Below are 70564 nucleotides of genomic sequence, written 5' to 3'. Positions count from 1 at the left end.
AAGGAAAAAACAACTATAAAGAGTAACCTCTAATACAACATAATCTCATATAGTCAAATAAATGAGCATGAGTGCATGACAGATAGAAAGAGTTAGAGAATTTCTCCAAACTTGAGCTGTCCTGTGTTGGAGCCAAAATCCGAATGTTGAAGGCCACACAGTCACTCCCTTCCTCTTCAATTGTATATTTAATAACCTTAGGGAGAATGAAAAGCTAGGATTTGGATTCCTTTTTGGGCTACTTTATGTTTTTAGTTATTTTTGGCTTTAAAAGTTGCTATTGAAAACAGGCGAGTGTTGGTGTCGAAAAATTCCGTTGAGGAGTTTGACTCACCAATGAATGTGGACTGGAGCGGGAGCTGACCGGGAACAATCGAGAAGCTTCCCTCGAGCGTTGACTCGAAGTTTGACCGTCGGCTCAAGGAGGAGGGGTACCTGCAGAAAACTCTCCGATGCCTAAGTCAATACGTTTCTTAGTAGTGGGGTAGAGTGAATTGGATTCGATGCATTACCTTGGCTTCGAGCAGCCTATTTATAGGTGTACCTCGGCGTGGGCTGCAAGTAAACTTGCACAGCAAGCCGTAGTGACTTGACCGGCACGCCACCATTAAGGCCGTATTTACTCCTACAATAACCGTCACTTATTGGCGGTCATGATTGTCATACTGAATGTCGCATTTATCGTCGCATTTACAGCTACATTAACCGTTGCATTTACTGTTGCCATTACTTCTCTTTAATTGCCTTGATTGCAGGGTCAAATTTATTGACCACCCCCACAGCGAGTGAACTACGGTTTGGAAAAGGCAAAGGAAATTCTGCAGCCTGTTCGGTGGCGCTCCCTCATTGACCTTGGCTCCATGCCTCATCGACGAACAACGGGTGTTGCTAGACGGGCTCTTGGGATCTAGGGGCTCCCGACTTTGGCTTCTCTTCATCGGCCTAGGATGGGTACGTATCTTCTTTCTTCTCAAGCAGTGACGCCGGTGTGGGTATTTGGTGATCGGCGATCGATGACGGCCCAGGTAGGGAGAGAGAAAGGGGACGAGAGAGAGGAACAGTAGGGAGAGAGAAAAAAATAGAAAAAAAATGTTTAGATAAAAGAATAATGGATTAAAACATGAAAAGACGAAAATATCCTTCAGCTGTCAATTTTTGTAACCAAGCTAACGGCAACAGGTACCAATCTTCGGTCGGGGTCAAAACCTCAGGTACCGTTTTGATATTTTCTGAACGTGAGGTACTGAAGTTTAGAATGGGGAAAATGTCAGGTATTGTACAGACGATTTTCCCTTTAATTTATATTGCACTATACCAGGGAGAAGCTTCAATTCGTTCCAATTTCTTGCAAATAGTGAATCGAATTAAAAAAGTTATGTGATACTTGGCATCCATACCTGCAGCTACTATGGGATAGTTTAGAATTGCTGTGACTTAAAAAAAAAAAACTGTTGCTGCTGTGTTGTGAGAATAATCAGCTGTGAATTAAAACATGTTCGTATTTGGTAAAAGATACTTCTAAAAGTGCTATTAGTACATAAAACAACTTCAGAGCGTGTTTTAATTAAAAGCAGCTTCTAAAAGCAACATTTGGGTTGCTTCCAAAATTTGCTGCCAATGACCTGTAATTTTCAATTAAAGCGGTTTTTTATTTATTTACCAAACACAATAAAATCTAAAATTTTAGACAAAAGCTGATTTTTTAAAAAAGTGAAGCAATCCCCTACAGGGCCTATGTTGTTGATGTGAAAGTTTGAGATAGTAGAAGAAAGGTTAATTGGGAACACATAAGAACAACAAATGCAAAATAGATAAAAAGAGTAAATAGAAAAACAAACATCTTTTGGTCTTGAAAAGTCACATTTTGGTTATCTTACATGTTGTATGCTAACATAGTGCATGATTTCACCTTTATATATTGGACGGACGCATGAGATCTAAAGACCTAACATCGCTGGGTCACAACTCTCCCTCTCCGCAACTTTAGTCCAACAGACTTCCTCTTTCAGTGCTACATGCATTTAGTCTAGATTAGTGCTACATGCTAACATAGTGCATGATTTCACCTTTATATATTGGACGGACGCATGAGATCTAAAGACCTAACATCGCTGGGTCACAACTCTCCCTCTCCGCAACTTTAGTCCAACAGACTTCCTCTTTCAGTGCTACATGCATTTAGTCTAGATTAGTTCAGTTTTGATTGCCTTAGAGGTTTTAATTTTCTTTTTCTTTTCAAAAGAACAAAATCCCAATTTTTTGCCAAAGAAAAAAGTCTCATCCAATCCTGAAACTATTGGTGCATAGCTTTTCTTTCATTTTTGTTGTTGTTTTTTATTGTAGAGATTGATATATAGAGGAAAGAGGATCGGAGGTGTAAACAGATAAATGTCTAGAACAAGAAGTTAATAGCACTTTTACTTATTTGAAATGAAGAAATATATGAATCAGATACAATATGAATATGAGAGAAAATGAATTGGTATTGGAATGAATAATTTTGATTATGCTATTTATTAACCTTAGGCGATATTGTTTACAATTTATTTTGAATTGAAATCAGAATTAGTATGATTACTAAAACGTCCCATTTGATAAGTGGCTGAAACCCTTTTTTTTTTTTTTTTTGAATAAAGGGCTGGTGTGGCTGAAACCTTGTTTTAAAATACATCAAAGTTCGGAAAAGTTACGTAAGAATTACTTTTTAATATATGATGATCATAGTTGATAGATCCAATCACATACATGAAAATTTTGATTTTATACAGTGTATATGTAATTGGTATATTAAAACAAATAATGATGATGATGATGATATGATTTTTTTATTTTTTATTTTAGTTTGTAATGACGATAACGATAACGATGATTGAAGACAAGCTACATAGGCTCCGACTTGAACAGATCCATTAAGGGACAACATCTTCTCTCTCTCTCTCTCTCTCTCTCAATTTGGATTCTGGCAAATATGTGTATAATTGAGTTTGTGTGACACAAACGATCAAAAACCCAGAGAGAAGAAGAGATGGATCAGTATAAGTATTATTAGTAGTTTAGTACTAATGGTATAATTATTCATTCACTCTTGAATTTTACGCTCCGAAGAAGGAAAAGGCACCGCTGCCGTCGAACCTGGCCAAGTTCGATAGAGGAAAGCAGAAGAAGAAGAAATGGAGCGATCTGAAATTTTTTCTTCTGAGCTCGATAGATTGGAAAGAAAGAGAAAAATTATTTTCGTAATAATTTATTAATTTTTTTTTTAATGAGAATTATTGGTTACGTGTCAAATTATTATTCGTGGGACAGGGTAGGGATAGAGACAGTGGATTTCCTCTTATTCCCATACCTATTTTAAGTAAGTAAATTTGTCATTAATATATTAATATAGAAGAAAAATTGAAAAAAAAAAGGGTCAATGATAAAAGAGGTCATTTTGAAGTGTCTTATTATAATTCAGGTAACACAAATGTCCCCATGATAATTAAGGTCACCCATTTACAACCTGCCACTAGAGTTAAACTTAATTACAAAAACTGCCACCGACAGCTCTCTTTCTCCCTCCCATTAACCAAGCCTGTCTGAACCCCTATTCATTCAGACTCTCGACCCTTACCGAAAACTCTCTCTCTCTCTCTCAAATTCTCTGCATCTGGATTTTTTGTTCGTTCGCGGAGCTCAGAAATTGATGGCTTCTTCGTCGTTGAGATCTTCGTTGACGATAATGGTAGCGGCCGCTGTGAACAATGGCAGAGCTGGAAGGTTCGAGAGGCAGCAACTCCATCCCGCTCGGCAAACGACTTTGTCTGTTCGATTCAAGCCGGCGTCTTCCTCGACTTTATGGATGAAAGAGGAGGCGGCGCCACTGGCGAGCCTGGAGGCTTCGGCCGCGGAATCAGAGGCTTCAAGGTCTTTGTCGTCGTCGGCGACAGCAAAAGCCATGTCGGACTCGGCATCAAGTGCAGCAAGGAGGTTGCTACTGCTATTCGTGGAGCCATTATTGTGGCTAAGCTGTGGGTGATTCCTGTGAGGAGGGGTTACAAGATCGGAAAGCCCCACACCATGCATTGCAAGGTCACCGGAAAGTGTGGCTCTGTTATCGTGGGGATGGTGCTTGCTCCTCGTGGTTCTGGTATTATGGTGGCTAGGGTTCCCAAGAAGGTGTTCCAATTTGCTGGTATTGATGATGTGTTCACTTCATCCAAGGGGTCTACCAAGACTCTCGAAACTTTGTCAAGGTTTGCTTCTTAAACGCACTTGTTTTTTGGTTGTTGTTGTTGTTAATTATTGTGTTGGTGACGTGTAATTCATACTTGAATTGACTGATAATCTCTATTGATTCATATGTGTTTAGGTGCATATTTATCCCAATATTTTGATTCTTATGTATCAACTCTGTTCCCCTGAATCACGAATTTGAGGTTTTCTTATCTAATTGTTACAATTATTCATATTTCAAGGTTGTTGAATCGGTTTTTAGAGCAAGTTTGAAGCTTTGCTGGGTTGCTGTCTTATCATATTAACTTGCAAGATCTCGAATATGTAACTATTTTATGAGCTGTATATGGTTATTTTGATGTTGTACTGTAGGAATAATGATTGAGCTATTTAAAGTGAAGGAAAAGCAGAGGGAGCTTGCTGAAAATGCCAATGGAAAGTCACCGGTTAAGAAGCAAAGTTCTGGAGAATTACAAAGGTATGCCATGTTAAAGTTTTACATATCTGCATATTTGTTACGTTTAAGCAAGTAGCACATAATATTAACTTTGTATCTGTTATTGATTATGTCCAGCATGCAAATGACATGAGTTGGTGCATAAATATAATGATAACATAGGGTTTTCTGATTAATACTTCAATTCACTAATCTCATTCTCTGTCTTGATCACCCAACCACATGTGTACTTGCATGTATTTTGACATTTATCTTACTATCGTAGGCTTTACCCCACTTCCATAACAATTGGCTGTGCAGTCCTCGTTTGAAGTTGCTACTTTGAGCTTGTGTCATTCTTTGTATTCAACAATGGCTGGTGAAGTAGTGACCGCAAATGAAAATGGCAATGGCAACATCCAGCTGAATCCACAAAGGACTTACCAAGTTGTTGTGGTTGCAACTCGAGAAATGGGTATTGGAAAGGATGGGAAACAGCCTTGGAGACTAGCTTCCTTATGATCTCAAGTTCTTTAAGGATGTCACTGTAACCACATCAGATCCCGGAAAAAAAGAATGCAATTATAATGGGCATAAAAACATGGCACAACATTCCCCCTGAGCATCGGCCTTTACCTAGACGCCTTAATGTTGTTCTGACTCATTCGGGGAGTTTTTTTTTATTTCTCTTTAAAACAGTAACTTTGTTCGTGTTTAAATTGTGGTTGTGTTGTTGTGGAAGTTATTTATTATATTTTATGAGAGTGATGTGTGGTGATTTCTGTTGTGGGGTGATATTGTGGTTATTACTTATTAGAACTATTGTCAATATAGCGTTTGAGTTCTCATGCCTTATTCTTTTTTCGGATCTTGTATTCTCTTTTGGCATGTTCCTATACAATGAATGGTTGAATATAGCTAAACTCCATAAGTCACTGGTTAGGTCACCAGTCATGTTCAATGTTGATCACTCACTGTCAATCACATATCACTTGCCAAGTTACTGGCCATGTCACAGTTATAAACATGTCACTGTCAATCCCTGTCCATGTCACATAACCTCAAGTAACTAGCAATGTTACTGTTCATTGTAGCATTGGCTATGTCACTGGCCAAGTTACTAGCCATGTCACTGTTAATCCTTAGCCAGTGAAGTCATTGTTCAAGCCAAGTCCCTAGTTAGTGAGGTCACTGGTCAAGTCACTGTTAACCTCAAGTCACTGACCATGTAACTGTCTCAAGTCATTGGTCAAGTCACTGACCATGTAACTGTCTCAAGTCACTGTCAATCACATGTCACTGTCTCAAGTCACTGTCAATCACATGTCACTGACCACATCACTGTTATACACATGTCACTGACTGACCACGTCTTGAGAAGAAATCCCCTCTCGAACAATATAAGTGAGAAGTAATCTCTTTCCTCAAAGGAAATCTGTGTGAGGAGCTATCCCCTCAAAACAAATTTGGGTGAGGAGTAAGTAATTCCCTAAAGTGGAATCTGTGTGAGAAGAAATCCCCTCAAGGCCAATATGAATGAAGAGTAATCTCCTTGAGGAGATATTTGGGTGATACCGTTAAGGCAAATTAGGATGAGGAGTAAGGTAATTCCCTAAAGATGAATCTCTGTGAGGATTGTGAGGATAGATCCCCTCAAGGCTAACATGGGTGAGGAGTAATCCTCTCGAGGCGAATCTAGATGAGTAGAAATCCCCTCAAAAGGAATCTGGGTGAGGAGGATTGGACCAATTTACCTATAAAAGTAATTTTGATCAAGTCCCTAGTTAGTGAGGTCACTGGTCAAGTCACTGTTAACCTTAAGTCACTGACCATGTAACTGTCTTAAGTCACTGGCCAAGTCACTGACCATGTCACTGTCTCAAGTCACTGACCATGTAACTGTCTCAAGTCACTGACTAAGTCACTATCTCAAGTCACTGACCATGTAACTGTCTCAAGTCACTGGTCAAGTCACTGACCATGTCACTATCAATTCCTGGTCAAGTCACTGTTAATCTCAACTCACCGGCAAAGTCACTGACCATATCACTGTCAATCCATAGCCAAGTCACTGTCCATCTCAAGTCACCAGTAAAGTCACATTATAAAAATAATGTTTCATTAAGAAAAATTAGACATAACAGTGACGCTATAAAAAGATACAAAAAAGTAATTGATTTAATTCACTTGCATCCTAGGCTCTAAACAAATTTCTAAAATTTCTTCTATCCTTGCTACTCTTCTTCATATCCTTTTTCTTCCTCGCTGGAATTTCTGCTTCTTCTTCATGATCTTCTTCTTCACTTTCTTCCTTATGTTTTCTTTTGCCCCGCCCCATGTCTTCTATCTATATATCCTGTACAAAATTGTGAAAATGAGAATATCATCAGTGACTTTGACAATTACATGATCGGTGATATGGTCAGTGATATATTCATGACTATGACATGATCAGTCACATGGTCAGTGACTTGAGGTTAACGGTGACCCGCGAATGAGTAAGATGCTTACAAAGACTAGGCTACCAAGGGTGCAAATGACCTGGATTTCATACCAACACAGATTCAGCAACTTTTGTAAGATACTCAAGTGAAAACTAGATACAGGCATAATTCAAAGGTGACACAAACGCTGAAATACGACTTGTAACTTCTGTGTTACTTTATAATCCTTAGTCAGGTATACCACACAAGTGGAAGCCCTCAATTAGAACATCAACCACATAGAGCATTATGACTTGAAAGCTATTAAAGTAACAATGCATACAGGAAATCCCAGGTTCACCACATACCACTTCATTGCACATTGCTTGCAAATACACGACATTCCTCACATTTCACATTGTTACATATATCAAGTTCCTATATCACTTCACAAGCCACCCTGTAACATGCACCAGCTAATAGAACCATCAACAATGCAATGTTCCACTCGATTCTATAGATTCTTCTTAAGGCATTTTGTCTAGTCAGATATTTTGTGCAGGTAAATAAAAGGATAAGGAACTTTGAGAGAGTGAAAGTGCTTCGGAAAGAGAGATTCCTAGAGATCTATCATTGCAGAAAGTTGATGTTGATTTCCAACATTTGGCCTGCATGGTTTTGGAGGTCATGGCACAATAAATAGAGGTCTCAATCAATTCTGATTCAACTAATTACTTTGCAGCTAAGAAGTTACATGATGCAGTAACTTCATGTGTTAAAATTTAAAAATTACAAACACCCGCAAAGGAGGGAAGGCCATACCTCGTATGTTAAAATACCTCCAAAAGTACTGGGCTGTCGTAGTGTGACATTTGTTATGGTACTATTTGCAGAAAGTATACAAATAACCTGAGATCCTTGTTGAGAGAATGTCATAATCTTCATCTTTATGTTTAAATTTAGTCAAAGCTGTAGTAATGTAAAAGCACTAATCAAACTGCTACCAAAGAAGTGCGATATCCCAAAACGCAAGGAAATAGAGCAATGGAAATCAAATAACAAACCTGATGCGGAGGAGTTTTGCTTAGGTCGCCTATTGCGGAGGCGCCGCTTCTTCTTCTCCTTATTCCAACCCACACGTCTTGACTTCTATTAATTGTGAAATCTAAATAATGAAAGCTACAAGGCTGTATAACAAACAGTACAACAATCTCTGAAAGATGCATTTCCAAGGGATTCTATTTGATCCTCTGAACACACAAACAAAAGATCATCCACACTATTCTCTAATCTTTAAGCAACACAATCGCTTTCACTAAGTAGATGGCAAGAATTGGAAGCTATATATCTAACCACCATCATCCAACTACTTAAAAATAACAGTTTATCCGCACAAAAACAGTGCGAAACAGAAGCTACATTGAACCTAATCGAAAGTAAAAAGAGGCAATTTATCAAACAGGTAGATGGCATGCCAAAAAATCAAACTTACAAATCAATTGAAGGGTACCAGTTATAGTGTGGTGGAATTTGGATGGAGTACTGTAGGTTTTTCTCCTCCTCAGCAGTATGAATTATAGTCATCATTGTACTCACTGCCTACAAGAAGGATAGAGCTAAAACCAACAATATCTGAAACTCACACCGCTTCAATTAGATCAAAGAAAACAACTAAATCGAAGCGTTCATGATTCAAAACTACTCAAACCAAAGAAAATCACATCACGCTAAATCATCTAGACAAATTCTTCCATATCAAACACTGTTGCTCAATTTTCCTCTTTCAAAGTTTCACAGAAAATTTACCAATAATCATACAAAACACTAAGGAACAACGAGAAAAGTAAAAACAAAAACGAAAATTTTCGATGCGATTGAAGAAAGGATAAGAAACACTCACAAGATTACTGATAATGCAAAAACCAAAGCTTTGAATTTTCAGCGCACCGCTCGATCTTCTACCATGACTTGTACGCCAGCAAGGTCGAGTTCCAGTCGCCGTCCGTCTGCAGGAATGAGAACACGTGCTCCAGCACCTCCTAGGGGAACGACCGCTCCATTTTCAACATTTTCCAAGCTCGAAATCGATTTCAAATCCAAACGACGTCGTCCTGCTCCGGATGCGAAGCGAGGGCAGAGAAACAGAGAAGAAGAAGATGCACGCCATTGGAGAGAGAGAGAGAGAGTTGGGATAAAAAAAGCTCCGATCAGAATCGCATCAAGGTTTTAGATTTTGATCAGATAATCGTCTTCTACCAATCTAATCTGGTCAACGAGAGAGAAAATTTGAGCTTTGAGATTTTGAATGAACAGTTATAACGTGTATTACCCTTCGGGGCAGAATCGGAATCAAAAAAATTAAAAACTGGCCTTTTTTAACATCACTTCATTATTCATAAGGACTAAATTAATATTACTAGCAATTCATTATAGACTTTTTTATCAAGTGGGAAACTAGGTGACCTTTTTATCATTTCACTCTCTAAAGTGACATTTTCAATCATTTCCCTAAAAAAAAATTCAATTATTGAATTGAAAAGTCTGGGTAGAACTACATTTTTTGTTTTTTAGAGATAGATATATAGGAATAAGAGAAATTTTCAATACACACCCCAAACTACTTAATACACATTCCTATTATTTTATATTTCAAATAAGATTTTATAGGTAGGTTAAATGACCAAAATAGACATATATGTATTATAAGAAAAATAATAACAATCATATATTTCTTATATTATTTTATAATTATAAACACAATAAATTTCTATACATGGCATCCTCATTTAAAACAAGAATAAAGTTAGAAACCATTTAGTTTAAATTTTCCTTAAATAAATTGTAATTAAATGGGGTGAGAGACCATATAATTTAGAATTTCGAAATCAATAACATTAAATATTTTTAAAACATATCGCATTATTCCCACTTTTTAGTCCCTTTTTTTTTTTTTTTTCTAAAAGTTAAGATATATTAGTCAATTTATTATCTAACATAAAATATCAGAGGTATAAAACTTTGTAATTATTAATTTGTTTGACCATCCAATGATAACTTCGTAGTTCTGGCTTTGTGAAGAAACTACTGTTACAGTTTTGGTTGAATGTTCGACTCAAAATTTTATACTTGATCAATAGGGTATTTGGTGGATGAGAACTCAAATAATACAAAAACTATTTCTAAGCATCATTTAGGGAACAATAATGAATCCTTATGGATTTCCCAATAACTAACACAAGTAATTAATTTTTTCAATTATATATACTCATCAAATTAAATAGTAGCCTTAATGTAGTTAAATAATAGTGTATTTCATGGTTTTTTCGTTTAAGGATATTTTAGGTAATTTGGATTGTGCATTTAGTAAAATATTAGAATGAGAAATTAAATGGTAGGTGTATTGAGTAATTAGAGGTGTGTATTGATCAATAGGGTATTTGGTGGATGAGAACTCAAATAATACAAAAACTATTTCTAAGCATCATTTAGGGAACAATAATGAATCCTTATGGATTTCCCAATAATTTTGATTATGCTATTTATTAACCTTAGGCGATATTGTTTACAATTTATTTTGAATTGAAATCAGAATTAGTATGATTACTAAAACGTCCCATTTGATAAGTGGCTGAAACCCTTTTTTTTTTTTTTTTTGAATAAAGGGCTGGTGTGGCTGAAACCTTGTTTTAAAATACATCAAAGTTCGGAAAAGTTACGTAAGAATTACTTTTTAATATATGATGATCATAGTTGATAGATCCAATCACATACATGAAAATTTTGATTTTATACAGTGTATATGTAATTGGTATATTAAAACAAATAATGATGATGATGATGATATGATTTTTTTATTTTTTATTTTAGTTTGTAATGACGATAACGATAACGATGATTGAAGACAAGCTACATAGGCTCCGACTTGAACAGATCCATTAAGGGACAACATCTTCTCTCTCTCTCTCTCTCTCTCTCAATTTGGATTCTGGCAAATATGTGTATAATTGAGTTTGTGTGACACAAACGATCAAAAACCCAGAGAGAAGAAGAGATGGATCAGTATAAGTATTATTAGTAGTTTAGTACTAATGGTATAATTATTCATTCACTCTTGAATTTTACGCTCCGAAGAAGGAAAAGGCACCGCTGCCGTCGAACCTGGCCAAGTTCGATAGAGGAAAGCAGAAGAAGAAGAAATGGAGCGATCTGAAATTTTTTCTTCTGAGCTCGATAGATTGGAAAGAAAGAGAAAAATTATTTTCGTAATAATTTATTAATTTTTTTTTTAATGAGAATTATTGGTTACGTGTCAAATTATTATTCGTGGGACAGGGTAGGGATAGAGACAGTGGATTTCCTCTTATTCCCATACCTATTTTAAGTAAGTAAATTTGTCATTAATATATTAATATAGAAGAAAAATTGAAAAAAAAAAGGGTCAATGATAAAAGAGGTCATTTTGAAGTGTCTTATTATAATTCAGGTAACACAAATGTCCCCATGATAATTAAGGTCACCCATTTACAACCTGCCACTAGAGTTAAACTTAATTACAAAAACTGCCACCGACAGCTCTCTTTCTCCCTCCCATTAACCAAGCCTGTCTGAACCCCTATTCATTCAGACTCTCGACCCTTACCGAAAACTCTCTCTCTCTCTCTCAAATTCTCTGCATCTGGATTTTTTGTTCGTTCGCGGAGCTCAGAAATTGATGGCTTCTTCGTCGTTGAGATCTTCGTTGACGATAATGGTAGCGGCCGCTGTGAACAATGGCAGAGCTGGAAGGTTCGAGAGGCAGCAACTCCATCCCGCTCGGCAAACGACTTTGTCTGTTCGATTCAAGCCGGCGTCTTCCTCGACTTTATGGATGAAAGAGGAGGCGGCGCCACTGGCGAGCCTGGAGGCTTCGGCCGCGGAATCAGAGGCTTCAAGGTCTTTGTCGTCGTCGGCGACAGCAAAAGCCATGTCGGACTCGGCATCAAGTGCAGCAAGGAGGTTGCTACTGCTATTCGTGGAGCCATTATTGTGGCTAAGCTGTGGGTGATTCCTGTGAGGAGGGGTTACAAGATCGGAAAGCCCCACACCATGCATTGCAAGGTCACCGGAAAGTGTGGCTCTGTTATCGTGGGGATGGTGCTTGCTCCTCGTGGTTCTGGTATTATGGTGGCTAGGGTTCCCAAGAAGGTGTTCCAATTTGCTGGTATTGATGATGTGTTCACTTCATCCAAGGGGTCTACCAAGACTCTCGAAACTTTGTCAAGGTTTGCTTCTTAAACGCACTTGTTTTTTGGTTGTTGTTGTTGTTAATTATTGTGTTGGTGACGTGTAATTCATACTTGAATTGACTGATAATCTCTATTGATTCATATGTGTTTAGGTGCATATTTATCCCAATATTTTGATTCTTATGTATCAACTCTGTTCCCCTGAATCACGAATTTGAGGTTTTCTTATCTAATTGTTACAATTATTCATATTTCAAGGTTGTTGAATCGGTTTTTAGAGCAAGTTTGAAGCTTTGCTGGGTTGCTGTCTTATCATATTAACTTGCAAGATCTCGAATATGTAACTATTTTATGAGCTGTATATGGTTATTTTGATGTTGTACTGTAGGAATAATGATTGAGCTATTTAAAGTGAAGGAAAAGCAGAGGGAGCTTGCTGAAAATGCCAATGGAAAGTCACCGGTTAAGAAGCAAAGTTCTGGAGAATTACAAAGGTATGCCATGTTAAAGTTTTACATATCTGCATATTTGTTACGTTTAAGCAAGTAGCACATAATATTAACTTTGTATCTGTTATTGATTATGTCCAGCATGCAAATGACATGAGTTGGTGCATAAATATAATGATAACATAGGGTTTTCTGATTAATACTTCAATTCACTAATCTCATTCTCTGTCTTGATCACCCAACCACATGTGTACTTGCATGTATTTTGACATTTATCTTACTATCGTAGGCTTTACCCCACTTCCATAACAATTGGCTGTGCAGTCCTCGTTTGAAGTTGCTACTTTGAGCTTGTGTCATTCTTTGTATTCAACAATGGCTGGTGAAGTAGTGACCGCAAATGAAAATGGCAATGGCAACATCCAGCTGAATCCACAAAGGACTTACCAAGTTGTTGTGGTTGCAACTCGAGAAATGGGTATTGGAAAGGATGGGAAACAGCCTTGGAGACTAGCTTCCTTATGATCTCAAGTTCTTTAAGGATGTCACTGTAACCACATCAGATCCCGGAAAAAAAGAATGCAATTATAATGGGCATAAAAACATGGCACAACATTCCCCCTGAGCATCGGCCTTTACCTAGACGCCTTAATGTTGTTCTGACTCATTCGGGGAGTTTTTTTTTATTTCTCTTTAAAACAGTAACTTTGTTCGTGTTTAAATTGTGGTTGTGTTGTTGTGGAAGTTATTTATTATATTTTATGAGAGTGATGTGTGGTGATTTCTGTTGTGGGGTGATATTGTGGTTATTACTTATTAGAACTATTGTCAATATAGCGTTTGAGTTCTCATGCCTTATTCTTTTTTCGGATCTTGTATTCTCTTTTGGCATGTTCCTATACAATGAATGGTTGAATATAGCTAAACTCCATAAGTCACTGGTTAGGTCACCAGTCATGTTCAATGTTGATCACTCACTGTCAATCACATATCACTTGCCAAGTTACTGGCCATGTCACAGTTATAAACATGTCACTGTCAATCCCTGTCCATGTCACATAACCTCAAGTAACTAGCAATGTTACTGTTCATTGTAGCATTGGCTATGTCACTGGCCAAGTTACTAGCCATGTCACTGTTAATCCTTAGCCAGTGAAGTCATTGTTCAAGCCAAGTCCCTAGTTAGTGAGGTCACTGGTCAAGTCACTGTTAACCTCAAGTCACTGACCATGTAACTGTCTCAAGTCATTGGTCAAGTCACTGACCATGTAACTGTCTCAAGTCACTGTCAATCACATGTCACTGTCTCAAGTCACTGTCAATCACATGTCACTGACCACATCACTGTTATACACATGTCACTGACTGACCACGTCTTGAGAAGAAATCCCCTCTCGAACAATATAAGTGAGAAGTAATCTCTTTCCTCAAAGGAAATCTGTGTGAGGAGCTATCCCCTCAAAACAAATTTGGGTGAGGAGTAAGTAATTCCCTAAAGTGGAATCTGTGTGAGAAGAAATCCCCTCAAGGCCAATATGAATGAAGAGTAATCTCCTTGAGGAGATATTTGGGTGATACCGTTAAGGCAAATTAGGATGAGGAGTAAGGTAATTCCCTAAAGATGAATCTCTGTGAGGATTGTGAGGATAGATCCCCTCAAGGCTAACATGGGTGAGGAGTAATCCTCTCGAGGCGAATCTAGATGAGTAGAAATCCCCTCAAAAGGAATCTGGGTGAGGAGGATTGGACCAATTTACCTATAAAAGTAATTTTGATCAAGTCCCTAGTTAGTGAGGTCACTGGTCAAGTCACTGTTAACCTTAAGTCACTGACCATGTAACTGTCTTAAGTCACTGGCCAAGTCACTGACCATGTCACTGTCTCAAGTCACTGACCATGTAACTGTCTCAAGTCACTGACTAAGTCACTATCTCAAGTCACTGACCATGTAACTGTCTCAAGTCACTGGTCAAGTCACTGACCATGTCACTATCAATTCCTGGTCAAGTCACTGTTAATCTCAACTCACCGGCAAAGTCACTGACCATATCACTGTCAATCCATAGCCAAGTCACTGTCCATCTCAAGTCACCAGTAAAGTCACATTATAAAAATAATGTTTCATTAAGAAAAATTAGACATAACAGTGACGCTATAAAAAGATACAAAAAAGTAATTGATTTAATTCACTTGCATCCTAGGCTCTAAACAAATTTCTAAAATTTCTTCTATCCTTGCTACTCTTCTTCATATCCTTTTTCTTCCTCGCTGGAATTTCTGCTTCTTCTTCATGATCTTCTTCTTCACTTTCTTCCTTATGTTTTCTTTTGCCCCGCCCCATGTCTTCTATCTATATATCCTGTACAAAATTGTGAAAATGAGAATATCATCAGTGACTTTGACAATTACATGATCGGTGATATGGTCAGTGATATATTCATGACTATGACATGATCAGTCACATGGTCAGTGACTTGAGGTTAACGGTGACCCGCGAATGAGTAAGATGCTTACAAAGACTAGGCTACCAAGGGTGCAAATGACCTGGATTTCATACCAACACAGATTCAGCAACTTTTGTAAGATACTCAAGTGAAAACTAGATACAGGCATAATTCAAAGGTGACACAAACGCTGAAATACGACTTGTAACTTCTGTGTTACTTTATAATCCTTAGTCAGGTATACCACACAAGTGGAAGCCCTCAATTAGAACATCAACCACATAGAGCATTATGACTTGAAAGCTATTAAAGTAACAATGCATACAGGAAATCCCAGGTTCACCACATACCACTTCATTGCACATTGCTTGCAAATACACGACATTCCTCACATTTCACATTGTTACATATATCAAGTTCCTATATCACTTCACAAGCCACCCTGTAACATGCACCAGCTAATAGAACCATCAACAATGCAATGTTCCACTCGATTCTATAGATTCTTCTTAAGGCATTTTGTCTAGTCAGATATTTTGTGCAGGTAAATAAAAGGATAAGGAACTTTGAGAGAGTGAAAGTGCTTCGGAAAGAGAGATTCCTAGAGATCTATCATTGCAGAAAGTTGATGTTGATTTCCAACATTTGGCCTGCATGGTTTTGGAGGTCATGGCACAATAAATAGAGGTCTCAATCAATTCTGATTCAACTAATTACTTTGCAGCTAAGAAGTTACATGATGCAGTAACTTCATGTGTTAAAATTTAAAAATTACAAACACCCGCAAAGGAGGGAAGGCCATACCTCGTATGTTAAAATACCTCCAAAAGTACTGGGCTGTCGTAGTGTGACATTTGTTATGGTACTATTTGCAGAAAGTATACAAATAACCTGAGATCCTTGTTGAGAGAATGTCATAATCTTCATCTTTATGTTTAAATTTAGTCAAAGCTGTAGTAATGTAAAAGCACTAATCAAACTGCTACCAAAGAAGTGCGATATCCCAAAACGCAAGGAAATAGAGCAATGGAAATCAAATAACAAACCTGATGCGGAGGAGTTTTGCTTAGGTCGCCTATTGCGGAGGCGCCGCTTCTTCTTCTCCTTATTCCAACCCACACGTCTTGACTTCTATTAATTGTGAAATCTAAATAATGAAAGCTACAAGGCTGTATAACAAACAGTACAACAATCTCTGAAAGATGCATTTCCAAGGGATTCTATTTGATCCTCTGAACACACAAACAAAAGATCATCCACACTATTCTCTAATCTTTAAGCAACACAATCGCTTTCACTAAGTAGATGGCAAGAATTGGAAGCTATATATCTAACCACCATCATCCAACTACTTAAAAATAACAGTTTATCCGCACAAAAACAGTGCGAAACAGAAGCTACATTGAACCTAATCGAAAGTAAAAAGAGGCAATTTATCAAACAGGTAGATGGCATGCCAAAAAATCAAACTTACAAATCAATTGAAGGGTACCAGTTATAGTGTGGTGGAATTTGGATGGAGTACTGTAGGTTTTTCTCCTCCTCAGCAGTATGAATTATAGTCATCATTGTACTCACTGCCTACAAGAAGGATAGAGCTAAAACCAACAATATCTGAAACTCACACCGCTTCAATTAGATCAAAGAAAACAACTAAATCGAAGCGTTCATGATTCAAAACTACTCAAACCAAAGAAAATCACATCACGCTAAATCATCTAGACAAATTCTTCCATATCAAACACTGTTGCTCAATTTTCCTCTTTCAAAGTTTCACAGAAAATTTACCAATAATCATACAAAACACTAAGGAACAACGAGAAAAGTAAAAACAAAAACGAAAATTTTCGATGCGATTGAAGAAAGGATAAGAAACACTCACAAGATTACTGATAATGCAAAAACCAAAGCTTTGAATTTTCAGCGCACCGCTCGATCTTCTACCATGACTTGTACGCCAGCAAGGTCGAGTTCCAGTCGCCGTCCGTCTGCAGGAATGAGAACACGTGCTCCAGCACCTCCTAGGGGAACGACCGCTCCATTTTCAACATTTTCCAAGCTCGAAATCGATTTCAAATCCAAACGACGTCGTCCTGCTCCGGATGCGAAGCGAGGGCAGAGAAACAGAGAAGAAGAAGATGCACGCCATTGGAGAGAGAGAGAGAGAGTTGGGATAAAAAAAGCTCCGATCAGAATCGCATCAAGGTTTTAGATTTTGATCAGATAATCGTCTTCTACCAATCTAATCTGGTCAACGAGAGAGAAAATTTGAGCTTTGAGATTTTGAATGAACAGTTATAACGTGTATTACCCTTCGGGGCAGAATCGGAATCAAAAAAATTAAAAACTGGCCTTTTTTAACATCACTTCATTATTCATAAGGACTAAATTAATATTACTAGCAATTCATTATAGACTTTTTTATCAAGTGGGAAACTAGGTGACCTTTTTATCATTTCACTCTCTAAAGTGACATTTTCAATCATTTCCCTAAAAAAAAATTCAATTATTGAATTGAAAAGTCTGGGTAGAACTACATTTTTTGTTTTTTAGAGATAGATATATAGGAATAAGAGAAATTTTCAATACACACCCCAAACTACTTAATACACATTCCTATTATTTTATATTTCAAATAAGATTTTATAGGTAGGTTAAATGACCAAAATAGACATATATGTATTATAAGAAAAATAATAACAATCATATATTTCTTATATTATTTTATAATTATAAACACAATAAATTTCTATACATGGCATCCTCATTTAAAACAAGAATAAAGTTAGAAACCATTTAGTTTAAATTTTCCTTAAATAAATTGTAATTAAATGGGGTGAGAGACCATATAATTTAGAATTTCGAAATCAATAACATTAAATATTTTTAAAACATATCGCATTATTCCCACTTTTTAGTCCCTTTTTTTTTTTTTTTCTAAAAGTTAAGATATATTAGTCAATTTATTATCTAACATAAAATATCAGAGGTATAAAACTTTGTAATTATTAATTTGTTTGACCATCCAATGATAACTTCGTAGTTCTGGCTTTGTGAAGAAACTACTGTTACAGTTTTGGTTGAATGTTCGACTCAAAATTTTATACTTGATCAATAGGGTATTTGGTGGATGAGAACTCAAATAATACAAAAACTATTTCTAAGCATCATTTAGGGAACAATAATGAATCCTTATGGATTTCCCAATAACTAACACAAGTAATTAATTTTTTCAATTATATATACTCATCAAATTAAATAGTAGCCTTAATGTAGTTAAATAATAGTGTATTTCATGGTTTTTTCGTTTAAGGATATTTTAGGTAATTTGGATTGTGCATTTAGTAAAATATTAGAATGAGAAATTAAATGGTAGGTGTATTGAGTAATTAGAGGTGTGTATTGATCAATAGGGTATTTGGTGGATGAGAACTCAAATAATACAAAAACTATTTCTAAGCATCATTTAGGGAACAATAATGAATCCTTATGGATTTCCCAATAACTAACACAAGTAATTAATATGGTCAATTATATATACTCATCAAATTAAATAGTAGCCTTAATGTAGTTAAATAATAGTGTATTTCATGGTTTTTTCGTTTAAGGATATTTTAGGTAATTTGGATTGTGCATTTAGTAAAATATTAGAATGAGAAATTAAATGGTAGGTGTATTGAGTAAGGAGTGTGTATTAAGTAATTAGGGGTGTGTATTCTCACCATAAAAAAAAAAACAAACAAACAAACAGAGGAAGAGATGATGAAGTGGTGTTAGCTCAGTGGTTAGAGCATCCACTATCTATGTACGAAGTCATGGGTTTGAGTCACTATGGGGACAGGAGTGAAACCCTTTAATCATCTTTTAAGAAAAAAAATAAAAATAAAAAAATGAGGTAGAATAAGGTGGGGCATAGAAATCTGCTTTTCTATGTACTTCCCCCAAAGAGTACTTATTCGGCTCGCCATTTTTCTTCTCGGTCTGGTCCAGTCTACTCCAAGTCCCCTCAAGCCCCAACCGTGCATCTTCCCAAGAGAAAGTAGCAGAATTCCGATGCTCCAGTTGCGTGTTCTATTCCATTCCACGACCCATTTACTCCAGTTATCACCATTCATTACATGGTTTTTATTTTCTCGTGGGTAATGTTATCGTATCAGCTAACAGTAACCATTTCACATGGGCTTCTCGTTCTTCGGGCCTTTAGAACCTAAACGTTTTTGTCCATTAAAGAGAGTCGGTCTGAATAGTCTGATCGATAAACCCTAGAGAGAAGAAAACCCAAACCCTGAACTGAAAATGGCTGGAAATGCTCCTCAAGGAAGTTCTTCTGAACCAGAATCAGGAGTTACTTCTCAGGCAGGTCAAGAAAAGAAGCCCAACATTAATAATAATACTGAGTTTGTCAATCTCCAGATTTATTATGAGGTTGATTATCCATTTATCTTCACTCTAGCTCTCTCTCATCTCTGTATGCCTGTTCAGTGTTTATGGTGTTAAATATTGTTTCTCAAGTTATTGGTTTTGTATGTGATCAGGGAAATATTATACATCACTTGTAGATATGTCCATATCTAAGTAGATTGGTTGTTGTAGGATTTGTAGTTCTAGCGGTTTATGGTTATATCTGAGTTCCAAGTTCAAATCCCTCTCCCATGAAACCTTTTTGATATAAAAAGGTAAAGGCAGAATTGATTGAGAATTTAGGGTATGATTTGGGGTACTTGGACTTTGGGGGAAATCATGTTTGAGTAAGGGTTGGCGTGGGTAAGTGGGTTGAACAAATTAAGGCCTTGCATTGCATTCCGGGGTTCAGTAAGCTTGGCAGTATCTTTTTTTGAAGGGTAGGTTTTGAAAATGATTGTAGTTCGTTTACCACTGCCATTACAGAGAACACTGTCCACCTCCGGGTTAGTGCTGTTTGTGAGTCAGGAAGCCAGTGGTTTTACACTCCGATTGGTCTCACATGCTCTCTCTTGTAAGATAGGCTTTGGCTAGATGAGCTCCTTGAAATCATCCAGTATGCTCTGTAGATGATGATTTTTGTTTTTCTTCACGGGTTAAGGGTTTTATGTCCCCTGTTTTTATCTTTTTGATTCTCATGATCAAAACCCCTTACACAGGAGGTTCCCTTAAAAATATAAAAGGTAAATAGTATCCGCAGGGAGAAGTATGAAGATATATTATGATGATTATTATCATGCTGATCTGGTGGGAGAAAGGAGAGATGGGGTTTCAAAAGAAGAGATGACAAAGGGAGATGGTGACCACCTAACTAAATTGACTGGTTCACTCTAACCAAATGTGAAAAATTGTGTGTTTTCTAAAACTACTTAAACCTGTCCCAATACATATAAAGTAGTCTTTCTCCCCCCTCCTAAGAAGACTCTCCCAAAATTTTGACTCGACATAGACTGCATTGTAACTACCCTACTGAATTCGAAGCGCTCTTCGAGCCCTTATCTGGAGGGGATCTTGAATTTGGAGGGTGACTGCTATTTTATAGATAAGTGTGTTCTCAGAGTTTGCCTAAACATGTTCCTTAAGACCTAAATGCTATGTTTTACTAGATGGCCAAGTATTGACTACTTTTTTTTTGTCCCCATCATTGTATTGTTAGATTATGCATTCAGTCATTGTTATTATGTCAGATCCACTTGCAGTGATGATCCACAATACTGCATATTTTTCTCAGCGTATATAAAAAAAGTCAAATGCTACATTGTCTACCGACTTTTTTTCCAAACTCAGGTTGCAAACAAAATCCAGACTACATCATTGTTTCAAGATACAACATTGACCATTTAAGTTGGACAAAAAAAAAAAAAAAAAAGGTTATTGTGTAACATTGCCGGTTTTTATCATTTCAAACAAAATGACTCAGTTGATTGGTTTGCTTAGTTAACTTGTCTTGCTTCAGGTTTATTATGTTATACATGCAATTATGTAGTGCTGATCATTGTTTTTCTTCTGCTGGTAATGTAGCAAGATGGAAGTGAAACCAAATTCAGGGTTAGAAGAAATACCAAGCTACAGAAACTTCTGGTTCAATTCTGTACACATCGTTCCCTGGATATGAAAGCCCTGGCATTCTTGTTTGAAGGAACAGAACTTAAACTGGAGCGAACTCCGCAGGAGGTAAAGGTTTATAAGTTAACTTTCCCCCGAGTTTTAAGCTAAAAATCAATGAAAAGTAAATTTCTGTTTTTAAATGATCATTGTCTATGCTTAGTTGCTATATGATTGCTTGCAGCTTCAAATGGAAGATGGTGATGTGATTGATGTCATGATCCACGCCTCTGGGGGTTCAAGGATGGTGTAAACTCAAGTTCAAAGCCTTTGTACAAGTATAGAGTGGAAGGTTTTAGTTGAAGTATGGAAAACTTTAGGTGGATGTTGTGATATAGTTTATATTTGACATCTTCATTGAAAATCCCTTTGGGTTTTTGATGTGTATCAACTTATTCAGTTCTCATCTCATGAATTTGTTTATGTAGTAATGTTGGTACATGATGCTGATCGTTTCTCCTGGATTTGAGATCTAGGCCATTAATTTAGAAATAGAACTGCTAATTTCCTTGTGTCTTAATAGTTAAGGCCTAGGTTTTATGAATTATGTATCAGGAATGGTTTCTTATTTTAGTTGGCTAAGAAAGAGAGATCTGGATGGATCATATATGTTGGTGCTATCCGATTAGTTCAAGCATGGTCATGAGCCTATTTAGTTTATCCAGCCTAATTACTATTCTTCTGCTGGTAACTTTCATGTATATGTATTGTATAATTCCTGTTATGCTCTTCGCTCTTCACTCTTTATACGTTCCACGTAAAAGCTTATATTGGTCACAAACCATTCCTGGAAAAAGGAAAATAGTAGAGCAGAACAGAAAGCAAGAAAGATTAGTTGAGTGGGGTAGATGGTCACTTGGCATGTTATGTTCCATTTATGCCATACGTATGATCCATGCAAGTTTGTGTGGGGAACTCTTGGGAGGTGGTAAGGGCTGTATTTTGGTTGGCTTATTTCTTGAATCCGGTTGTTTGCTATTGTTAATCGCCAGGTTTGTGAGCTGCTGCTCCTCCGCTTATTGCCCTTTGGTGAGGCACTTCCTCAACCTCTGCTCGGTTGTAGTTGATCCTTTGGTAGCAGGGATTGGAATGCATGTTGGATAGTAGAAATTTCTAGTCCAGCTTTGTGGTTCAACCGTTCAAGAGCTTGGCCTTTGGACAGGACTTCATCGGGTTTTAGCCTGGAGGTCCAATTTGTGCGTTTTGGTGAAGATTGATCAAGCTCTTATCTATCTTTTTGTAGGCGCCGGGTCTGCGGAGTCTACTGTGACAAGGAATCCGTTGAAGACTAGACTTGCATATTGATTACCAAGCTGGATCGTGATTCCGTATGACAGCCAAGGCTTAGCCTGAAATTGTTAATTACCTCGGGCGTTTGTATAGATAAATGAGAAAGGCTTGATCGAAGCTTGATCGAAACTTTCAGTCAACCCAATGGAGAGCTAGGTATCCATACAGTAGAGTTGTTACACTCAGCCCCAGTGAGTCAGATCACTGTCCTTTGCTAATTGAAGTGCATGCAGACAAAATGGTACGAAGAAAAGGGCGACATAGGTTTCGTTTTGAGGAAGTTTGGCATGGAAACCAGGAATGCAATAACATTATTGAGTGGGCTACACCAACCACTGGTAACGCATTGCAGCAACTAGGGCAAAAAATAAAACATGCTGGTAAGAAATTGATGGCTTGGCATTCAACTGAATTCGACAAGCAGAAGGTCGAGTTAAGAGTAGTTCAAGAGAAACTCTATGGCATTATGCGTCAACCTTATTCTCCAGAACAATATGAAGAGCAGAGACTTTTACATGTTCAACATAGCAAGTTGTTAGCCCAACAAGAACGTTATTGGAGACAAAGGTCAAGGGCAATATGGTTGAAGGATGGGGATCGTAACTCTGCGTCTTTCCATAGAAGAGCCAGCAACAGGAAGAGTAGAAACACAATTAGAGGCCTAACTGATGAGAATGGGGTGTGGCAAAGTGAACCCTATGAAATTCAGTGTCTTCTTATGCAGTACTTCTCCAATGTGTTCTCCTCTGACCATAACTTTACTGCCCTAGAAGAGGTGATCAATGCAACTCCGGTGAAGGTTACGGACAATATGAACTCGGATCTCACTAAACCATATATGGATGAGGAAATAGAGAGTGCTCTCTTCCATATGCATCCTTCCAAGAGCCCCGACCCTGATGGTATGACTCCATTTTTTTTTTATCAAAAGTATTGGCATATAGTGAGTTTTGATGTTTGCAATGCTGTTAGAAACTTACCTGCAAATGGAGAGATGTGGAATGAGTCAAGCTTGACACATTTATGCCTTATTCCAAAAATAAAAGACCCCCAAGAGGCAATGCATTTTCGGCCTATTGCTTTATGTAATGTAATTTGCAGAATTAGCTCCAAGGTGGTGGCAAACAGGCTTAAGTTTTGGCTACCGGAAATTATCTCTCCACTGCAAAGTGCCTATGTCCCTGGCATATTAATTTCAGACAACACCCTTGTAGCCACAGAGACTGCACATTTCATGCATCAGTTGAGAAATCAGGAAACTGGTTTTTTCTCTCTAAAGTTGGATATCAGTAAAGCATACGATAGACTTGAATGAAGCTTTCTGGAAGCCATGCTAAGAAAGCTAGGCTTCTTGCCCCAATGGGTTCAAATGATAAGGACATGTGTTACCTCAGTGAAGTATTCTCTTTTGATTCAGGGTGAGTCCTCACCATTGATTGCCCCCACCAGAGGCATTAGACAAGGTGACCCATTATCTCCTTACTTGTTCATCCTATGTGAGGACTTTATGCATTAATCACCAAGGCTGTGGTTGAGAATAGGATTGCTGGTCATCAAATGGCCCCCCAAGCACCAAAGCTGCATTACTTGTTGATAGGAGCATTTTAATGCGACGTTTTAATTGTTATTTCCTCGTATTTACTTAGTTATTTCCTTAAATAAATCCTTTTAGTTAGGAAAGTTTCTATTTTCCATTTCTAGCAAGTTTTCATTTTAGTTTAGGAAAGTTTCCATTTCTTGTTTTTAGAAAGTTTCTACTTGTAGTAATAGTTTCTATTTTCAGGTCCTTGGAATAAATGAGCTGAAATGAACTCATAAATGGGAAGAGGAGCTGGTGAACGTTGGAAGGAGACAAGATGAGGTACAAAAGGTGAAAGGGCTGCATAAATGAGCTGAAGTGAAGAAAAGAAGTTTTCCTGCTCCAACTAGGAAATCCTGTCCAGGAAAGGAAATGACTCCTAGGCCGTTCAAGATGTATGATCGAAATGATGAAGTGTTATGGCGTGAGAGAAGCTTCTTGAAGACCTTAGAAGATGACATGGCAAGGAGGTGACGCAAGAAGGCCCAAGAACCTTCATGGAAATTGGATTTTCGGCAAAGATGGATCAAGGCCCATGGAATTAGGGTTTGTGACACATGAGAGATATTTTTGGAAGATATATATGTGTTTGCCGTAAAATACAAAGAGGAAAAAGAGGAGCCAACGTGAAAATCTGAAAATATAATTGAAGATTTTGATTGGAGTAATTCAAGGGAGATTTTTAAGGGAAAAAGAGATATTTTTGGAAGACTATTGTGTGGTTGCCGTGAATTGCCAAGAGAGATAGAGGGAAGCAACGTGAAAATCAAGAAGTGAATAAAGAGATTACGTTGGAGAAGATTGAGGGAGAGTTTTAAGGAAAGAAGAAGTGTGTGCAACAAGAAAAAGGTCCAAAACAAGTCTAGGTTCATCCCTAAATTCCCTAAAGGAATTTTGTCCGAAATTCATGAAGAAAATCAGAAAATCCTTATATAATTTCGGCAAGGATATATATTAAAAGGATTTAGACTTATTTTGGAGAATTATGATTGGTTGGACAACACAATAGGGCTTACTTGGCGCTACGGGATTGGTGGAAGCTATGTGGAATTATTAAATTAATTCCTTGGAAAATAAAAGAAGAATCAAGAACTTGGAGAGCACTCTTGCGTCCCCTATATATACTCTCCTACTCTTGACGTCAAAAGCCCCTCCACATCCCATAATTCAGAAAATACTCTCCCATAATGTCAAACCCCTCTCTCCATCCTCTAGTGCATTCAACGTTTCAAGCAAGGAAGAAGAAGAAGAAGAAGGAGCCGTGAGCATCATCATCCATCCTCCACCTTGAAGACTTGCTTCCAAGATTCAAGAATCCAAACGCCAAGCATCCATCTCCATCATCCATCTCACGGTGTAATTCAACCTCTTTCTTTGCAACCTTGTTTGATTTCGTTGGAATTGTTCTAGTTGACAATGATATTTGAACAAAGTTTAATTCCGGATTTTTATGATTGAATGATAATTTCGATTCCTATGTTTGTGATTCCATAGTTGCTTTTGTGAGATTGTTCAATTAAATTTGTTTGATTGATATCTTTTATGTGTTCATCTTAAATGGTTCGAAACTTTTAGGGTTTGCATATAATTGGTGCTAGGTTTAAGTTTATGATTCACCTAATAGTTTTGTAAACTTGAATCAAAAGTAGTAAAGGTTTTGGACAAGAATCGAATTTAATTGAAAATGATGCAATTAGATGAACTTTTTCATACTAAGTTGTTCACTTGAGTTGATAGCCTTTCTCTATGTGTATTGCGTTGAACATGTTATGATTAGCTAGCTTTCTAGACTTTGATTGCATGTTTGATAGGATTAATCTAGGTGCTTTCATTTAGATTAATTAGCAAGGAAAGTAAAATATGAGAAATCGTTTGCTTTGAATGTTTCACATGATCAACTTCTTTCTCATGACTTGGAAGAACAATTGTAGGGTTGAATCGAATTTGATTATGAAATTGGTTTTGATCTTTGTTTCTTATGTTTCATTCTTGTATAAGTGTTTGTATAGTTTCTTTCTTTTTATTTTAATTTTCGGAAACCAACTCTTAAAACCTCCCTTTATTTCGTAATTTTGTATATACTTTATTTTATTTTTGTAAATAATATACTTTGTTTTATTTTAATTCTTTATTTGTTTGACAATGACATGTGTACCCTCAATCTCCGGAATAGAACGATCCCTATTTACTGCGTACTAACGATGACATTTTCAGGGTTAAATTATGCGCTTGCTTTGAGCGTATCACTTGTTCTTTGCAGATGACAGCTTTCTGTTTAGTACTGCCAATGTGTAAGAGTGTACCCAATTTTGAAATCTCCTTGATATATATGAAAAGGCATCGGGGCAGAAAGTAAACCTCCAAAAGAGTAGTGTAGCATTCAGTAAAAGTGTTGACCAGTCCAAACAACATACTTTGGCCAGCATATTGGAAGTTAAATGTGTCAAGGAGCATGACAGATATCTGGGTCTCCCTCTCAGAGTAGGGAAATCCAAAACTGCTATTTTCGCCTATATCAAAGAGAAACTCTCCAATAAGTTAATCAACTAGAAGTCAAAGATTCTGAGCTCAGCTGGCAAAGAAACGCTAATCAAAGCAGTGGCACAAACTATGACACTATATGCAATGAATTGTTACTTATTGCCTAAGGGATTGTGTGATGATATACACCAATTATGTGCATCTTTCTTTTGGGGTGACACGGAGGAAAAGAAGAATGAAGGAGGTGTGGGATTTAAAAATATTTATGCCTACAATTTAGCGATGCTTGCTAAACAGGGTTGGAGACTTGTCACCAATCCGGATTCTCTAATAGCAAAAATCTTCAAGGCTCGCTATCACCCTTATACTTCATTTTGGGAAGCAGAATTGGGTGGGTTGTCACCCTTTCTCGTGGAGGAGTTTATTGCAGGGCAGACCCATATTGCAAGCAGGAGTTGCTTGGCATGTAGGAGATGGCTGTAGTATCAATATGTGGAAAGACATATGGATTCCACATTGTCCACATTATCTCATCCACAAACCATCAGATTGCACTTTGGATAGTGTCTTTGCCCTAATTGATAGTACTACTAGAAGATGGAAGGAAGCTATTGTTAGGCAACTCTTCCCTAATACGCTTGCCGAGAAGATTTTATGTATTCCCTTGGCTAGAAGACAGGTTAGTGATCGAATGTTTTGGAAGCCTGAAAAAAGAGGCTTCTATTCAGTCAAATCTGCGTATTGGATAGCAAGGGAAAAAGTACTTGGTTCTGTACTCGCATCTACTTCTCAGGGAGACCCCTATAAACCACTTTGGAAACGTATTTGGCATACTAAGGTTCCAGGTAAAGTTTAAATATACATGTGGAGAGCGTGCAATGATCTCCTCCCTACTAAGGCAGCGTTGACTAGGAAAGGCTTTCAGGTGAAACGAACTGCTTGTTATGCCCAACAGGATTTGAAGACAGTACTCACGTATTCTGCAAGTGTCCTCTGGCGCAAGCTATCCTTTCAGCCTCCCCTTTTCATTCACAAAGTCCTCTCCTTCCTCACATAAATTTCAAAGAATGGTGCTTGGACCATGCCTTGAATATGCAGCAAGACACTTTTGAAAAGCTGCTGATGATTCTTTGGGCCATTTGGAAAAACAGAAACAACAAGTTGTGGAATGGAACAGAACAATCACAAATGGACATTGTTCCTGGGGATCTATCCTGGTTGGAAGAGTTTCGAACTGCTCAGCAGTCTATGCAGCAAACAACCAAAGAGAATGGTAATTGGAAACTAAATGTAGATGAGAGTTTTCTTCCAGATCAAACAAAGGGTGGAATTGGTGGTGTGTTACGTGATGCACAAGGAAATTTCAAAGCAGCTTTTGCTCTTCCAGTTTGCAATGTAGCTGCAGCTAAGCAAGTGGAACTAATGGCAATAAATCATGGCATGCAGTTCTTGCAGTCCTTTCCAAACCAAGGCATTGTGATAGAAACTGACTGTCTTCAGGCCACCATGGACATTGCTAATTCAAGGTATGATTTACTTGATTGTGCTGCTATTATAGATGACATACAGATGGCTTCAAGGGCTCGACCATATGTGCAAATCATATTTGCACCACGAACATGCAATGCAGTGGCTCACAGGCTAGCCAGTTTAGCTTTTGATGACAATTGTAGTGCTATTTGGTCTAATGTACCTCCAGATTGCATTCTGGACACCTTAAGCTTTGATTGTAATCAACAATGCTAAGTGCCATCAATAAAGATATTTCTTCTATTCAAAAAAGATAAATGAGAAAATAAATTGAAACGCTTTTTAATTGAAAGCAATTGTAGAATTGCCTTTATATATATATAATTTTTTTTTCAATTTATTCTAAATCATATAAACTATTATCAATAATTTTTTTTTTTTTTTTTAAAGGAAAGACGTCAAACTATATTAAATGATAACAGAGGTTACATGGAGCGATGCAAAAGCATCGAAAGAAAGCAATAAAACATAACGAGGAGCACAAACGCATCCATAATAAAGAAAAAACAATAAATGATAAGAAGATGCACAGACGCATCTAGAATGAAAGGTAACCAGCTAGGATGTGACTTGATGTCGAACGACATCGCTGCACTGCATATGTCACGAAAGCAGTGTAAATGTAATAGTAACCGTAACCGTAACCGGCGAAATGATCACCTAGGAGAGGTGATGCACTCACCAGGAGTTCGAAAGTAACCGAGGGTGTCAGAAACTCGAAAATTAGCAAACGAACTCCTAAGAACCAGAACCAATACCAGATCAATATGAGCAGCTGTCTCGGATCCAAGATCCGTATTTGTAAGCGACCAGGATCCCAAATCCGGATCCAAATTCGGCTCGAGACCCAAATCAAGTCTGCAAAAGCAGTTTTGACAAAAGCCCAAACCCATGTGAATATGATTAGGGCACCCAAACTTCTGTGCACCCTAGAGTCATCTCCAATCTTGACACCCCAATGCCTGCACACCCAAATACCACTGATCAGAGCCGCCGCGCCGTTATCTCCGCCTGAATCAATCCGGGGCTCCCTCAAAGCTTGAAGGAAGAGATCAATTCGGGGAAGGTATCCGCACCATAGACCTGGGAAGACTCTCAACGTCAATTGGATCTGCAAATTCTGCCAAAATCGGCCCGAACGCATCTCCTCCAACCCTCGTCAAGAAAGACTCAACCATGGATCCATCTTCTCGCGCCGGGCGGAATCGATCTCACCTTTTACCGACTCGGTGACCCCTCCGCCTGATCGATCTGGTCTGGGCATGCCCCAAGCATCTGAGCACAAACCAACCCGACCCACCTTGCTAGATTTGAGACGCGCCCGCTGAGGCCTCGAAAAACCACCACTGTGAGCCGCCATCCGCGATGATAGATCAGCTAACATCCTCAACGCTGATCGAGCCGGCAAAGTGCACGCCGCATCCTGCTTAGCACACGGCATCAGCCGCATTGACATAGGATAAAGTGAAACGGAGGGGAGAACAAAGTCTCCACTCCAGAGAGCCGACACCGGAGAAGGTGAGGGAATAGAACCCCATTGAAGAGGGAAGGTGCTGCAAAACCGCGCCCAAGGGCGGCGGCCGCTCAACCCTAGCAGAGTACTGCTAGGTCTCATCATTTCTTAAATGTTATAGTGCTCTTAAAAAAAATGTTAATAATGCTTTTGAACAGTAATGTAAGTATTATATATTCGATTTGGAACAATTTTAAATATTGTAATATGCAATTAACGCAGCAAAATATTTTAATTTTTTCTTTTTGAACCATAGGGGATCTAAAATATTGTAAAGAAGAATGATTTCAAATGGGTCAATGCATGTGGTAAAACTATAACTGATTGCCAATATGGAACTCGTGTAGCAATGGTCAAGAATTGCAGTTGTACTCCAAACTCAGATTTCATGAGTGCGACAAAATTGGTGGACCTTTCACATACATGTCATTGTTTCTTGCCGTGCGAAGGACTTCCTCAAGCTCCATCTTTGATAACTTTTACAAATGTAGCTTTAAAAGATAATTAATTTTTAGTTTTTATATTTGGCCTACAAGCTGTGGCTTGTTCAATGATGTTAGTATTTCTTCGAATAAAATAATAATATAATAATAATTAGAAATGATTAAATATATTATTACAATTTATGACTTGAATTGCGTGCTTATGTGAGTGGAATGTTGTAATATTATTTGTATCTATGTCTAAAAGTTAATTCATTTTATAATATGTTAAATCAAATTTTTATAAATACTCGATAATTATTGATATTAGGGTCAAATGATTACAAGCATTTACCTTAAAAATGTTCTATTAGAGACCAAAATGGATTGATGAGTCTAACTCCATGGAAATCTAAGTTGTTAGTGACGATTGTTGTTGACTAAAGGTGTTCCGGAGATTAAATACAGGTCATGCTACTGACCTATATTTATGGGAGGCTCCTGATTACTTACAGGATGTCCTCTATGAAGATTTCTGTAAAGTTTCTATGAACACTCGGGGTACATGTATTACGTCCCACCCAATGCATCAATCTATAATAAATAATAACATGGGCGTGGGGATGAGCCTTCTAGCTTGACTGGGTTCCAAACCCTTTTTCAAAAAAAAAAGAAAAAAAAGAAAGTGTTCCGGAGATTTTTAACTCTATTTTTTGTCTGTAATTGTTTAAGAAGGTTTGTTAAGTGTCATAACCTGATTTTCAGTTAGAAGTAGGTGACTTTTGACTCTACTATGTATTGCAAACTTTTTCTTACATGAAAAAGATTGAATTTGATTAAATACAGTTGTTGTGATGTTAGAGCATCTTTAGCAATGTTAGCCATTTTTTAGTCAAATTTTAGCCAAAGTAGCTAAAAATTCATTTTGGCTAGCCACTTTAGAAATACGTTTGCATCAGTGCTCTCTATTTTAGCTAGTTTTGAAGTTATATTATTTTTTAAATAAAGATTAAATAGTTTAAATGTATTTATAAATTACATAAAGTAACTCAAAATGAATGTTATAAATTATAGAGAGCCTTATTTCGCTCTCTATATGTAGGAGCGAGATAACTAAAAGTTATAATAGAGAGTCACTTAGGAGTTTGATGCAGCTGCTAAAATAGATATAAAACTAAACATACTCTCTAAAATAGATAAGGAGCTAAAATAGAGAGTCTGCTAAATATGCTCTTAACTAGCTAAGTTTCTATGCATGCATCTTACACCTTATATAGATGCTCATTCATGTTTGCATCAATTCATATCACTGTCTTCACTCATGAAGCCAATCTATTGAATTGTTAAAAATAGGAAAAAGTAATTAAACCTGTCGTATGGTATGAGGCTACGAGTGGAAGGCAATAGGAATAAGTAAAAGAAATAAAGAAGAAGAAGAAGAAATATGAGTGAGTGGAAGGCAATAGGAATAAGTAAAAGTAATGAAGAAGAAGAAGAAGAAGAAGAAGAAGAAGAAGAAGAAGAAGAAGAAGGCAGAGGAGGGGAATGAGGAGAAGACGAAGAAGAAGAAATATGAGTGAGTGGAAGGCAATAAGAATAAGTAAAAGAATTAAATAGACGAAGAAGAATATATATACACACAAAATTTCTCAGGTAAGGATATCCTTACCTAAGCTTATGAAACGAATTTCCATTTTTTGGCCACTTTTCGATCACATATTCACATCTTAACCGTTCAGTTTTTAGGTCCTAATGTATAGATCAACTCTGCAAAATTTCAGCCAAATTGATGATCGTTAAGGCATCCAAAACTGCAATTTACACGAACAAACCGAATCTATCGAACCGGAACCGTTCATGTACATTGTTGTAATTTGCAGTTTTGAATGCCTTAACAATCATCAATTTGGCTGAAATTTTGCAGAGATGATCTATACATTAGAACCTAAAAACTGAACGGTTAAGATGTGAATATATAATCGAAAAGTGGCCAAAAACTGGAAATCCGTACCCCAAAGCTTAGGTAAGGATGTCCTTAGCCAAGAAGGACATATATATATATATATATATATATATATATATATATATATATATAAACACACACACATGGCCCTTCAGGATCCCTAGTAGAAGAAGAAGAAGAAATAATATGAGTGAGTGGAAGGCAATAGGAATAAGTAAAAGAAATGAAGAAGAAGAAGAAGACAGGAGGAGGGGGATGAGGAGAAGGAATAAGTAAAAAAAAAATATGAGTGAGTGGAAGGCAATAAGAATAAGTGAAAGAAATAGAAGAAGAAGACGAAGAATAGGGAATAGGGAATAGGGAAGGCAATAGGGAATAAGAATAGGAAAAAACAGTAGTGGAAGGGAATAGGAATAAGAATAGGAATAAGTAAAAGAAATAAAAGAAATAAAGAAGAAGAGGAGTAGTATAATAACCATTCTTCTTATATAAACTCATATTGGTAAGATTACTTAGCCGGCTAGCTAGAGGGGGATCGTTCACAGAATGCAGCAGAAACTAGAAATGGGACAGATGGTTGATGAAAAGAAGAAATGGACGATTACATTTGCGAGAGAGTTGAAGAAGGAGGGTATAATAGCTGCACCAATGGTGGCAGTGACGGCACTGCAGTATCTTCTGCAACTAGTATCGATGATTATGGTCGGACATCTTGATCAGCTCTCCCTCTCCAGTGTTGCAATTGCCATTTCTCTCACCAATGTCACTGGTTTCAGCCTTCTTGTAAGTCCTGCGTTGCATTACCAGAAGCTGCTAGTTTCTTTTCTTCCATTAACTACGTACACATTTCTTTTCTTGCATTAACTACACATTCCTTTTTTGTTTATATTCTGGCGAATATGTTCGACTCGGATCGAGCTCCTCAATATCTGTGAAGTTATGAATTTCATAAAATCTTAGTCATTGAAATATTCCAATGGTCAGATCCTTGCCATATCAGCTTGTTTCATGTTTTGGGTTTTTTCTTCTCAAATCAACGTCAAAACTGCCCGATTGGAGGGAAAAAAAAATACAGTTTTCGATTCAACAACGATGTATAAGATCTGAAATCCTTCAAGAACATTAAGATGTAAACTAGATCTTTGAACTACAGAAGAGCATGTCCTTTAATTGATAAAAGAAAAACTTGAAAACAAAAACTTGTCTTTCGTCTCCTCTAACCAATTCTCTGCTTTTTTATCTGCATCCTTGTCTTCGAGTTAAACAACATTTTGCAGATGGTAAACCATGGAGTGGCAAGAGAAGTGATGCAGGGCATGAAAGATACTGTGGCGGAGTTCTTTGAACTTCCTCTAGAAGAGAAGAATAGAATATCAATGCCATCAGATGACATACAAGGCTCTGGGCATGCCTATGTGGTTTCTGAATCCTAGAATCCCAGATACTAGACTGTTTTGGAGATATGAAACTTTCTTTTGTGAAAATTCCTATAATCTTGGTTTGCAGTTTGTTTGGTACCTAGTCATTGTGGAGAAGAAGGCACTTCAGATTTCAATCTCAAAACCTATCCATAATTAACTAACTGGTCTTGTTTACGTTTCAGTATTGCATCGCTTTTATTCTTTTGGCCAATATCTGGCTTTTCTATTTGGCCTCGTTGGTGTGCAAAGAGGTGCTGGAATATTGGATCAATAACGAGATCTCCTGGTATTTGAGTGAAAGGGTTTTAGGTATTGTTAAATATGTAGATAACGGGAACTCTAACGTTGATTTGAGAGAGAAAGCTTACATTAGATGATGTGGCAACTATCTGACCATAAATTAGTTGTAGGATCATGATTTTATGAAATTTACACAGTTACTCTAGGGGAGCTCAATCCGTTCGACTCATTACCTTGAATCAAGGGTCAATTTTTGGCTGCACTTGTCAACTTGGTGATATATGTTATATCTCTAATACACACACACACACATAAAATGTCATCAATAGCAATGAATTAATTTAATAAATGGGTTGGGATGCTAGGAACTTAACCACTATATGTGCACCTTTTTTATTATTTATTTATTTATTTTATTATTATTATTTTTTTTTTTATCGTTAGTTCTCTTTTTCATGTGTATACTGTTTTGAAATTTTGGTAAACAAGTTAAATTACTACAATGGGATCTGATGAATCCGTTGAGTAAGAAAACCTGGTGCGAATAGTTACATTTCCTTTTAATTTGTTTTAACTAAGATTGACACCTTCATTGGTAGTTATATAAGTTTTAATGAGCGAGTTTCTTAATTTGTATTCATTTGTGGAGAGCAGTCAGGATTGGCAGGTGGATTGGAAACCTTATGTGGGCAAGCATTTGGAGCAGAGCAATACCAAAAACTTGGAACTTATACTTGTACTGCTATGATATCCCTTCTCTTGGTTTGTCCTCCAGTATGTCTCCTATGGATATTCATGGATAAATTGTTACCTTTAGTAGGCCAGGATCCATTGATATCCCTTCAGGCATGCAAATATTCAATGTGGCTTATCCCTGCACTATTTGGTGCATCAATTCTTAAACCGTTAACTCGCTACTCCCAGTCTCAGAGTCTTATTTTCCCAATGCTCGTATGCTCTTTTGCCATTCTTCTCTTCCATATATCTGCCTCATGGGCTCTTGTGTATAAGCTGGAATTTGGAAGTAAAGGTTCAGCAATAGCCTTCAGTTTATCCACTTGGTTATATGTGGTAATGCTGGGTTCCTATGCAATGTATTCCTCAGTCTTTGAGAAAACCCGTATTAGAATTTCAAAAGATTCTATCCTTCATGTTGGAGAGTTCTTTTGCTTGGCTATCCCGTCTGCTGTAATGGTTTGGTGAATTTTCCTCATTTTTTCTGTTTTACATTTACAAATCTTTTCCCACTCATCCAACTATATATATATATATACACATCTTAATTTTTGTTGTTGATAAAATTGTAGTCTAAAATGGTGGTCGTGCGAGCTGCTTATTTTGCTGTCCGGCCTTCTACCAAATCCTAAACTAGAGACTTCAGTTCTTTCCATATGGTATAATTCAATTTCAGTACCAGAAGAAATAAATTTGTTAGATATTGATATACTGAAACTCTCTTTTGTTCTTTGTGATTGTACAGCCTTACAATCTCTACTTTGCACTTCACTTTATCATATGGATTCGGAGCTGCTGCAAGGTATGTTCTAAACAAGTTATTTATTTATTTTTTGTGCAGTTTGGTATTATGTTAGTAATGCCTTATTATTAGGCCACCAAGTTAGGTGTCTGCAAAATACTCAAATCAATTAAAACTAAAACATCAATTAATTATCTTACAGTACTCGGGTATCAAATGAATTAGGAGCTGGTAATCCACAAGCAGCTCGAGTAGCTGTTCAGGCTGCAGTGTTTCTCTCAGTCACTGAGGCGCTTATTGTAAGCACAACCCTCTTTTGCTGTCGCTATGTTTTGGGGAGTGCTTTCAGCAGTGAGACGCAGGTAGCGGACTATGTTGCAGTTATGACACCTCTGATTTGCCTCTCAGTTTTTATGGATAGCTTACAAGCAGTACTCTCAGGTACATGCCTATAAACGTAAGAGAATGCTTTCTAATCTAGCACATATTATCTCACATGTAAACATATCTGTGAAGGGGTAGCTAGAGGAAGTGGATGGCAGCATTTGGGGGCGTATGTCAATCTTGGGGCATTTTATTTGGTTGGACTTCCTGTGGCTATGGTACTCGGGTTTCCTGTGCACTTAAGGGGGAAAGGCCTTTGGATTGGAATAGTGGTCGGCTCCGCTGTACAATCAACTCTTCTGGGTTGCATCACCTGTTTCACAAATTGGACTAAACAGGTTCATAACTCTATTTTTTTTCAACAAAAATTTTATTTTATTTTTGAAAACAATTTTTCAACAAAAATTTTATTTTATTTTTGATAACAAGTTCATTTTAAATAAACTTACATATTCCATGAAAAAAAAAATCAGCAAAAACTGACAAAGATGCTTAGTTATTCTACCAAAAAAATTGAATAATGATAAGTGAATCACCTTTTAGTTTTTTTTTTTTTTTTTTTTTTTTTTTTTTTTTTTTGTGGAGAAAATAGACAACTTCATTCATTTGTCAGTTTTTGAGGTAGCACAGCTAGCGGTGATAGCATCAATGGAGGCCATGTGGCTGAGTGACGGTTGAGGGTGAGAGACGTAGAGAAGAAAGCTAGGAGAAGAGGAGGCGAGGGCGCCGTAGAGAGCTAGGGTGAGAGAGAAAATCTCTCCTAGGGTTTTTTCCTTCGGTCCGAAAAGAGTCACCTTTTAGTGTACCATTTAGAGCCCATTTTATATAGCAGCAGATATAACATTACCACATTGTTTACTGAAAGTTTTTTGTTCATAAATGATTGGCTACTACATAAAATAGGTTCTAGTTGGTTCACCTAGCATACTCAAAAAGATTTCGTGACAAATGCTGTAGAATAAGTATGTTTGTATTTACTCAGATGAGATTTCAACAATAGCCCTACATCTAAACTAAAAAAGACGTGGCTTTTTCCTTGTTGAATCCCATATCCGAATTCCGAGGCTACCCTAATCCCCTATTTGGATCTGAAAGCAACTTGAATCTTTGGATCCAAACTCACCCGGTTTCCATATATGGCCGGACAATGGTTGGACCATTATCCCTACCTAGTAGCAAAACTCGATCCACTGCATTTAAGAAATAAACAGCCGGCAGAGTCTATCCACAATCCTCTGAGACATCATTGTGTTCTCATTGTTCAACCGACACCAACAAAAATTAGAACGACCAGGAAAGACAAAAGAGGAACCGGCTTCGTCGCCTACATCCATTAACCTAATAGGATCCCTAAACCCTAAAAAAATGTTCAGAGCAATCTGTAGAACACACCAATCCACCCTCATCCAAAGTAAAATATCCAGAGTCTAGCTTTTGGATCCCATGGAGAAATAAAACATAGTACTACATCAAAATTTATTTGTTGTGAAATTGATCAGATGCAAACTGAAATGTTGAACGAAATATAATTGTATGTATCTTACATATGAGAATAGTTCTAATGTTTTACTATAGTAAACTACTCAACAAGCCACACAAGCCAAAAGTAACTAAACAAAAATCATTTCTACTCTAAAGAAAAAGAGTAAATTCATTGTTTCGGAGATTGAATGACTATCATTTTAGTAAACATGTATATTTAAATCTTTATTAGTAGAGAACATATATATTGATAACTTACATATGTACATTTCAGGCAAAGTTGGCAAGAGATAGGATATTCGCAGAGAGATCATCATCAACCGGGGGTGGAGCCATGTAGGGACATAGAGGGTCCCGTATCCCATTGTGATTTTTGTATATTTTTTAATTTCTGTACAAAAGTAAGAATATAAAATGTTTAGAGTTTCCTTATATGAACATGACACAATTTTCTCTAGTGGTAGAGTTTGTTTATGTGTTATGGTTGGTCTTAGGTTCGAAACATGGTTTAAACTGCGAACATTGGACTGCACTATTCTTTCTTATTAATTTTTTACTGCACTATTAATCAACCCTATTACAACATAAACAAGTGTTAACGTTAGAACCGAAGGCTCTAGTTAACGTACGAGAGAGAGAGAGAGAAGAAGTATAGCGGTTCATCTCCCACTTTGGGGGATATTATATCCACTTAAAGCTTTACTATGCAAGACCCAAGTTGATTACAAGATGTTGTAATGGGATGTTGAGTAAGTGGCATGGGAAGGAGTCTCCTTTTATAGGGAAGGGAGGTTCCTTCCTTTACATTTTCTTCAATATGGGACAAGAAGTCCCCATTCTAGTCTAGAAAACCATATTGTGAAGACACTTGGTAAGGCTGGGAAGGTTGCTTCCCAACGAGGTCTTGGCGGCTTCTGACTATCACGGGGTAGGTTGAATGTTGGGTTACGGAATGCATGTCGTTGTTGGGCCCCACCATGGCTTGTGGAGCCCCCTAAGAAGGTGTTACTTATGTTAGGTGACATATAAAACAAGCTTGCTAGTAGAGGTATCTACAAGTCCCCGAAGTCCCCAAGTAAGATGATCTTCTTGGTTGGGGAGTTATAAACATGATGTCATTAAGCATAAGTGATGTCCGGGCGACTCCCAGCCCCTACAAGTCCCCGAACTCCGTAAGCAAGAAGTGACTCTTTAACCTGCAATACAAAGATAGGAGCATGCACACGTAGAATGCTTGTTGTATTGGGCAACGTATGTGAGTTGCACTAATATGCATTAGCATATTGTAGAATTTCCTTTTCTTAACATGGTAAAAGTTTTGGTGTGGTTTTTCATGATGCAACAAAAATTCATTCAATGTCATCACTACTTTGAGAGCTTCCTTTCGCGAAACGGGCTTTATAGTAGAACTATCATCATCTTGATCATTTCGCATGACGCTGTCAATTATTTGCTCGTCAGTCAACATAGCACATTGAACAAAATACTCCAATATTTAAGAAAATAAAGAATAAATTAGTGAGTTATTAATTTATCGGTTATTTTATATTCACTAAATTAATCAGATTTCCTTGGTCCCAAAGCTATTAATTTATATAGCTTCAAAAAACTCGGACTACTTTGGGTCTAGGGTTTGAGAAATTCTTCTCGTCCAATGACGCTCGAGGCCAGCATTGGTTCGCCTTGCCAATAATGGGCTATTGCTGAGGGAGTTCTTGGGAGAGGCGTTTGGCTTGAGGTATTAGCAAGAAGGTTCGGCGGCAGGTACCAAACGAAGTCTTTAGGGGTGGCGGTCATTTTTGTACAGGGATGGCTCGCTTTGTTGTGGCTTCCAAGACCTGCGACGACCTGGGTTGTGGAGGTATTGGGCGACGATGTCGGGTGTTAATCGAAGGGCATTGCATCTTGGCGACGCTGGTTTGTGGCGGCGTGGTACATTACGGCATGGGGCTTGGTGGCGTGGGTCGCTGCGGAATGAATGTGGTGGTCTGGTCCGACGGACCTGCACTGAAACTGTACTTGCAGCTAGTGGGTGATGGAGATGAAGTCTGGGCTTGGGTCAAGTTGATCTTGCTGGGCCTTGAATTGGGTCTCTTTTCTTAGGGTTGGCCTCTTGAGCTTGGTGATTTGGGTTGGGGGTTGTTTTTGCCTAGGCCTATAGATATTTTTAGTAGGGCTGTCAATTCCGACACGACCCGATAACACGACTCGAAACCCGCACGAAATAAAGCGGGTTGAACCCGCACGATTAAAAGCGGGTCGGCCGTGGGTCAACCCACCATGACCCATTTAATAAATGGGTTGGCCACGGGTCAACCCGCCAACACGAAGTGAGCCCGCCGCCAACACAAAGTAAGCCCATATAACCCGATTATGCTATACTTTTTCTTGAAATTTTGGACGTTGGGAATATTTGATCATAGGATTAGACAATTTGAAATATTTTGCTTTTATAATTATTGGATTAATTATTTATGAATATATATAATTATTTATATTCTTCGTCTTGTGGAGTTTTTAATGAATTTAATGAATTTATGTATTTTTTTAGTTAAATGGGTCGTATTGTTAACCCTTAAATTGGTTATTTTGTCTAACACGACACGACATATTTGTTCAATGGGTTAAGCGGGTTGGAAACGGGTAAACAGAGGTTGGATTTGGGTTTAAATTTTTGACACGATTATTAAATGCGTTGGGTTTTGGTTTGTATCTTGCGACACGACAAATATCTTGACCCGACACAAACCCAACCCGACACGACCCATTGACAGCCCTAATTTTTAGTTTACAATTACGATTATTATTATTATTATTATTATTATTATTATTATTATTATTATTATTATTATTATTATTATTATTATTATTATTATTATTATTATTATTATTATTATTATTATGTGATTTTTTCTTTTGCATTTAAAGGGAGGAATTTGATAAAAGAAACAACTTTATAATGAAACTGATGAGAAATCTCTAAAGCGAAGTTTTAAGCCTGAATTCTTGGTTTTGCCTTGGCACACATATCAATAATCGATGGGTGTTGCTAAATGAACCCAACATAAATCTAAATACACCCAGCAATTAAAAATTATTTTTTTATTTCCAACTTTGCCACTCTCTTTGATAAAATAAAAAAAAAAGGTCTAAGCGCACCCAGCTTCCTCAACTCCTTTGAAATGATGCGGCAGAAGAGGTTTTCTTTTTCCCCTTTGATTTGCTTCCTTTTACTCTGATGATATCCACACACTTTCAGCAGTTCTTCTTTCATCATCCAAAGGAGTTTTTTTTTACTCGATCTTCAGAAAACATGCAATGTTCATTTGCAGATGATATAGAACTTCCAAATGGGCGTTGAGGATTTTCATGGTTTGGAATATTGGGGCTTTGGTTTCTCATGCAATTGGGTTTTACTAAGAAACATGGTTTGTTTGGAGATGGATTCATGATTCAAGTTTAAGAAAGCTGACTTTGGAAGTCTCAATTAGCTAGAGCAATCTTTGGGAATTGGGCGAATAGAGAGAATGGGAAGGAGCCTGGTGGTCATTGGATCGATGGAGAAGATGGTGAAGAACTAAATAATAATATCTATGTAGTTGATTACTGCAAACTATGGTTTGGGGACCTCAGCATCCAAGTTTGAGAGGAGGCAGCCAGTGTTGTATGCTCTAGACTTTAGGGGGTAAATTTGGTAAACTTTGATAATTTTTTAAGTGCTGGGTACACTTAGATATTTGCTAGGTACATTTAGTAAGATCCTAATCGATAACAGCTTGGGTCAAGCTTACAATCAACAACAGCAGCTATATTAATCTTATACGATGCTACTATTTTGACTTACTGTTTGAAATATATAGATGCATCGATGTTAAGAAAATTAAGACATCTAGAAAGTAAAACTTTCAATTCAAGAGTATTTCTTGCATACATAAAATATATTATTTGACCGGCTTTTTGTCATACACAAAAACAAACAAAATAAATGTCACTAGATTTATGATTTACAGAGGCCTACTATGACACTATCAAAGTATCACTAAAGACAAAAGTAAGATCACATCATCACATGCAGTAGCTTCATATATTAATGGAGAGCCATAACTAGAGAGTAATATATATATGGATAACCGGGCCGGCCAGCCATACCTTCATAACCATTCTTCTTATTTAAACTCATATTGGTAAGATTACTTAGCCGGCTAGCAAGAGGGGGAGTTCACAGAATGCAGCAGAAACTAGAAATGGGACAGATGGTTGATGAAGATAAGAAATGGACGATTACATTTGCGAGAGAGTTGAAGAAGGAGGGTATTATAGCTGCACCAATGGTTGCAGTGACGGTACTGCAGTATCTTCTGCAACTAGTATCGATGATTATGGTCGGACATCTTGATCAGCTCTCGCTATCCAGTGTAGCAATTGCCATTTCTCTCACCAATGTCACTGGTTTCAGCCTTCTTGTAAGTCCTGCTTTTTCTTATGTGTGCGCGCGTGTTGCATTACCAGAAGCTAGTTTCTTTTCTTCCATCAACTACACATTTCTTTTGTGATGAATATGTTTAACTCATTACCTTGAATCAAGGGTCAAATTTTGGCTGCACTTGTCAACTTGGTCATATATGTTATATGTCTAATACACACACACACACAACATGTCATCGATAGCAATGAACTCATTTAATAAATGGGTTGGGATGCTAGGTGTTTGGACCCAAAATGAACATTTTGGCCTGACAAGGCACGTCTTGGAGAAATTGAGCCAATATCAGTGGCTCAAGCTATATATTGTCGACAAAGCTCGAAATATATATTTAGAGGCCAAATAAAGCCTACTATGGAAGTATGACAAGTCAACTTTAGCATATTTTCCTACTTCGGTTAGGAGAAACCGAGCTAAACAAGGAAGGAGGGGCGACAGACTAACCAAATGAAATCTAAATGAGCTAAAACTTTCCAGATTAATTCTAGAAAGCCCAATGATCATTTCTTATGAAGAGTGCAAGAGCTTTTTTTGAGTGGAAGGCCTTCAAACAATCAGCCCAATTTCTACAGAAGCAAAACTGGAAAACTGGACCTGTAAGAGGTCCAGCAGCATTTTCGGCCCAACCACATGAAATAAAAATCTGAAAATTTGTCAGGATGATCTACACTCATAGTGGAACATTTCATATGAAGAAGTCGAAGGCATATAATGAAGTCTTGTTGGAGAAATAATTGAAGGAATAAAGGGGCAGAAACTGACCTAAAACCAGCTCAATATTCACATGTTCATGTTTCCTACCCACATGAAGAAAGCTAGATGCTTTTCTCTCTTTCCTTGGATATATTTTTCTTCTACAATCTCTTTAATAGATCATCACCACTTCCATGTTGCTGCACCTTCATGTTTTGCTTTCATTTCATCTTTTCTCTATCTTTTCCATATTTTACAAGTGAACTTAAATCTACTTTCATTATTTTTCTTCCACTCATCATTTCACTCTTCTTTTTCTTCCCTATATAAACACCTTCTCCTCTCATTCTAACACACCCATTCACATACAACAACAACATCTCTAAGATGATCTAAGTTCTCTCTAGAGCAAACCTCTCTAAGAGCAATTCCTCTCCTTCTCTTTCTCTTACCGGTGATCTCACTCCTAGTCCTAGTCTTCTCAGAAGCCGACTTTCAGTGCCACCAAACCCTCTGTCAACGTGCTTCGGTCCTAGTCTCCTCGGGAGCCGACGATAGTGCCGCTACCACAACGGTTACAGAACCAGCCAAGCAAGGGTAACGCCCTAGCAACCCAGCCAAGCTAAAGTCACGCTTTAGCAAGATCTCAACATTTCCCGGTGATTTCGCTCTGCTCGATCTGCAACTTCGAGTATCGATTGTGATTTTCAAGAAGCTCAGCAAAAGTCCTCGCCACGAGGCACAAAGAATCCCACGACGAGGTTGGTGCTCTCCTCGTCCACAATCGTTTGATAGAAGTCAGGTCAAGGGACACCCCCGACGACCGCACCCGAAAGGTGCTGGCACGCCCGCGCAAGAAAAGAGACTGTTGACCAGCTGCAGCAAATTCTGGAGCCAAACACTAGGAACTTGACCACTATATTTGCACCGTTTTTGTTTTTTTTTTTTCGTTTGTTCTCCTTTTCATGTGTATGCTGTTTTGAAATTTTGGTAAACAAGTTAAATTGGTACAATGGGATCTGATGAATCTGTTGAGTAAGAAAACCTGGTGCGAATAGTTACATTTCCTTTTAATTTGTTTTAACTAAGATTGACACCTTCATTGGTAGTTATATAAGTTTTAATGAGCGAGTTTCTTAATTTGTATTCATTTGTGGAGAGCAGTCAGGATTGGCAGGTGGATTGGAAACCTTATGTGGGCAAGCATTTGGAGCAGAGCAATACCAAAAACTTGGAACTTATACTTGTACTGCTATGATATCCCTTCTCTTGGTTTGTCCTCCAGTATGTCTCCTATGGATATTCATGGATAAATTTTTACCTTTAGTAGGCCAGGATCCATTGATATCCCTTCAGGCACGCAAATATTCAATGTGGCTTATTCCTGCACTATTTGGTGCTTCAATTATTAAACCGTTAACTCGCTACTTCCAGTCTCAGAGTCTCATTTTCCCAATGCTCCTATCCTCTTTTGCCATTCTTCTCTTCCATATATCTGCCTCATGGGCTCTTGTGTATAAGCTGGGATTTGGAAGTAAAGGTTCAGCAATAGCCTTCAGTTTATCCACTTGGTTATATGTGGTAATGCTGGGTTCCTATGCAATGTATTCCTCAGTCTTCGAGAAAACCCGTATTACAATTTCAAAAGATTCTATTCTTCATGTTGGAGAGTTCTTTCGCTTGGCTATCCCGTCTGCTGTAATGGTTTGGTGAGTTTTCCTATTTTTTCTGTTTTACATTTTCATATCATTTCCCACTCATCCCACTATATATACACATCTTAATTTTTTGTTGTTGATAAAATTGTAGTCTGAAATGGTGGTCGTGCGAGCTACTTATTTTGCTGTCCGGCCTTCTACCAAATCCTAAACTAGAGACTTCAGTTCTTTCCATATGGTATAATTCAATTTCAGTACCAGAAGAAATAAATTTGTAAGATATTGATATACTGAAACTCACTTTTGTACTTTGTGATTGGATAGCCTTACAATCTCTACTTTGCACTTCACTTTATCATATGGATTTGGAGCTGCTGCAAGGTATGTTCTAAACAAGTTCATTTTTTTTTTAGTGCATTGTTGTTATGTTAGTAATGTCTTATTGAGCCACCAAGTTAGGTGTCTGCAAATACTCGAATCAATTAAAACTAAAACACCAATTATCTTACAGTGCTCGGGTATCAAATGAATTAGGAGCTGGTAATCCACAAGCAGCTCGAGTAGCTGTTCAGGCTGCAGTGTTTCTCTCAGTCACTGAAGCGCTTATTGTAAGCACAACTCTCTTTTGCTGTCGTTCTGTTGTGGGACGTGCTTTCAGCAGTGAGAAGCAGGTAGTGGACTATGTTGCAGTTATGACACCTCTGATTTGCCTCTCAGTTTTTATGGACAGCTTACAAGCAGTACTCTCAGGTACATACCTAGCTAAGTACGAGAATGCTTTTTTAATTTAGCATACATTATCTCACCATAAGAACACATATCTATAAAGGGGTAGCTAGAGGAAGTGGATGGCAGCATTTGGGGGCGTATGTCAATCTTGGGGCATTTTATTTGGTTGGACTTCCTGTGGCTATGGTACTCGGGTTTCCTGTGCACTTAAGGGGAAAAGGCCTTTGGATCGGAATAGTGGTCGGCTCTGTTGTACAATCAACTCTTCTGGGTTGCATCACCTGTTTCACAAATTGGACTAAACAGGTTCATAACTCAATTTTATTTTATTTTTTATCATATCAACCAATTCATTTTACATGAACTTACATAATACCCTTCAAATAAATAAATAAAATAAAATAAAAACCTTATATATTAAGTAAAAAAAAGATCAGCAAAAACTAAGAAAGATGCTAAGTTCTTCTACATAAAAAGATTGAATAATGGTGAGTGGGTCACCTTTTAGTATATCACTTAGAACCTATTTTATATAGTAGCAGATGTAGCATTATCACATCATTTACTGAAAGTTTTTAGTTCGTAAATGATTATGTAATATCAGCTGCTACATAAAATAAGTTTTAGTTGGTTCATCTAGCATACTCAAAAAGATTTCATCATGACAAATGCTGTAGAATAAGTATGCTAGACTACTCAGATAAGATTTGAACAAAAGTCCCTACATCTAAACCAAAAAAGACGTGGCCCAAATCCCTAATTTGTTTCTTGTTGAATCCCATATCCGAATTCCGAAGCTACCCGAATCCCCTATTTGGATCTGGAAGCAACTTTGAATCCTTGGATTCTTATGCAAACTGACCCGGTCTCCAAAGTGGATGCCCAAACACTAGGAAAATGTTCAGATCAATCTGTAGAACACACCAATCCACCCTCATCCAAAGTAAAGCATCCAGAGTTTAGCTTTTGGATCCCATAGAGTGATAGAGAAATAAAATATAGTGCTAAATCAAAATTGACTAGTTTTGAAAATGATTAGATGTAAACTGAAAGGTTTAACGAAATATAATTGTAGGCATCTTACATAAGAGAATAGTTCTAATGTTTCACACTTTTACTAGTAAACTACTCAATGGGCCACGCAAGCCAAAAGTAACTAAACAAAAATTGTTTCTACTCTAAAGAAAAAGAGTGAATTCTTTGTTTCGGACATTGAATTTTTTTTTTTGCACAATTTGGCAACTCTTCTATGGAGTAAGTGTTGTGATAAAATGACCGTCTTTTTAGTAAACATGTATTTAAATCTTTAGTAGAGAACATATTGATAACTTACATATGTATATTTCAGGCAAAGTTGGCAAAAGAGAGGATATTCGCAGAGAGATTATCAACAGACATGGAAGCAAACTGAATGAGAAAAAACAAAACTTTCCTTTTTTTTTTTTTTATTGCGAAGTGAATATTTTTTAATTAATTAATGTATTTATTTTTTTATCAAAAGGGGTATTAATCCATTATATGTAAATAAGAATTATATTACATAAATTACTCATTTAAATAACCGAACTACGATAGAAATGAACCATGATAGAAAACCCTAAAGTAAAATCTTTTAACAAACTAACATAACCAAGTAACGACACTACTAGGAAAGATTCCGAATACACTCTTCCCCAAAAATATGAGGGGGCTTCCCCAGGCTCAACAAAAATATGAGATAAAAATAATAAAAAATGGAGGCCCAACAATCCAACTAAGAATAGACCCATGTCGGCACCCCCAAAAACGCTCCAGCAGGAAGGCGCTCCGCCTGACCGACCAAATCCACCGAGCAAGAAAGCGCCGCCTCTCAGCCACCCTGCCGGCAAAGGAGCCATTCCGCAGCCAGAGCCGGCCTCCCCCGCGACACCAACGAAGCAATCAAAACCACGGCCAGCAACAGGCCATCCGCCAGAGAGAGGAGGCGAGAAGACAAAGCCATATGCCCATATATCCTTTTTATATGTGTTTATATTGTGAAATACTGAAATGAAAAACTGCCAGTGCAAGGCATATACAATTGTCTTCCAAGTAACCATAAGTACTAAGTAGGAGAACTTTTTTCCTTTTCCATTTTCCATTGATGATGTGGAAATATAACTTTTTCTCAAGCTGCCTGGATGGTGTACAGAAGAAGCATTGAAATTTTCCGCAGATGCGTAAGTCTTCTCAGAACTATTGAACATTTGAACCACATTTTTCTTTTGTACGTACGTACCTCAAAACTAATCACTCATTTTACTTTTATTTATAGGGTGTCCTGGCCTGAAGTCTCTATCTTTGGCCGAAGAACTTTTGTGAGAGAATTCAAACATGTTTCCGGAGCTCATCTGTAAGTGAAAAAAAATTGGAGGAGTTGTGTTTGAGAGCTACCTATAATCTTGTCAAAATCCTTGAACAGATAAGCTTTCACTGCAAGAATTTTTGTGCTTTGCGTATGTTCGACACATCAGTTAACAGTCCTGACATGGGCGCAAGTGTCAATTTCATGCGTACTTTTAAGTACTTAACCATGAGGAAGACTACAGTCCTTCGCGATGATCTAGTTACAATTCTACGAGGATGCAAAGACCTCGTGGTTTTGGATGTCAGGGATTGCGGAGGTTTTAATGAGAGTGATGAACAACTATCAAAGCTTGCCTCTCATATCACTACTTTCATGTGTGACGGTTCTAGTGATAAAGTTGTTGGAAACCTGTTAAGCCGTTCTATACTTCTGATTTCTATGTGATTACATTCAGAATGTTGCACCTCTTGCTTTTGAGGCAGGTGATGATGAGTTTGATGATGAACTTGTCTGATTCAAGTGAATGGTATTAATAATTGGGTTCTTTTGTATATGGCTGGACTTTGGAGTGACGAATTGTGTATGTCATATTAATTTGCTAGTGGCCTTGTCTACATGAGCATGAGTTGCCGGTAGACTTTTTCATATGACCAATATTATCATCACCTTGTTCGATCATACATTTTTCTCCTTTGTCTTGACCTAATTTCCATGTATATATACGTGTGAACAAAACAGTCTAAAAAATGATTAATAGCTAATTAAGCGATGTGAAAACTAGTACAAATATGAATAAACAGTCCAGAATTTCGGTCATCGTATAGATTCACTCTTTTGGAACTAAAGGAATGTATAAGAGCTTGGCCTCTGACTCATTGCACGAGATTTTGATTTGATATTGACGAAGCAGCAGCTCATGAGTGCATTAGTCTCAGACCATTCAAGCTAATGGCTTCAGAAAAGAGTGAAATGAAGCTAGAAAGTAAAACTACAGTAGAATCCAAGTAGCCTCTCCAGTCTAGAGTTTACAATTCTCATAGTTTAAGAAAACCCTTATTAGTTCTGCTTGCATTTGACACAATTGCCGGTAAGCCTAGTTACAACCACAATCATACCTCATTTGATTCATTTTGAAAGGAAATATATTTGTTTGTTTTTCGCTAAGCATAAGAAATTATAATTCCCATCAATTCGATCTCCATTCACGGGAACAGTGAGAAATAAATCAGGAACTTATTATTTGTAACTATTGCGATGAAACAATCTCTCTCCTTCCTCCATAACACTTGTTTTCATCCTTGTGCTACCAAATATAGGAAATGTTGAATTTCTTTTCTCAAAGCCTTGAATTTTTTTTTTTTTTTTGAATAAGAGAATTATCTTCATTGATTGTAAAATTACATTTGGTTACAATCCGATTGTAGAAGATCCAGAATGCAATCGAGAGGTACATGAGACCAAATCCAGAAAGCCTTGAATTCATAACAGACAAAACGAGGATAATATATATATATATATATATACAGATCTTATCCAGAGTGAGGCCTCGCTCTGAAATTAACGTGTGAGGTTGGAGTTTAGGTTCAGAGTGAGGCCTCACTCTAAACCTAAACTCACACGTTAATTTCAGAGTGAGGCCTCACTCTGGATAGGATATGTATATATATATGCGCTAAATATTCTAGGTTTTAAGTAGTATCTAATTCTCTAGAATATGTATTTAGGTAGACCCAATTAGTTGGCCCCACTAAAATTGTTAGTATTATCTTTGAATTTGGTAGTTTTGGCATCTCTATATGTACATCAACTGAGCTGATCTCGTTATATAAATCCATGTTCATTTGACATCTTATTTATTTATTGTACGACTCTTTTTGGTTTATTTTTTTTTATCTGTTCTGTTCTGTTCATCTTTATCTCGTCTTTTGCAACCACTATTGAGTCATTGTCTTTGGGCCTTTCTCTTTTCATGAATGGTTGTTATAATCTGTTTCCCTCTTGATTTGGGGACAACCCTGTGTTTTACTTGTCATTATAAGAAAAGTGACATTCTAGTACTTTGTGCTTGATTATGGTTTGTTTGTGCTTTATCTATGTTCAAAACCAGGATCATTTAAGACTTGGCAATGTCATTTGTCAACTTCCTTTCTGATATTAAGTACCAAGTCATGAGGAACTTCAAGGACCATATTTCTAGTGATCTTGTCACAATTTTACAGGAGTATATGCAAAGACCTTCTTGTGTTTTTTGATATGATGAGTGATGAAGAATTAGTCGATCGATCTTGCTTTTCATATTCTTAACTTCATGTGTGAAGATCCTATTCATGAAGGTAGTACTTATTATTCTATTTTATCTACTTTTTGTTGCTAATTTTTGTAATATATATCTTACACATTCGTGATGATAAACTTCTTACTGATGTGGAGGATAATTTTCAAGTTATTTTTGTTTAAGAATAAAGGATTTGAGAGAGATTGATGAGAGAATTGTGTCATTCATTATTGAGAATATGAGCCCTATATATAGGGATTACAAAGTATATGTTCTAATAGTACAAGGAAAACTATTCCGAATAGGACTAGGAATTCTAGAACATTCTCTCCTAGTACAATCATGGAACTAATCCTAGTTTGATTAGGCACACATAAGTCGATTTCCTTCAACACTCCCCCTTGTGCCGCTCAAACTTGGTGGTGACGCTTCATCCGTTGCCTCGTTAAAAACCTTGCTCGAGTAAAAAACCCTGTGGGACAAAAACAAGCTCGAGGAGGAGAAAAAGAGTACAACACGTCCTTCACTCTTCGAGATCGAACATGTAGACATCATAAATCCCCCTGATGTCGATATCTCCCCCTGATTGCTACAATCGTGGGAGATCGGATAAGTTTCTCAATCCGATGCTTTTCACATGTTTCTTGAAGGTGGATTTGGGTAACAACTTAGTGAATAAGTCCGCTACATTTTCCTTTGATCGGATTTCATTTACTTCAATCTTTAGAAGTGATTGTTGTTGCTGATTATAAAAGAACTTAGGCGATATATGCTTGGTGTTGTCGCCCTTGATGAAACCTAACTTCATTTGCTCAATACAAGTTGCATTATCCTCATAAATGCATGTAGGTTCATCCGTGGTAGACTTCAAACCACAGCTTCCTCGAATATGTTTAATTACAGACCTTAGCCATATGCATTCGCGTATGGCTTCATGTAGAGCAATAATCTCTGCATGATTCGAGGAAGTAGCAACAAGGGTCTGGTTTGTAGACCTCCAAGATATCGCAGTGCTTCCCATGGTAAAGACATAACCCGTTTGGGAGCAATAATTATGAAGGTCAAAGAGGTACCCTGCATCAGCAAAACCCATCAAAACATCATTGTCATTTTGATGGAGGGGAGGAGGACGATGTCGGCCACCTTGGATGGCGGCGGCGGCATGGCCGGCGGTCATGCTATGGATGGCAACATCTTGCCTTTTGGGGTCCGATCCCAATTTTTGTCATTCCTCTTATCTCTGTAGGGATAAAATAGGCCCATATCAATCGTACCTTTTAGGTATCGAAAGATTTTCTTTACACCAATCCAATGGCGGCGTGTTGGAGCAGAACTATGTCGAGCTAACAAGTTTGCTGCGAATGAGATATCTGGTCTTGTGCAATGAGCTAAGTACAATAATGCGCCTATTGCACTTAAATAGGGCACTTTGGCCTCTAATAATTCTTCATCCTCATCCTTTGGACGAAACAGATCTTTTCCGGGCTCAAGACTACAGACAATCATGGGAGTACTCACAGGCTTTGCTTTATCTTCATTAAAGCGCCTTAGAATTTTCTGAGTATATGCAAATTGGTGGATCAAAATCCCATCACTACGGTGCTCGAGTTCTAAACCGAGACAAAACTATGTTTTTCCAAGATCTTTAATCTCAAATTCGGATTTCAGGTACTTAGCAGTTTCCTTTAACTCATCTAGAGTTCCAATTAGGTTCATGTCATCGACATAAACTGCTACAATTGCAAATCCGGAACTTGTTCTTTTAATGAACACACATGGGCATATTTCATTGTTAATGTATCCATTTCCAATCAAGTATTCACTTAGACGGTTATACCACATTCGTTCGGATTGTTTTAATCCATATAGTGAGCGTTTTAATCTTATTGAAAACACGCTCCGTGGTTTAGAGCCACTTGATTTGGGTAATTGAAGTCCATCTGAGACCTTCATATATATCTCTGAATCTAGATCCCCATAGAGATATGTTGTAACCACATCCATAAGCTGCATGTCAAGTTTTTCGGAAACTACCAAACTGACAAGGTAGCGGAACGTTATAACGTCCATTACGGGAGAGTATGTCTCCTCGTAATCGATTCCAGGGTGTTGTGAGAAACCTTGCGCCATGAGGCGGACTTTATATCTAAGCACCTCATTTGTCTCATTACGCTTTCTAACAAAGACCCATTTATGGCCAAAAGATTTTACATCTGGGGGTGTCTGCGTTATAGGCCCAAATACCTGTCTCTTTGCTAGTGAATCTAATTCAGCCTGGATCGCATCTTTCCATTTAGGCCAATCTGCTCTTCGTTGACATTCTTCGACAGAGCGAGGTTCGATATCATCATATTCTATAATTCCTTTTGCAACATGATATTCAAATGCATCATCAATAGCAATAGAATTTCTATTCATCATCTCATGTACACTAGTGTAATTTATGGAGATCTCCCTATTTTCTGGAATTGGTTCTGACATTGGAGTGTCCCCCAATGATGTCTCTTGGACATAACCATAATCCGGAATATTCTCATGAGATGGATTATTTACGTCGATGGTTAATGGATTATTTTGTGCCAACACTACTAGAATAATGTCATTAGACATCACCACTATTAAATCGGTCAGGATTGTACCTGATGTTAAAAATCATGTTGACATCAGTTTGTGAAGAAACCAATTTCTATTGTTATTATGGACATCAGTCACCAAAGAAACCGATGAGAAAAGTTTCGTACAAAAAATTTACAAAAACGCGGAGGGACTAAGTTGAAAAATTTGAGAAACGCGGGACTTAAAATTTCATTCCCCCCACACTTAGTCATTTTATCTAAAAACTTTCGAACCTTAATCGGTAGACTCTCACTCTGAGTCTCTAACTGCCTCCTTCGCGTCCCCGACCTCAGCTCCTTCTCCAACCTGAGCTCGTTCTCTGCGTTCAGCTCTTTCTCTCTCGCTTTTCTCTGAAACCCTAGCGCTCTCCTCCCTCTCCTGCTCTCTTTCCACGGCTACTGTCTCTCCTTCATTGAACTACTGCCTCCGTCCCCTCACCGGGGCCATCGCCTCTGCCGGCGCTTCTCTTCCAACGCCACCATGTCGTTGCTCAGAGATCCGAACCCCAACTGGTCCAACCTGCCTCCAAGGAGTTTATCCTTCTCGATTGGTGCGACTTCGAGCACCAAATGCCAGCGACAGAGGAACCGAACACAACCGCAATTACGACTGTGCAACCAGCATCATGTACTCACTCATACACACTTTGTTCTTTGTTTCTGGGTTTGCAGATTCCCGGTTCTTCCTGCTCTCTCTCCGTCTCTTCTGATTTTTATTTCTTTTCAGAGTCTCTGAAAGATTTTGTTCAAGATCTAAGAATTCACTTGTTTGTGATGGTTAGTGATTTTAATATTGTTCTTTGTTTGATTTGAATTGACTGGGTTTACTTAGGTCTCTTTGCTTTGGAGAAATGGAGGCCACGATGCCCATTTGCAAGACTGTTACTCCAACTCCAGTGAGTGCCTATATTTTCTGAAGCTTATTTTGATTTGGATCTGGGTTTTGAATGTACAGTTGTGTTCGGATTAGTTGGAATTTGATGTATATATAGAAGTTCACTGGGAAAGCTTTCATTTTGGTTGATTAGAGCTTGTTTTTTATTCGTGTATTTGAAATTTTTGAGCAGAAAGTTGGTTTCTAGGGTTCTTTAGTGAAGTGGATTAGAAGTACCAATTTTAATTTGGTATATTTTCTTATTTCTGTATGTATGGTGTGTTTCAGTTTAAGATGTGGATGAGGTTTCGGTGATTGAATCGTATATACTTAGCTTCATTCATTTTTAGTTTTTGTTTCAATATTTTGAACCACCCTTTTGATGTGTGTGAAACACTGTTCTCAGAGATATTGTTTTGAGTGGTGAGTTTACATTGAATTAGGCTTGTTTGATAACTGGAAAAAGAAGACAGATTGATTCTTATTTGGGGGTTGAAAAAAAAAATGCAGTGATTCAGTTGGTTGGAGTGATCGAATCCAATTCCACACTCCCCCTGTGGGAGGATCTGATGAACTCAAATTTCTTGCATTTGGCGACATGGGAAAGGCTCCTCGTGATTCTTCTGTCGAGCATTATATTCAGGTATATGAATTGTGATGCTTTTTTAGTATTGCAGAAATTTAGACTCAAACAATAGTAATTGAGCATCGTTCTAACTCACAGCACAACATGTCGTGTTTAATTTAGTAAATCAACATGGATAAAATTAGTAAAATGAGGGGGAAAAAAGAAACTAACTATACAGTACATTGTTTTTCTTCTACGTACCTCGAAGGAAAAGAAAAGGCTGATTGTAATCTTGCGGCATGAATAGCCAGGATCCCTCTCAGTGATTGAGGCCGTGACGGATGAAATAAATTCCAGGAATGTAGACTCTGTCTTCCACATTGGAGATATAAGCTATGCCACTGGGTTTTTAGTTGAATGGGATTTTTTCCTTCACCAAATCAACCCTATTGCTTCTCGAGTTTCATACATGACAGCTATCGGGAACCATGAGAGGTACGTGTGCTCAGAAGACGTGCTCTAGGAACTTAATTTGAAGTTCTCTGAGAGGCTTCGATACCATTTTATAGTATATCTAGCTATCTTGGTGTACATTGTTGGTACATTATCTAACAGCTCGTTTTTGGGATCTAGTGGTTGTTTAACACGTACAAACAGACGACTTCAAGTATAATGTCATATTTTCTTGTTTACTTAATTCTATATATGCTTGCTTCTACACTTTTCAGGGACTATATAGATTCTGGATCAGTGTACATTCTTGCAGATTCAGGTGGGGAAGTTGGAGTTCCCTATGAGACTTACTTTCCAATGCCAACCCCAGCAAAGGATAAACCATGGTATTCCATAGAACAAGGAAGCGTCCACATCACGATGATTTCAACAGAGCATGACTGGACCAAAAATTCTGAGCAGGTAAAGATGATTAAGCACTGGTCTATAGTATTCTACAGCTGTGCACTGCATTTCTATTTGCATTTGATGTTTTTTTATATGCTCTTGCAGTATCAATGGATGAAAAAGGACATGGCTTCAGTTGATCGATCTAAAACTCCTTGGTTGATATTTATGGGGTAAGTACTTAAATGCTTCAAAACTATTCAAGTTTATGTAATTTTTCTATAGGAACACCATACAATATAAATAAGTTCTTTCAACCGTTGGTTTCTGATTCACATCGGATCTGTTCGTGTGCATGACATACAGTTTGAACCACAGAAATTGTCTACTGTGCATAATTTGATCAATATCAATAGTTTATAACTGCTTGAAAGTGTCACCAGATCTTCACGCATATTTTAATATTTTCAAATTGCAGGCATAGACCAATGTATACATCTGCCCCTGGATTCCTGAGTGTTGATGAGAAATTCGTTGACAAAGTTGAACCATTACTTCTGGCAAGCAAAGTAACATCCCAGACCTTCCCCTAGCTAGTTAATGTTTTCTCTTTCATTTCTCAATGGATTCCATTTTCTTTTCTAATCTGGTTTTCTATTGGATTCTCTAGGTTTAAACATGGGATTTTAAATTTTTTTGCTGACATGTACATGCTATTTGAAATTTGAACTAGGTTGATCTGGCGCTGTTTGGTCATGTCCATAACTACGAGCGAACCTGCTCCATTTATAAGAGCCAATGCATGAAATTGCCTTGCAAAGATGAGGTTGGGATCGACACATATGATCATAGCAACTACAGTGCCCCAGTGCAAGCCATAATTGGAATGGCTGGCTTTTCCTTGGACAAGTTTCCCAGTGGTGTAAGTCCTTCTTGACTCTGTCATATCTCTCTTCAAATATGTGCACTTAATTGTACAAGCATGTTCTTCATTGTTCTTTACATGGAATTGGAACTTCATTCAAACAGATTAACAATAGTTAGAGTTTATCAAGGCATTTTGAATATGGTTCTCTCAGAGCGCATGCAACAAGGACAGATATCAAATTAGAGGTGAGTATGTATGAAAACTTGAGATTAGCGCTTCATACTGTAAGACACTTACGTATGGAATCAATGACATTTATCTAAGTGATTGTGATTAGTTCAGTGACTAGGTGATTAAGTTATAAGAGTTTGTGATGAGTTCCACTTTTGTGTCGATATTGAGATTAATATCTGATCTTATATTGATAAGTACTTGATTAATTATTTGCTTATCTACATAGGCAAGTAAGAGATAAATACTGATGATGATATAGAGGATCAGTCATAGTAAAACAGAGTATCTCTTATGGGTAGAACTCTGTTGATGACACCTCTATATAAATGAGGTCCCTGTGAACTCTAATACACAAGTCTTCATCGTCTTGCCCCATAGAGAGACTCTTGGACTTTAGAGCTTCGCAGAAGATCTCGTTTGCACTATCTCTATTCCTAATCCATGGCTGCTCCAGGTACGTGACCATTAACTCCAATATGTACATGTTTCATAACTAGTACAAACATTTGAACATAACTGTATCTAAACTATTTGTTGGTGATCTTGGATGTTTGAATATAACTATACATGTATCTGCAGTAAAGCTTGATTGTGTTTATATTCTGTGTTTAATCTTTCACATACTTCATAGCTATGTATATATGTTAGATATGTATATATGTAATTAAATTTGTATATATGTAATTAAATTTGTAAAAGTACGAGGATGAATTGATCATTGATCATTGATTTTTGAATTTTGCAGTTGTGTAGATACTTTTCACTAAGAGAAGAGCAAACGTGAAAGAAGAAAAGAAAACAAAGCTTTGACTATGGAATTGTTGGCTGTGGCATATTCGTCCCTTGTAGCCAAAATGGAGGAGATTATATATAGGTTGGTCATGCTGGAATTTTCAGCCACACAGAAGTATTCTCTTGCATCTAATTCAACTTACAATGTGGAAGAGGCTGGTGATCTGTAAGGCAGAAATGGAGGAATGTATAGATTTGATAATGGAAGAATTAGAGAGAGTTTGTAAGAGTTAGTGAAAAAGTTTGTGAACCAGCTTTTATGATATGTAAAACGATAGCATATTCGACAAACATTATAAGATTGTGATTACTACTCTTATCGCCTAAACCCGCAGCATCGCGCGGACGTACTTTCTAGTATGATGTCTAGATATAAAGTTGAAATCAGTTTTAACCATAAAAACTGATGTCTAGTAATACAGATACATCAGTTCCAAAATGAAAATCGATGTTACTGAAATATACAGACATCGATTTTTTGTCGAAAACGATATGTTACTGAGTACCAGACATCAGTTCCAAAATGGAAATCGATGTTACTAAAATATACAGACATCGATTTTTTGTCAAAAACGATATGTTACTGAGTACCAGACATCAGTTTCGAAATGAAAATCGATGTTACTAAAATATACAAACATTGATTTTTTGTCGAAAACGATATGTTACTGAGTACCAGACATCAGTTCCAAAATGGGAACCGATGTCTGTAACAGTATCAGTCATCGGTTCTTAAATCAATAACGATGTTAAAACGCAAACTTGTGTTGTGTAATCTATATTTCTTTAAGCATTAAATACAATAAAATATGAGTTTAACAATAGTAAAACATGTAAGTTTGTTATCATTTAAACCTATTTACATCGATTTATAATTAGGAACCGATGTCTACATGAATACTAGACATAGTCTAAAAACCGATGTCTGCATTTTCCGGATCTTTCTCATCACCCACAAAGACATCGGTCGGGTTTTTGTTTCTCATCGGTTTTTGGCCGATGTCTGGGGCCATAATTCTAGTAGTGCAAACTCGCTTTCTTTCTTGGGCGAGAATCCATCGAACCTATGGGCCTCCTGCGCTTCCTGGCAGGAGCCGTGGGCCTAGCCACAACGTCACCATGGGAGGGGATGTTGGCGCCATGCTCAGGTGCCCTTGAGATGGCATCATGTCCTCTAATTTTAGGGACATCAATCCTTGCAGGCACTTTTGCAGCAGGTATATGTGATCTCGTCACTTTAGAGATATCAGAAAACGCATCAAGCATCGATTCTGCTACGTTCTGAAGATCGAAAATTCTCCGCACTTCAATTTCGGACTGTATAGTTTGGGGATCAAGATGAGACAAAGTGGGGACAGACCACGACAAATTATGTCGTTCTTGTTGAACATTTATGTTCTTATCTCCCCTTAACGACATGAAGACTGTCTCATCAAAGTGACAATCCGCAAATCTAGCGGTAAAGAGATCGCCTGTCAAGGGTTCTAAGTCGCGGACAATCGTTGGAGAATCATATCCAACATAAATGCCTAATCGTCTCTGAGGATTCATTTTGGTGCGCTGTGGCGGCGCAATTGGCACATAAACTGCACACCCAAATATGCGTAAGTGTGAGACATCAGGCTCATACCCAGTCACCATCTAGGATTCAGAAAAGGGTTGAGTGACAGTGGGTCTCAAACGAATAAGCACAGTTGCATGCAATATTGCATAGCCCCAAGCAGAAATAGGGAGATGGGTGCGCATAACTAATGCTCTAGCAACCATTTGTAGTCATTTAATGGCGGCTTCTGCGAGACCATTTTGGGTGTGAACATGAGGAACTGGATGTTCAACTTCAATCCCAATGGACATGCAATAATCATCAAAAGTTTTTGATGTAAACTCCCCAGCATTGTCTAGTCTTATAGACTTAATAGGATGATCAGGGTGGTGAGCCCTTAACTTAATAATTTGTGCTAGGAGTTTAGCAAATGCAGCGTTCCTAGTGGACAAAAGCATGACATGTGACCAGCGTGTCGATGCATCAACCAACACCATAAAATATCTAAATGGTCCGTAAGATGGTTGAATAGGTCCACAAATATCACCTTGGATTCTTTGCAAGAATGGTATATTTTCTTTAGTGTCCTTTGCATAGGATGGTCTTGATTCTAATTTTGCTAAAGAGCAGGCTTTGCAGAACGAATGATGGGCTTTAGAAACAACCAATGAGGATTTTGGTTGAGCCATGAAGTCATAATTACTCTTGGAGATTTTGGTGGAGCAATGCTCACTTTTAAAACCGTTCTCTCAGTTCAAACCTTTCCTAGACATCACAATTACTCTTGGATGAGCCTAGTGAGAAAAAGTTAATACAATAAGTCATTTTATTGTTTAAGACTTAATTGCCATTACATAATTCTTGGAAAAAAATAAAATAAAGGACTATACTAATCAAAATCTGCAGCATCCTTGTGTAATTCTTTGTCAGATTTGAAGTCCGCTATTGTGAGGTTGACATCATTGTCATCACCATCATCTCCTTCTTCGGCAAGATAGACCTCTTGCTCTCTTAGGTCTCTATATGCCTTGTAACGCGCAGTTAATTGATTGCTTGCATTGCATTGTTTGAACCAATGCTCACTTGATCCACATCGATGACACACGTCATTGTGATTGCCTCCCTTTAATTGAGGTGCATTGTTTGCACTTGGTTGACGTCCCCTAGAGGTATTGACGCCATTCCCAAGGCCTTGGACGGCTCCACCACGTCCTGGAGCCCCACGGCCTCCTCTCCCATGTTGCCATGTATTGCCACGTGTCCGACCTTCATTCTGACGATTACTTCCTTTGTAGGGCGGTTGTATGGACCAATACGTCGGTTTTGTCCCTTATTTTTCTGGTTCCGCTCCTTGCGCCCTCTTTTAGGTGCATTATTATAATTCGCCTCTTGAACGCTCTTAGTACCGACAGGCCTTGAATTATAATTCTTCACGAGAATATTATCCTGTTTCTCAACTACAGACATAATATTAATTAGCTTATGAAACCTCGTGATCCGTCCAGTATTGTACTCACCTCTGTATTGCTTTGACACTAAAATTGTTGAGATGGGGAAGGTGGAGAGAGTTTTCTCAATTAGTTCTTGCTCCGTGACGGGTTGTCCACAGAACCCTAAAACATGGTTTTGAGGCGTAGATCTTCTGAATTATATTCAGCTACAGACCTGAAGTCGGCGAATCGTAGATTGCTCCATTGAACCTTCAAGTCGGGGAGGAGGGAATCCTTGACATTACCAAAGCGCTCTTATAGCGCAACCCATAATTCTCTAGCATCCTTGATCGCCATGTATTCCAATTGGAGTGATTTATCCATGTGGCGTCTCATCAAGATGAGAGCGGTGGCATTATTTATAGCCGTACGCTCAAATATAAGAGCAGGGTTTGGTGCCTGAATTATGGGTAGGATCCCTTTTGAAGTGAGATGGTTCTCAACATCCGTGACCCAACTATGATATTCTGAGCCAGTGGAGTCAAGTATGGGAAAGTCGAGCTTCAATTTCGACATCCTGAAAACAAGAAGAAGAAGTATATTAGTTTCGGAGTCAAAGGTTCCACGACAACTAATAAATAATAAGATTTCCGAGCTATGCTACCAAGAAATTGATTTCCAAGAATATTTTGGATTAGACCGAAACAATGATGTTTATATGGTCATAAATCGATGCTTATGAACGCTCTTAGTTCGTATATAGCGTGAATCCCCACGATTCCGCTTTTTAAGAATCGAACCCACGTTATAAGAAAGGTGGGATGTAGAAGAAAGGAGGTTGCAAGTCCCCGAAAAAAAGAAGGAGAAATTTAAATTTCAAAAGCAGGAACTTTAATTTAAAACTTACTTGTTAATTCGAAGCTTGAAACCTTGAGTCTTGAATTCTTGAACTTTTGGAGGCGATATAGGTCGATTTGATGATGATCCTTATGTAGCTCGGTGGTGCTTGCCTTGGAGGATGCGTGCGGTGGTGGGATTTGGCCGAGAGGAGGTAGCCTGCTAGTTGCTTTGCTGGCCGAGAAGGCTGCAGGTACAGCTGGGACATGTGGCTGTCTGAGAGGGCTGCAGGGGCAGCAAAGACGCGGGGGAGTGCGACACAGCAAGCGGAGGCAGCGGTGGTTTGAAGGTGGCAGCAGCAGTGAAGGATTTTCTGGTTTTGTTTTTTTTTTTTCTTGTGGTTAGGGCTCGTGTTGATAACGTGTTTAAAAATAAAGGATTCGAGAGAGATTGATGAGAGAATTGTGTCCTTCATTATTGAGAATAGGAGCCCTATATATAGGGATTACAAAGTATACGTACGTTCTAATAGTACAAGGAAAACTATTCCGAATAGGACTAGGAATTCTAGAACATTCTCTCCTATTACAATCATGGAACTAATCCTAGTTTGATTAGGCACACATAAGTCGATTTCCTTCAACAATTTTGATTATTATAATGGTGGTGATCATGACTCACCAGGGAGGCAATTCAGGTGGACGGAGGAAGGTTAAGATATGTAAGATCTTTGAGATTTCTTTAGACTTTTACTTGGAGAGTGTTAATGATTCACCAACTGACAAATTCTTGTGTTCCTACTTGAGTAATATAGAGCTCTTAATCATCCGGCTCAATGCCAGTTAGGATATGAAAGAAGAAACAACTCAGAGCCACTAGCCGGCTCAACACTATATACAGGCTGATATGAACTGAGGTAAATTGCTCACGTATACTTATATTGATATTGGTTAATTCATAAATTAGAATTATCAAGCCGTCTGTTCTGTCTTCTGTATGAAACTTTTAGGACAAAGAGAGTGATTGAATCAGTTTTGGTAATGTAAATTATCCCATTATTCATTTTTGTTATTTTGGTATATAAGCATTTTGCCAATAATGCAGTTAACATTTGATACATTGGGGAAGCCAGATTTTGAAACTTTGTATTACAAATGTATAAGTAGATATAATGGATGTTTTCAACATTTCATGGTTGTTTGTTTTAAGGCCAATGACACATCACGACATATCCAAAAGAAGAGCCAATGTTTCTTGTGCTTCAACATAAGAAGATCTAGTGTTGACTGTGATGGAATGATATGTCCTAAACTAGTGATGCTTGAAAAAGAGAGGTGAGAACCTTTTTTTTTTTTTTTTGTCAATCACATGGTGTCCTCAAAGGCTTCCTAGGCTCAAAGACTAATTTGTGCTCGGGGGATCTTGTCAGAACGCTTCCTCCCCCCTAGCCACCAAGAATATATTGGGATTTAACTCCAATAAGCGTCGGCGGGATTCGAACCCGGGTGTGGGGGTTCCACACCTGGAGGCTCTTACCAACTCATCCACCTGTGGTGGTTAGAGAGGTGAGAACCCTAGTTGTTCAGGTTTCAAAGACATTAAATTTTAGGTCTTTAACATATTGATAATTAAAATTAGTACTTCAAAGAAGACACAAACGAATTATGGTTGAAGCTAAGGATAAGGTAAAAGATTACTCTCCTTCTCTAAAGTAAATTCGCTTAGGAACAACAACTATATCTCTAATATCTTTGCACTCTTCATATGTTACATGCCTGCTCAAACACCGAATCTGGAATTTACATGTGCACGGCATGCATAACAGCTAATTAAAACCATCCTGCCTTTTCCTTTTTTGTTGTTGTGCATCGATGTTCTTGTTGCCTCTCATTATAAATGATTCCATTTGTATTCAACTAGCTTTACGTTTCATTTTTCATTTCGCTTCTATTATAAAGGAGGCAGAAAGGGAAGGCTCGGCACTGGAGCTGCTAGCACTGCCATTCATCGTCCCTTCAATTTAAAATGAGTCTTTCCACTTTAAGAAAAACAAAGGTGAGTCTCTTTCATTTCTGTTTCGTATTATATATATTTGAATTTTTGGATCTTGGTTGTTGGAGCTGTTGATAAATTGTTTTAGGAGGAAATATGAAAAATGGGAAATTTTTAAGAACAATACATGATCTTAAGGCCACTCCGAATTAAAGTGGCCAACGTTTCTGAAACCCAACTTCAGTACATGGACTTTTAATCCCGACCCACCTTTCATACATGTTGTTATCTCCTCTGTTATGGAGGATGCCACCTGTCATATTTATAAGGGCAATTCGGTCTCTTCAAGTTTGATACAAATAAAAAAAACTAGTATGTAACACCAGCAATTGCTATGGACATCCAAGGCTTCTCTCTACCTGGTTCTCTCTCTCCTCACCATCTTCTTTGAGTACATCCTAGAACAAAAATCTGAGGCAAACTCGAATCGGACTTGGCAGACTCCAGAGGATTGGGGCGTGTGGTGGTGGCTTCGGGCAAAATCAAGAATTGGGGTCAATCCCAATAAAGTGATTATGCTTAATTGAGTTATGGGTTCCTCCATCTTCTTTGATTTTGCTCATTCTGGGTCCTGGCGGTGTAGGCTTGTTGGTGGGTCGAGACTTTCTCTGGGTGCGTCTCGGAAATGGTGGATCTTCAGGGCAAGAATCAGAGGGTTTGATCGGGAATGGAGCCCTATCTGATCAGTGCATTCTCGGCTGCCATTGGAGGTCGGAGTAAACTCAAAACCCAGTAATGAGTTTTTCTGGGGCTTTTTAGAGAGCAAAGATTGAGAGAGAAGAAATGAGTTCTTTGGAGAATTAGAGAGTCGAGGAGGTGCAGGCTTGGTGAAGTAAAATGTGTTTGGTGATGGTAAATGATTTAGCTTTGGAATTAATCAAAGTGGGTGATGGTGACGACCTGTTAGACATACTGGGTTTCAGATATTGGAATCAAAATCCAATCTTTTTTAGCCTTCCGATCTTCTTCTCCGATCTGAGTTTATGAATTATTATTTCTTTTCTGATGCAAATACATACAAAGTTGCTTTCTTTTTCACTCTGTTTGGGTTTTGTGGTATCACTGTGGGCTCTGCTGCAAAAACTGGCTTCTCAGTCTGCTGAGAATCAGAGAGACGCATCAATCTATGTGTGTTTGATCAGTTGCTTGTTTCTGCTGCTCTGGTTTGGTTTTCATTTCTGGTTTTTGCAGTGTACAAAGTAACAGGTGTTGAGCTTGCAAGAAAAACGAGAGAGAGAGAGAGAGAGAGAGAACGCTAAAATACCCTTTAAAAAATGAATAAAAAATATAGAGTTGACAGAGTTAGGAGAGATTTTATCTACACCTCATTTTTCTAAATGCACACCCCACTTTTTTGTAAAATTTATAATTCCTATTTTCTCCCTCTTTCTAAAAAAAAATTTACAATAAAAAATCCTACATCTCTGCTGCAAGTGAAGATCGATATATAATAAATCAAGCAACCTGCAATATTGATTTGTTAGCCATAACTAGCAATAACCTGCGAGTTACACTCAAAATGTTTCAGCTCATTTTTTTAAGATGGATTCATAGACTACAATTGATTTGTTGATGCCAAAACATGATGTCTTTCAGTTCATCAAAATTACCTAATCTTCTTTGGTTTTGTTTAATTCTTTATACATATCGAATATATGATATCTAGTAGTCTTCCTAGTACTATCAAGTTCTTCCTCCCACAATCGGTTTACCAAAGAAAGAGAGAAGAAGAAATTAAGGGACAATTGTTGTTGTTGCAGGTGGGAAGATAAAAGGATTGCAAATTGACTTTGAAAGTTTGAGAGAGAAAAAGAGGAGGAAGAGAGAAGCAAGGGTAATTAAGGAAAAAATGGAGAAAAAATTGCAAAAAAAATAAAATAAGGGGTGTGTATTAAACAAATAAGGATGTGCAAATAAAATTTCTCTAATGACGACATGTATGAAAGGTGGGTCGAGTTTCAAAGTCCATGTACTGAAGTTGGGTTTTAGACATGTTGGCCACCTTAATTCGGAGTGGCCTTAAGTTCATGTACTGTTCTTAAAAATTTCCCTATGAAGAATATAGATAATTTAGGTTTTAGCTCACTAAGGTTCACAGTGGCGGATCTACACAAGGGGAAGCCAAGAAATTGGTCCATTTAATTTCGTTTTCTTCTTTTCTTCCATTAAATTGTCCTAGGTGATTCCTCCACCGACTGGCTGCATACATGTGATTAGGTTTATCCCAAGGAAAGAAGAGGTTGAAAGAATAAGATAAAAGGTGTTTAGCATTCCATAGAAGAAATTTCTCCAAGGAATCTCAACGGAATTGTCATTTCCAAAGAATTCAATCGTCCCTTGTCCATCAAGCTAGATTTTGTTCATTGATTTTTCCTTTTTTCTTGTTGGTGATTGAGCACGGATTTATTGCTTCCTATTTTAAAAGAATTCCATTTCTGTTCAAGCTAGCACTTTTCTCTCAGCTGTTCAAATACTTAAAATGATTTTTTTTTTTTTTTTTTTTTTTTGAGAAAAGGAGATAACTTCATTCAATTATCCCAGGCCAGAAGGCTTGTACATCCAATACTGTCTTACACCAAAATCATAAATGATACAAGCTACCAGACAAATGATAGGTGACCTTCACTGTTAACACATTCGCTCATTTAATGAGCCTAACCACAAGAAAGAAAATCCTCCCTACCAACCTCCCATGAAGTAGTAACCTAGTCGCCTAGAGACCTTAATTGGTGTACAACTAGAGAAACGAAGATGCAAGTAGTAGAAGATTCAACTTCTAGTAATAGGCAAAGAAATCTGGAAAGACTAAAGCTTTTCTTTGCCCTTGTCTCTAGGGTTGGGAACTGTTCCAGTGCTAGTAGGATAAGTGATCTTCAGAGGAGTACCATCAAGCTTCTTGTTGGCACGCTGAGTTTTATTCTTGCTTCCAAGAGGCCTACCAGACTTCTTTTTCAGAGTGACCAAAGTGAGGTCGCTATCCTCCTCAATGAGGCCAAGTGCCTCCGCCTGCAGTGTAGGAATCTTGCCACCCAAGATTGTTTTGAATTTCTTGGGAGAAAGATGGCTATCACCGCTACGCTCCCGTACGTTTCTTGGAAGACAGATTATTCTGCTTCTTCTGCATACCTGTAGGAACAACAAGATCACAAGAAACACCCATAGCAGGTACCTCACCTAGGGCTTCGTTACTCTCCAACCCGTGCTCCAAATTAACACCCGCAGACGCAGGACTGACTACTGTTGGAACTAGATCGGTGGGAGAAGGAGAATCCGAGCTCGGACACTCCACTCGACGAAAGACAGGCCGCTTCTTCTTTGGGATTGTCGGGGAAGTAGAGAGAAGGTCTCCCTTATTCTTAGCAGAAAAAGCAAGGAACTCCCTGAGGTCGAAGCTCCTGGAAAGTGCAAAACCCTAGGAGTAGGGTTTACTGCAGTTGGCTCCTCGCAAGCAAGCCCGACATGCGTGATCAAACCACATTGAGAGCATCTCCCCCGCAGATGCTCAAACTGAAATTGCAAAACAGGTTCAACCCCAGTATCTAGGAAGAGTCTTCTTTCAAGTAGGATCGATTTAGATATGTCATGGGTGAACAAAACCCTAATCACCCCCTTCTTAAACTCCTTCTTGTCGTAGTCCAAGAAACCACCCAAAAGATTGCCAATCAAAGTGAGGTTCTCGGGTTCTTCATACAGAGGTGGTATGCCAGAAACCCTAGTCCAGATCCGAAGATGCTTAAACTGAATCTCATGCAGTGGCTTAACGCCATCATATTCTTCTAAACAGACAGGGGCTCGATCAAAGCACCAGACTCCCCCCCCCCCCCCCCCCCGAAGAACTTTGTTACGATCACGTGCAGAAGCAAATGAGAACAAGTACATATCACCAGTCCATTCTTGAACCCTAAACTCCTTATCCACCATCTAGGTTCGATTGAAGTGAGACATGAATGCCTTTGGATCGATAGGTTTCTGGGTCAAAGGCTTGCCAATGAGAATAGATTGGGAGGACTTGCGCACAGGACCTCCGCCGATCTTCCCCAAGTCAGGGGCACGGCCCCCTTCAGCAAGAGCAAGCGAGGCAGCAAAGCTCGCTGTTACCGCATCAATGGAGGTCATAGGTAAAGAAAAATTAGGCGAGAAGAGAAGAAAGTGAAAGATTGTTGAGGGAGGCTAGGAGGCCGTAGGCAACTAGGGTTGAGAGAAAAACTCTCCTAGGGTTTTCTGTGATTAGAAAGACGCTAGAGTATCTTGTCCAATATAAGCTGATATCAAAAACAAATACTTAAAATGATTGCTTCTCTAATATGTGTTTTTTCATTACTTTGATACTTTGAATTTTTCTTCTAGTGATTCTGTATATGTGTGTGTGTGTGTGTGTTTTGCTATACTCATGCAAGTACATGAGCTCTAATAAACTATCTCAGTTTACAGATAGGGCTATTTTAATAGAATTACTGATGTTTCTGTGGCTTCTGAGACAATGAAACTGCAGGCAAGTTAAATATTTTCTTTCTGTATAATCCATATATATTTACTAATTTTAGTTTCATTTCCTTTGTCTTAGACGGCTCAACGAAGATGGGAGGAGTTGGACATTGACTGTTTAACAAATGTTTTTGGAAGAGTTGGGATGGAGTCACTTCTTGTGCACATTCCTTTTGTCTGCAAGTCATGGCATAGAGCAAGCCTTGATCCTTCATGCTGGCTGAGTGTTGATTTTCCAAATGTAGACCCATCACATCTATCTGTTCCTGTTCCTTTGATAAGATTTGAACATAAATAATTAAATATAAAACAAAGGAGTCGTGTTTTCCTCAATGGTCTTGTGAAGATTGTAGTTGAGCGCAGCAAGGGAAAAGCTACTTGTTTGAAGCTACCTGGGTGGTGTTCGGAGGAAGCATTGAAATTTGTTGCACCGGAGTAAGTTTAACTTCCCCATAATTATCTTAACATATGCCCCACGTGTTTTGATTTTCAATATACGGGTAGTTTATTTCCGTCAAGTAGCTGAAATTTTGTTTGCAGGTGGCCTCACCTGAAATGTCTTGGTTTGCATCACGATTAATTTGGTAATTTTGAGATTAGAGATGATTCCAGATATGATTAGTAATTGGATAATTTTAGAGGAGTTGTCCTTGGCAGCTACTAATAATAATCTTGAGCAAATTCTGAAACAGGTAAGCATCCACTGCAAGAAGTTATGCAGTTTATGTCTGTGTAATACGAAAATCTCCTCTATTCATGGATACACAGCAAGGTCAATTGTTACCTTCCTAATATTAAGCACTTAACCTTTAGCGCCCTTTAGGAACTGTGGTGAGCGTCGTCCTGAAGATCTTATCACAATAATACGGGGCTGCAAAGACCTTGTGTTTTTGGATGTCAGGAATTGTAGTACAGTTTTTGGATGTCAGGAATCAATGGAGAAAATTCTGGAAATGGTCGGCATCCACTGCAAGAAGTTACACATCTTACATTTGTGTAATACCAAAACCACCTCTATTCATAGAGACACAGCAAGGTTAGTTGTCACCTTCCTACTAAATATTAAGTACTTAACCTTGAGGAACTGTGGTGAGCTTCATTCTGAAGATGTTATCACAATAATACGGGGCTGCAAAGACCTTGTGTTTTTGGATGTCAGGAATTGTAGTACAGTTTTGGTTGGTGATGAACAATGAACAATTATCCAAGCTTGCTAGTCATATCGGGACTCTCTTGTTTGATCGATCTAGTGTTGTATAATTGAATTTTTAGAGAGGTGGTTTTTATTTTCTTGATCTCTGAGTAAGCTTTTGATGATTTTGTTGAGTGATCATGAGGGAAGCTTTTGTCTCATTGAGGTCATGGATGTCTTTTGTCTCATTGAGGTCATGGATGGATTTGTGTATCTGGCAGTAGTTGTCAAAACAAACATGTTGGCTAAAGATTGTTGCCATTCACCCTTTTAATTTTTTTTTTTTTTTTTCAAGTTCTATTTCTTAGGTTTGTTGTACTTATAATTTTCATTATATAACATTACATGCATCGATCTCTTTCATATTTGTTGTTTCTAGTGGCTGAACCAGGATTTGAAACTTGGGGGGGTCCAGACTTGAATATAAGTTTTTGACATGACAATTTTAACTTTTATTTTTGATAAGATAGTATTATTATTTAGAAAATAAAGAAAATATGTATCAAAAACAATATCTCCATGCACAAATCATCAATTTTTTTTATTAACCTATCTTACAAAAAGAAAGAGATCAAATATATGTAACCGAAAGAAAGGAAAAAATCAATATATATCACTCACAAGATAATAAAGAAAGTAATTAACTCCTTGACTAGTTGACTTCATTATTTCTCAAAAAACAAAACTGTTTGTTGTTCTATTATGTTATTTATGTACTATAGCCAAGTTAAAGTTGTTTAATATGATTGGGTTGAGAATTGGGAGGGGGGTCCAGCAGTTGAATTAAACACTTTCATATGTTAATTATACACTCTTTAGCTGCAAAACATGGCATCTACAGCAATCAAAGGAGGGGTCCGGACCCCTTCAAACCGTAACATCGGTCCGCCCCTGGTTGTTTCGTAGATCTCCTACAGTTACATGTCATATGAATTTTGGTATGTACCCCACTTAAGACAGCGCTGTGGAATTTAAGAACCTAGCTTTGATAATCTGCTGACTGATCTATCATTGGGAGCCCGTGAGACAGCCAATGCTGACCATCGTCACCATGGCTCTTGCAAATTTATCCTTGAAATTTTGCGGCAACCTGAACTCTCATAGAGCCACTATGCAGCCCCACCAATCTGAGTGCCTATTGGACTGCAATGCACCACTGCGCTATGGATTTTGATATCTTTGCTGGAGTATTTGAGGTTGACCTCTCAAATAAAGGACCAACTTCTGTTGGGGATTCTGGTGATGAATTGTTTGTGACATTGTTTATCAATTTCCAGCCTTCTGTTCTCTTGAGTCACCAACACACGCAAAGTCTATCTTGTATATATTACTATCAAGCATGCACGTACTAAGTTCGGGATACATCGTTATTCTTCCATTTATTTCCGGTGATTTAAGAAACGATTCTTTTTCCCTACAAGTACCTCTAAGAATGCCTCATTCCTTGGAATCTTCAGCTTGAGCTAGGATGTCCTATGCCATGACTTCCACAGTTCCACATCTTAACGTGTGATAGCTGCATCTGGCCCCAATATCAACAGAAATACAAAGTCTTAAGTACCATAACCACGTGGTGTGGTGTGTTGGTCGAGCTGCCTAGTCTGGAACCCCCAGGTCTAGAGTTCGAATCCCAGCTCCATCCTGTGACCAGCAGATTTGAGGGACCTGGGTTAGTTAAAACACCTAATGGTTCGTGCGTCTGCGGTGCAGTGATTAGTCTGGCTATAGGTGCTGAAGGAGTACCAATACCAAATAAACACCGGGAATAAATGTTAGAACTAAAGAGGGTCCTTCTTCCGACATTATGCACTCTCTAGAATCTTGGAACTTTGAATTAACCACGTAATTTATTCTTTTTTTTTTTTTTTTTTGAATCAAACCCAAACCCAAAGGGCTGGTGACAATATATTCATCTAAAGCCAGAATAGGCCGTTACATACCCTTCCGCTGCCATCTACAGACAGACAAGAAGGTAGTGGTAGTACCCATAGTGGTACATAGAAATAGACCTACCCATTAGACATTCATGAACGTAGATATAGCGGATATACTCCTTTGGTACTACTCCAGAGGCGCTAGAGAAAAACATAGAGTGCGCACAAACGCTTAGCTTCCTAAAACAAGGAATTATTGTAATTAGACTAACTAAAAACATAAAAATGGGCCTAGGGCAAAAACCCTAGCCCAAAATACTGCAGTCCAAGTAGCCCAAGAAGAAGACCCACCCAAGGCCCAGCAGGCTTGGCTTGGCGCGGCTCCAGCCTTACCTCCAGACCACCAAACTTCCAGCGCAGCTCCTCCCCGGTGCCTTCTTCATCATGTCCCCGCTGCCCCGAGTCCGCTACAGTCTGCCACTACCAAACCCGACGAACCCCGCCGCAACACGAAAACTCGATGAGACCAGGCCGCCACAAGCTGCATCCCCACGAACCAGTCTCGATTTCATCGTCCCCGATCGACGCCGCCACCGAATTCGAATCGCGCCATCGATTCAAGCCTCTACCGACACAAGATCTGCAGCCTCCCAGAGATTACCTGCCGGAAACACAAAAACCAAACTGCACCTGCCAAAAACTTGAGCAACCCAATTCAAGGCCTACATGAACAGCCCATTCATTCCCCGTCCGGCAGCAAAACCACATGACATCGGCGAGGCCAAGGCCAGCCGAGCTGCCAGGGCCGCCACCGGACGAGAGGTTAGCACTGGGGCGCCGCCGAGATAGGGTTTTCTCTCAAAGGGAGAGAGAACCACGTAATTTATTATTTGTTATTTTTTGTAACAAAGTTATTCTTTTTTTACTGTACAACAAGTTGTTTTTTAGTCCAACTAGAATCTACCTTTTTTTTTTTTTTTTTGAAATAGCGGGATTTGGAACCCAATCAAGCTGGAAGGCTCATCCCTTACAAATAGAGAATTTATGCTACTAAAGCAAATAGTCAGCTATACCCTTATTTTTAGGTGATTTTTATCCATTTTTGTCTGTTTTTCTTTTTCTATGTTTGTTAGATGATAACTAAGTTGGTAGAACT

The 70564-nt window shown here is 38.0% G+C and overlaps 6 protein-coding genes and 2 long non-coding RNA genes across 9 annotated transcripts; 6 read left to right on the top strand and 2 right to left on the bottom strand.

Moving 5' to 3' along the window:
- Positions 1–3582: 3582 nt before the first annotated feature.
- Positions 3583–5519, top strand: LOC133710939 (small ribosomal subunit protein uS5w-like). The gene is made up of 3 exons (XM_062137092.1): positions 3583–4235; positions 4617–4693; positions 4938–5519. The coding sequence occupies exons 1-3, from the start codon at positions 3838–3840 to the stop codon at positions 4955–4957; spliced, it is 495 nt and encodes a 164-aa protein (XP_061993076.1). The 5' UTR covers positions 3583–3837; the 3' UTR covers positions 4958–5519.
- Positions 5520–6811: 1292 nt separating this feature from the next.
- On the bottom strand, positions 6812–9304 carry LOC133707830 (uncharacterized). Its single transcript, XR_009845316.1, has 4 exons — positions 8975–9304; positions 8139–8706; positions 7897–8043; positions 6812–7007 (listed from the first exon to the last, which is right to left on the bottom strand). It is a non-coding gene; the product is annotated as an uncharacterized LOC133707830 (long non-coding RNA).
- A 2378-nt stretch (positions 9305–11682) lies between these two features.
- LOC133710930 (small ribosomal subunit protein uS5w-like) lies at positions 11683–13619 on the top strand. The gene is made up of 3 exons (XM_062137085.1): positions 11683–12335; positions 12717–12793; positions 13038–13619. Exons 1-3 carry the CDS (start codon positions 11938–11940, stop codon positions 13055–13057), a joined length of 495 nt encoding a protein of 164 aa, XP_061993069.1. The 5' UTR covers positions 11683–11937; the 3' UTR covers positions 13058–13619.
- Positions 13620–14911: 1292 nt separating this feature from the next.
- Positions 14912–17404, bottom strand: LOC133707835 (uncharacterized). The gene is made up of 4 exons (XR_009845317.1): positions 17075–17404; positions 16239–16806; positions 15997–16143; positions 14912–15107 (listed from the first exon to the last, which is right to left on the bottom strand). It is a non-coding gene; the product is annotated as an uncharacterized LOC133707835 (long non-coding RNA).
- Positions 17405–19220: 1816 nt separating this feature from the next.
- LOC133708430 (small ubiquitin-related modifier 1-like) lies at positions 19221–21844 on the top strand. The gene is made up of 3 exons (XM_062133891.1): positions 19221–19617; positions 21175–21327; positions 21443–21844. The coding sequence occupies exons 1-3, from the start codon at positions 19489–19491 to the stop codon at positions 21509–21511; spliced, it is 351 nt and encodes a 116-aa protein (XP_061989875.1). The 5' UTR covers positions 19221–19488; the 3' UTR covers positions 21512–21844.
- A 10691-nt stretch (positions 21845–32535) lies between these two features.
- LOC133712636 (protein DETOXIFICATION 8-like) lies at positions 32536–37472 on the top strand. Of its 2 annotated transcripts, none has more exons than XM_062138747.1 (7): positions 32536–32819; positions 34352–34896; positions 35005–35091; positions 35178–35234; positions 35377–35615; positions 35697–35896; positions 37315–37472. In XM_062138747.1, the coding sequence occupies exons 1-7, from the start codon at positions 32583–32585 to the stop codon at positions 37378–37380; spliced, it is 1431 nt and encodes a 476-aa protein (XP_061994731.1). In that variant the 5' UTR covers positions 32536–32582; the 3' UTR covers positions 37381–37472. The 2 variants fall into 2 exon arrangements, with proteins under 2 accessions (XP_061994731.1, XP_061994729.1); XM_062138745.1 differs by having other exon boundaries at positions 35691–35896.
- Positions 37473–41215: 3743 nt separating this feature from the next.
- Positions 41216–46046, top strand: LOC133712454 (protein DETOXIFICATION 8-like). The gene is made up of 7 exons (XM_062138561.1): positions 41216–41503; positions 43381–43925; positions 44026–44112; positions 44199–44255; positions 44386–44624; positions 44704–44909; positions 45952–46046. Exons 1-7 carry the CDS (start codon positions 41267–41269, stop codon positions 46012–46014), a joined length of 1434 nt encoding a protein of 477 aa, XP_061994545.1. The 5' UTR covers positions 41216–41266; the 3' UTR covers positions 46015–46046.
- A 7161-nt stretch (positions 46047–53207) lies between these two features.
- LOC133711403 (probable inactive purple acid phosphatase 27) lies at positions 53208–55038 on the top strand. The gene is made up of 6 exons (XM_062137534.1): positions 53208–53336; positions 53569–53756; positions 53990–54176; positions 54267–54334; positions 54580–54670; positions 54835–55038. Exons 1-6 carry the CDS (start codon positions 53292–53294, stop codon positions 55036–55038), a joined length of 783 nt encoding a protein of 260 aa, XP_061993518.1. The 5' UTR covers positions 53208–53291.
- Positions 55039–70564: the final 15526 nt, after the last annotated feature.

Source organism: Rosa rugosa, chromosome 5, assembly GCF_958449725.1.
Source record: "Rosa rugosa chromosome 5, drRosRugo1.1, whole genome shotgun sequence".
Classification (NCBI taxonomy): domain Eukaryota; kingdom Viridiplantae; phylum Streptophyta; class Magnoliopsida; order Rosales; family Rosaceae; genus Rosa; species Rosa rugosa.
Note: the sequence above shows the minus strand (reverse complement) of the source record. Positions and strands in the feature narration are given on the sequence as shown.

Bases quoted from the DNA above. Each gene is read 5' to 3' on its own strand.
- LOC133712636 (XM_062138745.1), top strand. From the start codon at position 32,583: ATGCAGCAGAAACTAGAAATGGGACAGATGGTTGATGAAAAGAAGAAA. The intron at 35,092-35,177 runs GTATAATTCAAT...GTGATTGTACAG, and splicing joins ACTTCAGTTCTTTCCATATG to CCTTACAATCTCTACTTTGC. The intron at 35,616-35,690 runs GTACATGCCTAT...ATATCTGTGAAG, and splicing joins CTTACAAGCAGTACTCTCAG to GGGTAGCTAGAGGAAGTGGA.
- LOC133712454 (XM_062138561.1), top strand. From the start codon at position 41,267: ATGCAGCAGAAACTAGAAATGGGACAGATGGTTGATGAAGATAAGAAA. The intron at 41,504-43,380 runs GTAAGTCCTGCT...TGTGGAGAGCAG, and splicing joins TCACTGGTTTCAGCCTTCTT to TCAGGATTGGCAGGTGGATT. The intron at 44,113-44,198 runs GTATAATTCAAT...GTGATTGGATAG, and splicing joins ACTTCAGTTCTTTCCATATG to CCTTACAATCTCTACTTTGC.
- LOC133711403 (XM_062137534.1), top strand. From the start codon at position 53,292: ATGGGAAAGGCTCCTCGTGATTCTTCTGTCGAGCATTATATTCAG. The intron at 53,337-53,568 runs GTATATGAATTG...CGGCATGAATAG, and splicing joins CTGTCGAGCATTATATTCAG to CCAGGATCCCTCTCAGTGAT. The intron at 53,757-53,989 runs GTACGTGTGCTC...TACACTTTTCAG, and splicing joins GCTATCGGGAACCATGAGAG to GGACTATATAGATTCTGGAT.
- LOC133710939 (XM_062137092.1), top strand. From the start codon at position 3,838: ATGGATGAAAGAGGAGGCGGCGCCACTGGCGAGCCTGGAGGCTTCGGC. The intron at 4,236-4,616 runs GTTTGCTTCTTA...TTTAAAGTGAAG, and splicing joins ACTCTCGAAACTTTGTCAAG to GAAAAGCAGAGGGAGCTTGC. The intron at 4,694-4,937 runs GTATGCCATGTT...TTACTATCGTAG, and splicing joins AGTTCTGGAGAATTACAAAG to GCTTTACCCCACTTCCATAA.
- LOC133710930 (XM_062137085.1), top strand. From the start codon at position 11,938: ATGGATGAAAGAGGAGGCGGCGCCACTGGCGAGCCTGGAGGCTTCGGC. The intron at 12,336-12,716 runs GTTTGCTTCTTA...TTTAAAGTGAAG, and splicing joins ACTCTCGAAACTTTGTCAAG to GAAAAGCAGAGGGAGCTTGC. The intron at 12,794-13,037 runs GTATGCCATGTT...TTACTATCGTAG, and splicing joins AGTTCTGGAGAATTACAAAG to GCTTTACCCCACTTCCATAA.
- LOC133708430 (XM_062133891.1), top strand. From the start codon at position 19,489: ATGGCTGGAAATGCTCCTCAAGGAAGTTCTTCTGAACCAGAATCAGGA. The intron at 19,618-21,174 runs GTTGATTATCCA...CTGGTAATGTAG, and splicing joins ATCTCCAGATTTATTATGAG to CAAGATGGAAGTGAAACCAA. The intron at 21,328-21,442 runs GTAAAGGTTTAT...GATTGCTTGCAG, and splicing joins TGGAGCGAACTCCGCAGGAG to CTTCAAATGGAAGATGGTGA.